General features: G+C 34.3%; 2 protein-coding genes, 1 long non-coding RNA gene and 1 pseudogene across 31 annotated transcripts; 2 read left to right on the top strand and 2 right to left on the bottom strand.

Moving 5' to 3' along the window:
- The first annotated feature begins 19,515 nt into the window (after window positions 1-19,515).
- LOC148579153 (uncharacterized) lies at window positions 19,516-20,388 on the top strand. The gene has a single exon (XM_088502255.1). It carries the CDS (start codon window positions 19,516-19,518, stop codon window positions 20,386-20,388), a length of 873 nt encoding a protein of 290 aa, XP_088358381.1.
- Window positions 20,389-43,503: 23,115 nt separating this feature from the next.
- On the top strand, window positions 43,504-67,327 carry LOC107623444 (uncharacterized). Of its 28 annotated transcripts, none has more exons than XR_015905386.1 (16): window positions 43,504-44,814; window positions 44,944-45,085; window positions 45,276-45,430; window positions 58,354-58,611; window positions 58,806-59,067; window positions 59,304-59,419; window positions 59,823-59,906; window positions 60,027-60,283; window positions 60,895-60,952; window positions 61,628-61,676; window positions 62,266-62,375; window positions 62,479-62,529; window positions 63,037-63,106; window positions 63,395-63,488; window positions 64,910-65,011; window positions 65,095-65,366. It is a non-coding gene; the product is annotated as an uncharacterized LOC107623444 (long non-coding RNA). The 28 variants fall into 28 exon arrangements; XR_015905382.1 differs by having other exon boundaries at window positions 60,805-60,952; XR_015905384.1 differs by having other exon boundaries at window positions 60,805-60,952; window positions 63,395-63,558.
- LOC148579152 (subtilisin-like protease SBT2.6 pseudogene) lies at window positions 43,872-44,952 on the bottom strand (annotated as a pseudogene).
- Window positions 47,793-51,236, bottom strand: LOC107623446 (uncharacterized). Of its 2 annotated transcripts, XM_088505939.1 has the most exons (6): window positions 51,014-51,236; window positions 50,779-50,926; window positions 50,147-50,228; window positions 49,144-49,211; window positions 48,717-48,865; window positions 47,793-48,428 (listed from the first exon to the last, which is right to left on the bottom strand). In XM_088505939.1, exons 1-3 carry the CDS (start codon window positions 51,116-51,118, stop codon window positions 50,179-50,181), a joined length of 303 nt encoding a protein of 100 aa, XP_088362065.1. In that variant the 5' UTR covers window positions 51,119-51,236; the 3' UTR covers window positions 47,793-48,428; window positions 48,717-48,865; window positions 49,144-49,211; window positions 50,147-50,178. The 2 variants fall into 2 exon arrangements, 1 of the variants encoding a protein (XP_088362065.1); XR_001616469.3 differs by having other exon boundaries at window positions 50,147-50,302; window positions 50,779-51,157.
- Window positions 67,328-72,089: the final 4,762 nt, after the last annotated feature.

The raw sequence follows: 72,089 nt of genomic DNA, 5'->3' as shown, positions 1-72,089 counted from the left end.
TAATATTGTAAAAAATAAAACACTAAATGATTAATTTATCTCATAAAAAAAGACAGAAAAAATAGGTCGTATGAATCAATCGGATGAAATTTTTTATGGTAATGACATTTACATGATACATCCACTTTTAATTAGTAAGTATCTAATAAGATATAATAAGAGAGTAGTAGAGGGTCTGTAAGTAACAAGTGGAACGTTTATTGCCGACATGTGGAGTTGTGTGTGATTGACAGTATTTGTTCTCAAAGTTAGGCACTTGACAGTTGACAGTTCTTAAATAAAAAAGTAATTGGACGAAATTTTTATTCAAATTCCTCAACAGCTCTCTTTGCTCTCTTATTAATAAATATCCTTGCCTTATATAGCCCATAATTAAATTAGCGAGTGTTAGTTTAGTTGGAAATACGCTAGAGAAGTTTCATGCTGAAAAAATAGTCCTAGAGAAATTTACTTAGAAATATGTTATTTTTTTTCATCTCTAAATGGAAATAATTGAATTATCACAGCTTCAATTTTGAATTATTCCATAGTTGAAATTTATATATGAATTGCGTGAGAAATACTGCTATAGTTACGACATTTTGTTTAGAATGCCATCTAATTAATGTTTTTTTTTTTTGTGTGCATTATTTTTGTTTTTTATTTGTTTGTTTTAAAAATACAGTTGATTTTTAAAATTATTATAATGACACAAATATGCATGTATAATAAAAAATAGTATGTCTAATTTATTACCGTTGAAAATTCAAAAAGAAAACAAATAGTCAACAAAAATTCAAGAGTAAAATAGAGTGACAAATATTCTGAGTCAATTACTCAATTCCACCTTGCCTTCAAGTGCCAACTCATGGGAAATATAAGGTATTATTATTATTATTATTATTATTATTATTATTATTATTATTATTATTATTATTATTATTATTATTATTATTATTATTATTATTATTATTATTATTGAATACTCTTTTACCTTTGAAATGATGATATCCTTACATTAGTCCTTTTAATTATCTAGTTAGTTTTTTGTTTTTTTGTTCTGTACTTAAATTTTTAATAAGCGAAGAAATAAATTATAGAATTGAAAGAGTAGTTATTTTTCATAATATCAAAGTTGTTCATGTAATTCAAATCATAAGTTAGTATTTTTTTTTTGTTCTTGCAAACTTTCATTGTATTATATTCTCCTTTTCAATTTCTCTTCAAAGAGATTAATATAAGTATTTTTTGTCTGTTTAATAATGTACAAACCACTAAAAAAGTATTTTTTATGTTGCTCTTAACACCCTTTTTTATTAGTGAGGTAAGTAGATAATGAAATTTCTTAAAAAAAAATATTATAAATTTGTAATAAATGCCATTGTTATGGTAATGTTTGTGCAATTGACATTGGTCCAGAAATAATTGTATGATTGTATTGTGTGAATCATGATATAGCTCATAATTACTTATATCATTAATGAATCTGTATAGTTAAATTTACATTATTATATCAATCCTATTTATTGATCTTTGTGGTTGTGGTGATTGTTGAGAGTTATGATGAAGGCTCTACCTTTTTGTGAGAATGAATTTTTAAGAGTGAAATGATATCATAGTTATGTTGAAGAATATTGGTTATTGAGAGTGATCAATGTGTATATTTTGTTGTTAACTATGTTTGCTTGGGATTGATATAATTGGAATTCTCACAGGCCTTCGAATTGATACAATTCATGTCCCATCTATCAAAATACTGAATTAGCATTTTCAACAATCCATGTCCCATTTATCAATTTTAACTTTTTTTTTCCTTTAAAATATATAATTGTGCTAGAAGAATTGATATATAAAAAGAACAAGACTTTTTCTGATGAAGTAATTTCAGAACTAAAGCTTTTAAGTTATAACAAAATTAAAAAACAAAAAAAAAAGAAAGAAATGAAAGAATTTTGTTTTACTAATTAATTGAATCTAAGAATATTTTTTTTATTCAGCATCTTTATGTTTTATTTTTGTTGAAAAAGAAGAATTTATTACTCTCAAGTCACATAATTTTTTTTATCTAGACCCTTCCATAAAAATGTTCTTATTAGTACCTATTTACTATTGCATAATTTTAACATAAGCTTAAAATAATGTGGATTAAAGTTGACCTTAATGTTTCTGTTCATTTGTTTGTTAGCTATGTCTTGATGTAATTGTTTGGTAAAAAAAGTTTAGATTTTGGAGGATGTCCATTTTTGCTTCAAAAGAGGTTAGTGTTATATTTATTTTCTATTTTTATAATATTAATTTAATTAACCAAATTAATTGAGAAGATGGTTTTTCCTTTTTTTTTTGAAGTTATTATTTTTTTTCCATCCTCCATTATATACACCAAATATTAAAAGTAATAACATATTATATGGTGGCTTTAATTAGTAAAAGGCATAAAAAATAATAGTATTTTTAAAAATCAGGATATAAAAATACAAGAGATCCTTAAGGAGGCTCATCATTATAGAAGAATTTGGAAGAGATTCAGATTTGAAAAAAAAATCGACATCAAGTATGTACGCTGGCACGGGATCATGGGTTAGTCTGCAGTGATTAGAAGATAATTTTGAGGCCGTAAATCTGTGATTGTTTGTTTGCAGAGTCTTAATTTGGTGCTTGGATGATTATCTATTGTATAGATAGTTTGTCTAGAATAATTGATGTAATTGTCTTTTTTTTTTGTTCTTAGTTTAGGTTATTTTTTTGTATCAATTTGTCGTTGGATATATTTTGTGAAATTGATCATATTAACTGTCTTTTGATTTTGGTAAATTGAGCTTATAAAAAAAAGCATGAAAATAATTTAAAAGTATATATTTGTGTTAAGATACGTAATAGAAAACCGTGTCCTTAGATACAAGCATTTGTATTTGTCTCTTGTTTTTAACCGTTATCCATTTGTTATTTTTAATATATAGTCTACTTCTCATCTCATTTACTGAATAGACAATGATTTGCACTATGATTATTTGGCATCTTGGCTAAAGGTAACTAATTAAAATAATAAATCTGTATTTGATTCTAACTGCTAGCAAAAGTACACCAGTAAGCATTTTATGTTAATGGCATCTGTGTTAATTATATGTAATTAAAGAGTTTTTGATCTTAAAAGAAATATACGTAAATTTATAGAATTGTATCATATCGTGCAAGTTATCAAAAAAAATAATTTTATCATAGTGTTTTTATTTTTCGAGAAGATATTTTTTATTTCAACTTTTAAGTACAAATTCAATAAAAATTTAATTATTTAGAAATAATTCTTTCCTTTGAGTTGGTATTTATATTTAGTTAATATTTCATTTTTTAATTGCTTTTTTGAGAGGTCAATGACCTTATGCAATAATTCATACATAAAAGTATCTTAAGATAGGCAACACATATTGGTATAAATGTAATTTTATAAAATCAATTATGATTAAAAAAATTATTGTCATATAATTTGTGTTGAAATATTTTTTTATAAGACATTGAAAAAATAAACATTTTTAAATAATATTAGTTAAAATCACATTGAAGTGAAATTTATTGATAGAATATAATTTATATATTTTTTTTGTATTACCTTTTAAATTTATATTTTACGATAAAATGATATATTTAAAATATAGATATTATTTTTATGGTTTGAATATTAAAAAAATATAATTTATAATTACAAATTTTAAGAATATTTATTGTTAAAATTTTGTGTGTAAGTGACAATACTGATATCATATTTAACTTATGTATAAGAATATGCCTAAATAACAAAGATCATTCACATTGGATCTAAGTTTACGATAGTTAAGTAGAACATATTAATGCATAATAATAATAATGTCTAATTCATTTAAAAAATAAAAAAAAATAATGAAACGGATTTTAACAGATATTTTTTTTAAAATATTTTTTAGTCTAAACAATATTTAATCAAATAATTTTTTAATATAAATATTTTATTTAAGATGGTACAAATTATAAAAGTTTGTCTGATGTAGTATAAATTGGTTTTAAAAGATAGAATTTTGAGATTTTATTTTAAAAGAAATAAATACTCCTTTAGGTTGGTAAAATAAATAATTAAATATCATTTAACTCACAAAATACTTATAAAATTATTGTAACTCATGAATACGAAATAATTTGTAACAAATTATATATATAATAAGTAAAATTTAAATGTTAATAAAAATTATCAACTATCAAATAGGCAGAGACCCAAAGAACATGTGAAGATTGGATGGCATCAAATTTATTTGTTTTTCATTGCTTCGCTATTTTTTTATAATTAGTATTTTTTATTGTTAATAATAAAAATCCTTCTTATATAATAAAAAAATGATATTTGATCTCATATCTAATTGTTTTTTGTTTTTAATATTTTTAAACACAAATATAATAATTTTTATATTAAAAAAAATCTTTTAATATGAATTAGAAAAATAATAAAATTATTTTGTTTTCTATAAATATAGAATAAAATAATTTTATTCACTGTATAATAAATTTTTATATATAAAAACCTTTTTAAATTAAAAATAATAATTATTAATATCAATAAATAGGTATCAATAAATTTTATAATGGAATAATGTTTGATCCGGGCATAGCCTGGATTTTACACTAATTATAAAGATGGCTAGCAAAATAGTAAAACTACATCCACAAGTTTTGTTGGTGAGACACGTATTTCTTATGTTATTACAATCATGTCCTACATATACATTGTTATTTACAATCTCTGTCCTTTTTGTATCTTTCTTTTAACCCATTTGAAGCTGAAAAGGTGAGGAACTGCTTATTTCTCGAACTCTCTCCTGCAATGTTTTGAATTGTTGCAAGGTCACTTTTTGTCATTTTTTTTTATTTTTAATATTGGATTAACAATGGTGTTTTTCTAAATTGTTATCTACTGTGGTATTTTTTTAAAATGTGGGATGATTTAATGTACGGAATAAAAATCGGACCGTCCCATTTTTAAGAGGTACAGAAATCGGACCGTCCGATTTTTAGGTACACAAATCGGACCGTCCGATTTTTGTACTCGGACCGTCCATTTGTATTGAAAAAAATTAAAAAAATTTGGAGTACACAAATCACAAATCGGTGGGTTCGATTTGTGTACTCCAAACTTTTAAAATTTTTTAAACATAAATCGGAGGATCCGATTTGTGTACTTCTATAGTTTTAAAAAACACCAAAAATGACCACGTTAAGGTATAACACTCATTCTACTTCCATATCCAAATTTTTTAGCCCACTTTTTGTAATTGTTCTAATTTTTGGTTAATACTTAATAGGATGAAGGGAAGAAGTTTCAGCAATTTTGAGGAGATAAGCCTCAATGTAGTCCCTGAAGTTGCACTCAAGCCTGATAGTAGTCCCTGAACTTAGAAGTTTCTCAGAGTCATTCCCGAACTTGCACTCCGGGACTCAAAGTGGTCCTTCCGGCAATTTCAGCACACGTGGCGCAACCGGAATGCTTAGCTGGCAGCGTTGGTGACACGTGGGACTCACAGAAACGACGTCGTTTTGGCTGTGGCGCCAAAATGACATGAAACGATGTCGTTTCACGCTCACTATGTCCCTCCCTCAACGTTTCAATAACGTATTGTCTCCCTCCTCTCTAAACACGAAACAAACACAACACAGAGTGAGGTTTCTTCTTCTCCCTCCCTCAATCTCCAATGGCGCATGTGTGACTGCATTAACCGCACCGATTTCAGTGGAAGACTTTGGCTCTGGAGCATCGCTGTTTTCCTTGCCTTCATACACATAGTTGGGAAGCCTGGTTTCTCTGAAAGAGGTAAGCCAAAAATGAAAAAAAATGTGATTCCTCTATTTTTTGATATTGTTGTTAATCTAATATTCATAAAAGTTTAGGCCATTTTTTTCGATTGTAATTGGTGGGTATGAACGCCTCTGTTCTGTTCTCTGTGCTAGGGTTTGATTACTACTGGCTTTCGTAGGGGTTTGGCTAAGAAAATTGTAGAGTAGGAGTGTTTCTTGTGTTTTGATGATATGAAAACATATTCTCTATGTGTTAGGGTTTACTGCTGTTAGTGGAGGAGTTTCCAAACTGTTAATGTGTTTCAGGAGAATGACTCTGATCAATGAATTTGTTAAACAGAGTTTGCATGATCACAGTAGAAGTAAAAATCTTTTGGGAGTTGAAATTTTTTGTAACTCTGATAATGGATTCTGAACTTGACTGATTAGTGAGAGTGATGATGAAAATTGTAGAAGAAAAAATTCATGAATGGTTTTAAATGATGATAAGCCATTATCTGAAGTTTAACTGAAATGTGCTTGTGTGCTTTATGTGCTTCATTTAACTATTTTTCTCTTGGAATACACAATTATGATATTGGTTAGCTTTATATAGAAGACTTTTGGGAACCTTTTTTTTTTTGCCAAAAATTTTCCAATGACTACACTTTTTCGAATAGAAAAAAAAGGTCCTAAGGTATATTATTACTATTCTTGAATGTCTTGAAGGCGTGAGGAAGCATTGCCTATAATCAAGAGGAGACTCTTAGGTGCCTTGCTAGAGTTTTCTGCTCAAGAATTGTAGGTTTAGGTACATTGGTTTTTGTCAATGATCTTCTTTTCAAACATTTTATTTATGGCATGTAGGCACAATTGTATCCTTTTGTTTTCTGATTCTATTTTCCTCATCAATCATTTTGGTTCCGAATGTCCATGCTTATCCAAAAATATGAGTAATTTTTTTGTTTATGTAATTTTTTTTGCTGCTATTTAATATTATTGTACTGCTATTATTACTTATTATGAGTAGAAATTATTACTTATTATGAGTGAGAATTATTACTCTTCTTATTTTTATAAGTAAAAAATTGTGTTTTATTCCTGTCACACACATAATGGCTTAAATCGCTTGCTACAGGTGAAGCGGAGCTGCTGATGGATTTTCTTTTATAATAGTATACATTATTCTGTTTTATGACTAGTGTTAAGAGTGGTTGGTTTATCTTGTGTGTGTGTGCTCTTTTGTGTGTCATAGTTGTTGTGGTTTAAAGTGTAATTATTGTGATTTGATAAAATCATGTGATTCGTAGACATTATCCAAAGAATGGATAATGAATCAAAGGTTTTTTTTTTTATTTTTTGGTTTTGGGTTGAGTTTGTACAGACTATCTAAAAAAAAACTAATAATAGTCTAATAGGTTTTAGTTGAATATTCCATACATATATTTACTCATATTTCCAATCTATTACTAGCAGTGATGTCTGATTTCAAACAATGGGTGTGATCAATTAATTTTTTTTTGTAAATATTGGCAGATGGGTGATCCGTTAATTACCATTATATTTCACCATGGAGGGTCGTTTATCACAGAGGCCGATGAGAGTATGTCTTACAACGGTGGAGAGACTTGTGAGTTGCCGGATATTGATACAGACACGCTGGATGTATTCTTCGTCCGAGACTATCACAAGAAAATTGGGAATGACAAGGTTAGCCAAACTTGGTGGCTGGTGCCTAATCGGCCTATGCAAACTGGTTTAAGAGCAATAGCAGATGATAATGAGCTGATGGAGATGTGTTACCTGGCTCAGCAGAACAAGGGGGTTATTCATGTGTACTACGAACATGGAGTATCTGAGCCTGTGTATATTGAGGAAGCAGAACCAGTGGTTTCTGGCAAGGAGCTGATGCTGGTACCAACTATTATCCCCACCCCAAAACCCACCACCAATGCCACAGCTGAACCAATTCCCAGCACAACACCATGCAATCCAACTTCTGAACCAAAGAATACTACTGAATCCACAAAACCAAAGGAGCCACCTACTTCATTGGATGCTGGTAACCGAAACAAAGCAGGAAAAATTTCCCCCTAACCCAATGCAAGTCTTGGACCTAAGCCCAATCCACCACCAAAAACAATGGCCCAACCCAGTAAAAGCAAGCCCAAAATCCCACAAAAAAAAATGCCCCAACCCACAGCAATTTCGAAACCTTGGTCCAAAGGAAAAGAAACCAAGAAGGTTAAAACAAAGAGAGGCTGTAAGAATGTAAAAATAGCAGCAGCAGCATGTGGAAGGAGGCCACTGACAAGAGCTGCTGCTACTGGAAATATTGCAAGAACAACTGGTAAAGGAAAACAGCCCAAGACAGCCTTTGTTGCTTTGTCTAGTTCAGAGGGATCCTCAGACAGCCATGATAGTGACGATAGTGCAGAGGATGAAGCATATAGGCCTGGTGGTGATGAAGTGTCCAGTGAAGAAGACTTGTCTCCGGATAGGTCAGCAGAAAAGAGTAATGTGAAATTGAGAAGTAGGCCAGGGAAGAAACTTACAAAAGGAAAAAAGTCTGTTATGGTTGAAGAAGATGGTCCTGTTTGTGCAGACTCAGATTCTGAGGATAATCCTTATAATGATTATGATAGTGGAGACTCATGGCACTCGGAAGAAATGAAGACTCCTCCAAACTCTGAGGATGAGTTGGAGGAAGTTGATTCAGATGACGTATTCCCTGCATTTAGAGAAGGAGGGAGGTTTGGAGAGCTTAGGCTAGAGGTTGGAATGACTTTCACTACAAAAATGGAGTTCAAAGAGGTTGTCCGTGAATATTGCATACAAGAGGGTAGAAGGATTTGGTTTAAGAAGAACGATAACGTGAGGATGAAAGCTGTGTGTAAGGATGCGAGCTGTGGCTGGCTTGTGTATGCCTCTAACAATACTGAGAACAACTGCTGGCAGATCAAGACATTCATGGATGACCACAACTGTGTAAGAGAGACCAAAAATAGACTAGCTAATAGGAAGTGGCTAGCCTGCAAATTGGTGAAGAAACTAAGAAAATATCCGAATCTGAGACACTCCGAGGTTGTACAATATTTTAAGACTAAATGTGATCTGGAACTAAACAAGTCTTCACTGACCAGTGCCTTAAGAGATGCTAGATCTGTTGTGTACGGTGATACAGCTGCCCAATATGGCATGGTGAGAGATTATAGGCTGACACTACTGAAGAGCAATCCAGGATCCACTGTCACAGTTGGGGTTATACCTCAGCCCAACCCTGATGATGATCCAATTTTCGAGAAGATGTATGTCTGTTTGGAGGGATGTGAAAAAGGATTTCTGGCTGGTTGCAGACCCCTCATAGGCTTGGATGGGGCTTTTCTGAAGACCTGGCATGGTGGTCAGATATTGTCTGCAATTGGCCAAGATGCAAACAATCATATATATGTTATTGCCTATGCAATTGTCCCTGTTGAGAACACTAAAAATTGGAGATGGTTCTTGGAATTACTTCATCAAGACCTGGGGGATTATAAGAAGAACAAGCTCTGTTTTATCTCAGATATGCAGAAGATATGCAATATTTATAGGTTGTCACTTAAAATGATGTTTATACACTGGGCTACTGATTATATATGCTGAATTAATCTATTGTGACTTAAAATGATGTTTATACACTGGTTGTGACTTAATAGTTCTTAGTTATAACAAGTCACTTGTTGTTACTTATTAGTTACCTATTGGGTGTGTTTCAACATGATGATTATACACATGGCTGCTGTCTATAGTTGCTGAATTAATCTATTGTGACTTATTTATACAGTGGTTGTGACTTAAGAATTCTAAGTTATTTAGTGTCAACCTATCTATTGTAGTTATCTATATGATGTTAATACACTAGGCTGCTGTCTATATATGCAGAATTAACCCTGGATTGATTATATGCTGCATAATGTTCTGTCAATCTGTTGTTACTCATTTATCCTATTCTGCATAATGTTCTGTAATAGTGCTGTGTAGGGACTAGTTTGATGTCACTTGAACAAGTCTAGGGACTATTTTGATGTCACTTATATAACTGTAAGGACAGATTTGCTGCCCGATAACAACTATCTGACCCCTTCTTTGGTATCTGAAATAGGGCCTTATAAATGCAGTTAAGGAGGTTTTTCCAGATGTCCATCACAGATTCTGTGTTTGGCATCTGTGGAAGAACTTTAACAAGCAATGGAAGGATCTCCAGCTTAGAGGGCTACTCTGGGATTGTGCAAGGTGTACTAGCCAAGATGGCTTCCTTGATATCATCAAAAAGATTGAAAGGGTTAATAAGAAAGCCTGGGAGTATTTGAACAAGTGGCCTAGAGACTCTTGGAGCTGGGCATTCTTCAGTAATGCACCTAAAATAGATAACATATGTAACAATGCATGTGAAGTCTTCAACTCCAGGATAAAAGATGCTAGAGCTAAGCCTATTATCACACTCTTGGAAGAAGTCAGAATGTATGCAATGAGGTCGATAGCTAGGAACAAGGTGAAGCTGAATTCGAACACTGGAGTTTTACCTCCTATACAGCGCAGCAGGTTAGAAAAGATACGGAAGGAATAAAAAAATTGGGTCCCGATGTGGTCTGGTGACGCAGATTATGAGAAGTTTGAAGTACATGGCTGACCGACCAACATGGTTGTGGACTTGGGAAAGAGGCTCTGCACATGTGGTTTCTGGCAATTGAGTGATAATGTTTTTTAAATTCATTGTCTTAGTCTTATTATCATTATCAACCTTTGTTGTAGGCTTACTGTTGTTGTCTTCGTTGTTATGTGAATGCTGTTTAGGGATGCCATGTGTGCATGCGTGTGCTGCATTGGCAAGGGCTGGTAAGAGACCGGAGGACTACTGTCATCAGTGGTTGACCATGGAAGCATATAATAACACATATGCCTTCCATATCAATCCAATTCCAGGTCAAGCACTATGGAAAAAGTCACCATATAACAGACCACAAGCACCAAAATTTAGAAACAATCCCAGACCACTTAAGAAAAAAAGAAGAAAAGATGCAGATGAGGAGCCAAGTGGGAGTAAGAAGTTGAAGACGAAGATGAAAAGAATATATAAAAAAGGTCGATGTCGTTGTTGTGGTGAAGCAGCACACACCAGAAGGAATTGTCCAAAGAGGGCTGCTGCCGAAGAGGCTGCTGCAGCTGCAGAAGCCGCTGCTGCAGAGGCTGCCACTGCACAACCCACTGCTGCTAATGGTGGTGAAGGTCAGGCCAACTCTACTGCCCCTGTCCCAGAAGCCCCAACCGAAATCAATCTTGACCAAAGTCAACCACCCTTGGAAGCAACTGATGACTCTCAACAGGTTCACGAGCTTATATGATTTTAAATTTATCATACTCACATCCTTACCTAGTTCACTAACTATGTTACATTTTTTTTTGGCTGATATGTTCTACTCTCACATGTTAGGCCGCCAAAGCTCCCTCTAAAAAGAAAGTTAGCCAAGGGTTGTGAAAAACCAACTTCAAGAAGTAGCAATCCACCAGTAACCACCCCACCAGCTGCTACCCCACCAAGAAGTAGTCATACATCAAGGAATCCCCCACCTAACCCTATGCAAGGTGCAACACAGGGAACTGCTACAAGGCTTGCAAATTTCATGAAGTTTGTGCCGAATCCTGGATTCAAGGCACCCAGACACAAAAAATGAAGATTAGGATGATTATGTTTAGGGAAAGCAGGCTGTCTTTTTGTATATATTTTGCTAATGTTGTTTAGAATGCCTAAAACATTGTCCTAGTGTTGGAGATTTTAGGGAAAGCAGGCTATTTTTTTTGTATCTATTTTGCTGGTGTTTTGGCTCTATAATGCCTTTTTTGAATCAAACATTACCAATATGAATATGAATTATGAATTATGATTTTATTCAATTGAGTTTTCTCAGCCTTTTGTTTATATATTATCCTCTGTTACAAACTTAAGACTAGTTCAAGTGCTGTCCATTTCTATTTCATTGAAAAGAAGTCCAGGAACAGAAGTATGCATATAATCAAACACCTTAATTTCCATTTCTTTCAAACAAAAGGATAAGAACAACTACATGAACAAGGAATGCATATAACATGCATGTCATTTGTTTTTTGCTAGATATAGTTGACCCTGCTGTCTATCCAGCTTTAATACAAGAACACCAATTACAATCAGCAGCATGAATACAAACATAAAAATTCCCCCCATTTTTAGAACCCTAATTTCAGCTTCTAATTTACCAAATTTTCAAGCCATCTTCATCTTCCATTCCTCATCATCAACTGAATGTCTTGTTCTATCATCACATGGCATGGCATCTTCCAAAACTTTATCAACCCACAAAAACAATCCACACCATTTCTTACCCACTGTCTGCACATCAAAGAAAATTCAATCAGCAAAATTTATATCCATAAATACAGCAATCAACAACAACAATACTTACATTGTAGTTTGGGAAACCCAGGAACAGTCTCCCTGGATTAGAATCCGTTTCTGACCACCGCAGCACCGGTCTCGACCCACAGGCACACCATTCTGGCAAACGAGCTTCTCTGTTTCTGTTCATTCTCTTCATGATGCTTCCAAATGATCGTGGGTTATTCGAGCTCCCAGCTGCATTGCTCGTGCTAGCCATAACCGACGGGTTTCAGAGAGGGAGAAGAGAAGAACACAGCACCGACGAGAAGAGAGCAGAGTGAACAATGTGGCCTTCAAATTTGGGGATTAGGGTTTTAACTTCACCTGAGGGACCAAATTGAGTCGGAAGAGTTTACTCTGCCACATCAGCTAGCCGTTGTGAGTCCCACGTGTCAATGACGCTGCCAGCTAAGCTTTCCGGTTGCGCCACGTGTCCATAAATTGCCGAAAGGACAACTTTGAGTCCCGGAGTGCAAGTTCGGGGATGACTCTGAGGAACTTTTAAGTTCAGGAACTACTATGAGGCTCGAGTGCAATTTCAGGGACTACATTGAGGCTTATCTCAATCAGACACCTTAATTTCCATTTCTTTCAAACAAAAGGATAGGAACAACTACATGAACAAGGAATGCATATAACATGCATGTCATTTGTTTTTTGCTAGATATAGTTGACCCTGCTATCTATCCAGCTTTAATACAAGAACACCAATTACAATCAGCAGCATGAACACAAACATCAAAATTCCCCCCATTTTAGAACCCTAATTTCAGCTTCTAATTTACCAAATTTCCAAGCCATCTTCATCTTCCATTCCTCATCATCAACTGAATGTCTTGTTCTATCATCATATGGCATGGCATCTTCCAAAACTTTATCAACCCACAAAAATAATCCACACCATTTCTTACCCATTGTCTGCACATCAAAGAAAATTTAATCAGCAAAATTTATATCCATAAATACAGCAATCAACAACAACAATACTTACATTGTAGTTTGGGCAACCCAGGAACGGTCTCCCTGGATTAGAATCCGTCCCTGACCACCGCAGCACCGGTCTCGACCCGCAGACACACCATTCTGGCAAACGAGCTTCTCTGTTTCTGTTCATTCTCCTCATGATGCTTCCAAATGATCGTGGGTTGTTCGAGCTCCCAGCTGCATTGCTCGTGCTAGCCATAACCGACGGGTTTCAGAGAGAGAGAAGAGAAGAACACAGCACCGACGAGAAGGGAACAGAGTGAACAATGTGGCCTTCAAATTTGGGGATTAGGGTTTTAACTTCACCTGAGGGACCAAATTGAGTCGGAAGAGTTTACTCTGCCACATCAGCTAGCCGTTGTGAGTCCCACGTGTCAACGATGCTGCAAGCTAAGCTTTCCGGTTGCGCCACGTGTCCATAAATTGCCGGAAGGACAACTTTGAGTCCCGGAGTGCAAGTTCGGGGATGACTCTAAGGAACTTTTAAGTTCAGAGACTACTATGAGGCTCGAGTGTAACTTCAGGGACTACATTGAGGCTTATCTCAATTTTGAGCTCAGTTCTTTAAAAACTTTTCAAATTTAAATCCTTTTGAATCTTTCTCTTTTTTAACTTTCCTCACAGTCACTCTCTCTTCCCCTTAAACCCTTGCCCTTTTTCACTCTTCTCTTTTTGTTTTTGGTTCCCCTTTCTCTATTCTCTGATCTCATTTGATTAGAGATAAAAATTATCATTAAAGTCTTCCCAATTTATAGGTCAGAGTGATTCCAGAGCAAGATACTATCCCAGAAGAGGTTGCAACTACCGACTAAGAGGGATTTACAGCGACGAGGGTCATACTAAAAAGCCAACCGATGTAGACGGTGCAAGAAGTCTGTTTCTCCTGCTAACAGAAAATGATGGTGAGTCTTCTTCTATACGACACATTCATCACTTTCTCCTTTTACCCCTTTTGTTTTTTAGTTTTTTCCATGGTTTTAATGGATTGTAATGTGAATTTTGTGTTGAAATGTGAAACTGTGTTGTGGTGTTGTGCATTTCTTTAGTTCAGGTCAGGCTTATCCTTCCGAAGCAGTGCGAGCTAAGTCATTTTGAACATACTTTCCAATATTGGTAAGTGGTAACTAAGAGCTTTGTTACACTCTGCTGCTTCTGTAAGAAAAATTAAGGGGGGAAAATATAGAAAGCTCTATGTAAAATATTAGCTTGAGAAAAAATTATTTATTTATTTATTATTATTATTATTTGCAGGTTTTATAAGATGAATTGAATTGTTAGGAATGTAATATTAGACTAGGGTTTGTTTGCTTTAACAGATAAGAAAATAAATGAAATTATTGAACTTGAGTGAAATGGTGTTGTTCAAATTCAAACAATGAAATGGAGCAAAATCATTTAAAATGACTAGCTCTATTCAAACAATGAAATGAGGCAAAATCATTTAAAATGACTAGCCCCTATAGAATTTGAAACACAGTGTTGATTCGCTGCTTTTCTGTTTCTGTGATTCTTTTATTAGTCTCTCTCTCTCTCTCTCTCTCTCTCTCTCTCTCTCTCTCTCTCTCTCTCTTGTATGTTCTCATTATTTTCCTTATTTTCCCTTTTAGTGTTTTGATAAACACCAATTAAATTTTGCTAAGAATATTTTTTAAACTTAAGTTCAATTTCTACTTGGTTTCATTGAGATGAACTTGAATTTCATACGTTTTGTATTGCTTTGTGATACATTCCATTATCACAAATGCATAATCACCAGGACAAATTCACTTTCATTGTTGAAAGGGACTTTTTTTCAAATCTTTCAGCTTATTTTACCAAATGGGAGAATAGGAGTTGAGGGCTGACAAGAAAAAACTTCGAGTGAGTTAATGATGAGAAGGGGAAGAAGAAAGGGACTGTGCTTTCTGTTATAAGTGAAAATTCCTCCAAGAGTATATGAAATATTTGCATAAAGAGAATTCGTTAAATACCCTTCTGAGGAACTTTATCCTAACTTGATTTTGTATTTTTATTTGCCAAAGTTTTGAAAATAATAATTCCAAGGATGTTTCAGGTTCATAATGATGATGAAGTAAGGGCATTGTTCATGCTGCTCTCCAACTCAAGCAATTGGTACACTCACATTTTATCAATACACATCTTTCATTTGTCTCTGATTTTTATAAATTTGGTTTCAATTCTTATTTTTATGATGTCGGATACCCTCAAAGTTGGCAGCTTTTTTCTTTTTGCATTTTGCTCACCGACTGTTTGTAATTTTGTTTCTTTTGTCAATATGTTCAGAACTTCAGATACTGAAGGAGACATGGGGTTTCAAGTGGGAGACATGCAAGGCACTATACCTGTTACACTTGGGCTCTCGAGACAGCATTCTTTCCTCAGGTAAGTTTGAATTTAAATATTTCAAAATGATCAAAGTATTTGGTGGTCTGCCGTGAGTTTAAAATCTTGTTATGAATTAATTTCACTTTTTTTTAATTCTTTCCTTATTTTGATTAATAATTTCTTTTCAATGTTTTAGCTTTATATGTCAAATCAGAAATTAATTTAATTTATTTATTTGTTTTTTTTAACTTAAGATATTTTTCTAATTTTCACTTTTATTAGTTCTTTTGTATGTGGAGTCTCCCTCCTTTTGCAGTATAATGATAATTCTCCCCCTTTTAGTTATTTGAGTAACATTATGATGAATTTATGATAATTCTCCCCCTTCGCATTTTAATTACAAGTGATTTTGTTTATTTATGTTTGCTTTAATAGTCATACTACTATCTCTTTTGTGAATCACTTTTTAGAAAATGTTTTACTAAAGTGATGTTGCAATTATTGTTGCAGCTTTGTGAACCCGTGTGAATTAACAAAAAGAAGAAGAGTACCCTGTACCAAACATTTATGGCACCGTTTTGAATATGTATCTAGATTTTAAGTCAGCGTGCCATTTATTACTGCTGCAATGCAATTGATGATTGAAAAAAAAAAAAGAGAAAAATAAGATCATATTTTAGTTAATTCGTAAGCTCAAGAAATGTAGTATAGGAATGTAAGAAAAGTTTTTGTGCAGGGTAATGCTATTTGTTTGTTTTAACTATTATTAAAAATCAAATGAAATGTTGTGGGATTTTTTTTTCTTCTTTTATTATTTTTAAGGTGTTCATTTTATTTGGCCAACGAAAGATGGTTTCTCTATCAACTAACTAATTCAATTTTCGTGCTTAAAGTTTTTGTTTTTATATAGATGATGCGATTTGTTGTTTTATTGTTGTGATTAGTTCCATCAATACCAATAATGAAATGTTTTATTGTTTTGATGAGTTCCTCAATACCAATAATGAAAATTTGTATGTTTTATGCCTTATTTATAGCGTTATTTTGTACAAGTGTTTGCCTTTCAATATCAGCATCCTATCATCGCACAGATGTTAAAATCTGGGTATGTTCCCCTTATTTAGTGTAAAAATGTTCACTTATATTTTGGAGTACCTATGATCTTCTTGAGGTTGTACAAGATGACAAAATGTATGACAACGAATGAAAGGAAGTAAATTAAGCATTCTAGGAATTTCAAGCATAACTATTAGATATCACATGATGAATATACAATTTTAGGAAAAAAAAATGATGGGAATATGTCAATGTGTGTTTGATACACTGTTTCAATATGTCCAAATAATTTTAAAATATAATAAAGGAAACCAATCACCCAAATGCTTTCTAATTAACTTAAATTTAACTCAAAAGTTTGGGACTTCTCTCTAAATAAGTATCTATGTTGAATCAATATATTAATTTTAGCACTAAGTGCATGTTCTAACTAGCTATATATCTTAGTATATTAATGTCTTAAATTTGTGGACGAGCTCTGATTTTTGAATGAAAAATTGCTCTCAACTTTTGTTGTTCAAATCCTGATTTCAAAAAGGAAGATCATGTTCAAATTGTGTTTTTTTATTTTTATAACTGAGAATATGAATATAAAATACACTGAGTTTGAAAACAATTTAGTGATAAATATGGTGAAATGCATTGTGTTTTTAACTATTTAATATTGAGTTACATGTGCTGCACCAAATGGTATACAATTGTATTTGAAGTTGATAAATGGTAAAATATACCATGTCTTTTCTTTCTTCTCTTTAAAGTTGAGTTTTTCTAAAAAAAAAAAATACCATAAATTTAGCCATTGTATGATATTTATGCCAAATTAAATGGGCCGCAAATAGCAGCAAATATGCTTCTGTACGAGATGTCTCTGGTACGGTTTGAAGGGTGGATCGGGAACCCGCGGACAGAGCTGGAGCCGGGTCGCTTGACTGGAACAATGGGGGTGGTACCTGCAAAGACACTCCGACGCTCAAGTCAGAATGGATCTAAGAGGTAGAAAGTGTGAGGAATGAATGAATACCTGGAGGGGCCTGAGTCCTCTATTTATAGGCGGTGGAGGATATCTTATCTTATCTTATTTGGCTAAGATAAAGGGGGCGTTTGAATTCGAAAGTCGGTTAGGAGTCTGAGAATGCCGTTTTCGGGCCTTCTAGAAGTGAGGAACAGGTCGGACCCGGGGAACCGGTGTTGGGTTCGGTCTTGGATCCGGGATGTTGGGCCGGATCCGTAACAGTTGCCCCCGCAGCGGGGGAGCGAACAAGGTCGGTCCGTCACTTGAGAGGCGCGATGTCTGTCCGTGAGCTTCGGTTCGCCTCGGGAGTTCGTTTGTTTTCTGGAGGGAGGTCGGTGCCTTGGTTCCGGTTTCGTTGGGGGGCTCGTCTGACCGTTTTTTTTGGTTTGACGAGACTCCTCCGCTTCTGCCGTGTCTGTTGCGTTTTTCGATGCTTTATCAGTTTCTTTTTTCGAGGGAGGGTCATTAAATGTGAAGGGACGTTTTCCCTTTTCTGCCCCTACTAGCTTTAACTGTGCCTAGGGGTAATTGTGTCAGTTTACCCCTTTCTTTGAAACCGTTTTGGATTTTTATTTCAGTTCCCTCGCTCACTTCCCTTTCCTTTTCCTTTTTCCATTCTCTTCTGAAGAATCTCTCTCTGAACAGAAAGTCCCTTCCTTTTTTCGTTTTTGGTTTTTGCTTGCTGCTCCTGCTTTTCAAGCTTCCTCAAGTGTTCTTCCTGCATTTCCAGGTTAGCGCGTTTCGTCTATTCTTTTCCTGTTATTTTGTGAATGCTGCTCTGTTTTTTGCCATGCATTGTTCTGCCTGTTTTTAGTTTTGCGTTGAACTAGTCTCTTTTGGGGGGGGGGGGAGGTTTGTTTGAGTTTTTGGAGGGGTCGAGCACCGCCGTATTCGTTCGGTGATGGCGGTGTACCGCCGCGTTGGTTTGGTAGTGGTGTGTAGGTTTCTGTCTTGCTTCTGTCTAGGGTTAGCAGGCTGATGGTGGTGCTCCTCCCTGTTTTAGGTATGCAACAGCGGAGAAATGAGGGTGTGAGGGCTCCAGTAGCCCCTTCCAGGGGCGTTCCCAATCGTTATGGTTGGGTGACTAGTGATGTATGGGGCGTTCCGTCGCGGATGACGGAGGGCGACCTTCAACGGCTCCGTGATCAGGGGGCCATCTGTGGCGGTGGTGATGAGGAGGGGCGGTATGAGCTCGTCCTCCCGGATGCCGACGAGCGCGTTTGCTACTTGAATCTGCATTCTCCCACCGTTCCGGATTGGATGTGGGTTTACGAGTCGATGTTCACTCGGCTTGGCGTGCGACTTCCCTTCTCACCGTTTGTTCAGGATCTGTTGAGTCGGTGTTCCGTGGCGCCGTCTCAACTTCACCCGAACAGCTGGGCTGCTGTGCGGTCGTTTGAGTTGGTGTGCCGGTATCTCGACCTTCCGGCTTCCGTTCCTATTTTTCTTTTTCTTTTCTTATGCACTCTTCCGACTAAGGAGGGGAAGCATAAGAAGGGGTATATGTCCTTCCGGGCTCAGCCTCATCGCCGTATTTTTGGCTTATTTGAGGATTCTTTTCATGGCTTTAAATGGGAGTATTTTAAGGTGCATCCCGTCCAGGGGCACCATCCATTCTGGCTGTCACCGGAGGGTGTTCGTCGGTTTCCGACATACTGGAATTTCCAGGCTGGCCCGTCGGTTTTAACTAAGTTCACCTATAATGGCTTGTCCCAGGAGGATAAGGACGTTGCCAATATTTTGTGGCATTTATTTGGTGAGCGTCCGTTGAATCCTCGGGACGTTATGGGGGATCCCGAGGCTTGTCGGGCGTATATCGGTGTGTGCTTTGTCTTCTTTTCCCGATTTCGTATGTTATATTCTTGCTTGCTTTTTTGTAATCTTTTTTCTTTCTTTTTTATTTCTTTCAGTTGAGATGGCTGGTGGGCTGACTTCTCTGGCTAGGTTGAAGGCGGCGATGGGTCGGGAGGAGGGATCCTCGTCTCCTTCGACCCCTGTCTCCAATCCTGCCGTGGAATCTCAACCGGTTTCCCAGGAGGTGATTTCTTCGGCTGCTCGGGCAGAGGTTCAAGTTTCCCCTGGCCATGTGAACTCTCCTGAGGTTGTGGTAGTGTCGGCTGCTGAGGCTTCTCGGAAGAGAAAGAGGCCCGAGGACCCGAGCAGCGAGACTTTTGAGGAAGGTTTGGTGCCAAGTGTGATGGATCGTCGTTTTGATGCTCCGGGGTTTATTGATCAGCATTTGATGCCTGGTACGGAGCCTTATTTTGATGGCTGTGATGTCTCGTTCCAGGCCAAGTCGGTGTATCGTGCTCTCCTTCGCTCCGCTGTTGTTGTTCGGAAGGCTGAGCCTGTGATGGCTCAGGTTGGTTTGTTGGATAAGAAGCTTCGCCAATCTCAGGCTGAGGTGGCTAAGTTGAAAGAGGAGCTCGATGCTGCCGAGATTGCGAGGGGGAAGGCGGTGAAGTCTTCTGAGGAAGCTGGGGCGGAGATTCTCCGGCTTTCCGAGGTTGAGACTTCACTTCTTTCTCAGCTGGGCGAGGAGCGGCGTAAGGCTTCTGATGCGGGTTCCCGGGCTGCCGTACTTCTTGGTGAGATGGAGGCTCTGACTGCCGAGGTTGCTACATTGAAGAGGGAGAAAACTGAACTGTTGGCCGATGCTAAGGATGCAATTGCTGCTACTGAGGAGACGATGAAGGCGCAGGCCCTGGTGCTTGCTCCGGGAGTGGACGTGTCCGTGATGGGCGCATTCAAGGCCGTTCGTGATGGCCGGATAGTCGACCTCGAGTAGCTTTATCTTTGTAATCTTTTGTTCTCCCGCTTTTTTAGACTTACTTTGTTTTTTGGATACATTTGGTTTGGCCGTGGGCCGTGTAACCGTGACTCCGTAACTTTGGTTTGTCGTTTTAACAATTTTTCGAGCCGTTCGGGCTCTTTTCGTATGTTCCGTTTAAAAGCTGTTCCGTTTAATTAATCTTTTTCCCGTATTTGGGATGAGTGGACCGTAGTGTGGTCGGGTTTATATGGATATCCGCGGGTTGGGCTTGGAGGGTGATCGGTCCTCCAGTCGTGGCCGTGTTTTTGTTCCGTATTTGGGACATTATGTGAGTAAAAATAAAGAATTTAGGGATAGCTTTGTAATGCGATTTTATTGATGGGTGGGCCTCGTTAAAACCCTCCGTTGTTGGCGGGAAAGAGTACCCGAGTTTGATACATAGTCTTAGTTTTTGAAATGTAAATGTAATTTGCAAATAAGTAAAGCGAAAGCGTAAAAGGAGATGGGGGAGGGGGAAATGGAGACCTGGGTTGGTTTTAGGAGTAGTATCGCCGTAAGTTGGCGGCGTTCCACGTTCTCGGGACTTCGTTACCGTTAAGCCGTTCGAGCTTGTAGGCTCCTTTCCCGATTGCAGCTTTGATTCTATATGGTCCCTCCCAGTTGGGGGCGAGTTTTCCTTCTCCCGGGGTTGGGGGACCGATGTCGTTTCGTCGTAGGACGAGGTCGTCAGTTGTGAACTCTCGCCGAATGACTCCGTGGTTGTATCTTAGGCTGATTCTTTGTTTTAGGGCTAGCTCTCTGAGGTGGGCTATGCTTCTTATTTCGCCAGTGAGGTCTCGTTCTGCTTCTTCGTCGTTGCCTCCGATTGTTCTTCGCGGGCTTGGGTCACCGATTTCGACTGGGATGATAGCTTCCGTGCCGTAGGTTAATCGGAAGGGGGTTTCCCCGGTAGCTGTCTGTGGGGTCGTGCGGTATGACCATAAGACCGATCTGAGTTCGTCTGCCCATAGTCCTTTGGCTTCGTCGAGTCGTTTCTTGAGGCCTTTGACTATTATTTTGTTTGCTGATTCCACTTGTCCGTTTGTTTGGGGGTGTTCTACCGAGCTAAAGTGGTGGGATATGCGTAGCCCGTTTAGGAATTCCTTGAATTTGGTGTCGGCGAACTGGGTTCCGTTGTCCGAGATGATGATCTCGGGGATCCCGAATCGGGTGATGATTTGTCGCCAAAGGAATTTTCGACATTGGATCGCCGTGATAGAGGCTAGCGGCTCGGCCTCGATCCATTTGGTGAAATAGTCTATGGCAACGATGAGATATCGGAGTTGGCCTGGTGCCGTGGGAAAAGGTCCGACAAGGTCGATCCCCCAGGTGCCGAATGGCCGTTCTGCCGATATGATGCTGAGCTGATGTGGGGCGGCTTGGTGGATGTTAGCGTGTCGTTGACATTTATCGCAGTTTTTCACTAGTTGCATGGAGTCCCGGATGATCGTGTGCCAGAAGTAGCCGGCGCGGATGACTTTTTGGGCAAGGGTTTTACCTCCGACGTGGTGGCCGCAACAGCCTTCGTGGATTTCGCGTAGTATGTATTCCGTGCTCCCGGGCTCGACGCATTTGAGCAGGGGTTGCGAGAGTCCGCATTTGTATAGTTGTCCTGCGACAACCGTATAACCGGCGGCCTCCCTTTTTATTCGTTTTCCCTCTTTAGGGTCTTCGGGCAGTTCCCTGTTGAGGAGGTATTGTAGGATGGGGTGGGTCCATGACTTGTGGTGGGAGTGTGTTAGGTGGGTGTCGGCTGTTAAGGATACGGACGGCGTTTTGACGACTTCCTGAATTAGCGATTTGTTGCCGTGTCCTGGTTTGGTGCTAGCAAGTTTGGAGAGGAGGTCGGCTCTGGCGTTTCTTTCCATGGGGACGTGCTGTATGATTATCTGGTCGAATTCTTCTTTTAGTTTGTTGACCTTGGCGAGGTATTGTTGTAGTAGGGGATCTCGCGTTTGGTAGTCTCCGTTGATTTGGGAACTGACTACTTGCGAATCCGTGTTGATCTCCAGGATTTTTGCCCCGACTTCGCTGGCTAGGGTTAGGCCTGCCAGGAGGGCCTCGTATTCTGCTTGGTTGTTTGAGACCGGGAAGTCGTATCTGACTGATTGTTCGATCACGACGCCGTTTTGGCTTTCCAGAATGACTCCGGCGCCTCCGGAAGTGAGGTTCGAGGAGCCGTCGACGTGTAGTTTCCATGCCTCGGGAGGGATGTTTCCTGGGGTCATTTTTGCGATGAAGTCGGCCATGGCCTGTGCTTTGATTGCGTATCGGGGTTCGAACTTGATGTCGAATTGGGATAGTTCGACGGACCATGCTAGCATTCTACCCGCTAGGTCGGGCTTCTGTAGTACCTGTTTGACTGCTTGGTCGGTTCGAACCGTTATGGGGTGGGCTTGAAAATATTGCCGCAGGCGTCGGGACGCCGTGAGGAGGGCAAAGGCTAGTTTTTCTAGGCGCGAGTAGCGGGTCTCTGCGTCTTGTAGGACTTTGCTTGTGAAGTATATAGGTTTTTGCTCCTTTTTCTTGTTTTCTCGGATGAGTGCTGCCGCGAGTGTTTCTTCCGTTATGGAGAGGTATAAGTATAGGGTTTCCCCTGTTTGGGGTTTGGCGAGGATTGGTGGTTCCGCCAGGGTTTTCTTGAAGTGTTGGAATGCCACTTCGCACTCTTCTTTCCATACGAAGGGGGCTCCTTTCTTCATTAGTTTGAAGAAGGGGATTGCTTTTTGGGCTGATGCTCCGAGAAAGCGAGATAGGGCTGTCAGTCGACCGGTGAGCTTCTGAACGTCGCGTAGGTTTTTTGGGCTCGTCGTCTCGAGAACGGCGCGACGTTTCTCCGGGTTGGCTTCAACTCCGCGTTGTGTGATCATGAAGCCGAGGAACTTTCCTGCCTCCATTCCGAAGGCGCACTTTGTTGGGTTGAGTCGCATTTGGTGTCTCCTTAGGGTGTCCGTTACGGCCTTGAGGTCGCTGATGAGTTGTTCGTCGGAGTCAGTTTTGGCGAGCATGTCGTCTATGTAGACTTCTAGTTTGGTTCCGGATAGGTTCTGGAATATTTTGTTGACGAGCCGTTGGTATGTTGCTCCGGCATTTTTTAAACCGAAGGGCATGACTGTGTAGCAGTACGTGCCGTCGGGGGTAATGAACGCCGTTTTTTCTTCGTCGGGTCGGTGCATGGGTATCTGATTGTAGCCGGAGTACGCGTCCATAAAGCTGAGGTACCGATGTCCGGATGCGGAGTCCACTAGTCCGTCGATGTTCGGTAGGGGAAAGGCGTCTTTGGGGCAGGCTTTGTTGAGGTCCGTATAGTCGACGCACATTCGCCATTTTCCGTTGGATTTCTTTACAAGTACGACGTTTGCTAACCAGGTTGTGTAGGGAAGTTCTCGGATGAAGTTTGCTTCGAGCAAGGCTTGTACTTGTCTTTTGACTTCGGCCGCTCGGTCTGCTGACATTTTTCTTCTTCTTTGTGCTACGGGTTTGGCTTTGGGCTTCACGGCTAGTCGGTGGGACATGAAGTCAGGATCTATCCCCGGCATGTCGGCTTGAGTGAAAGCGAACAGGTCTCTGTTTTGTTTTAAAAATTGGGAAAGGTCTTCTTTCAGGTCGTAAGGGAGGTTCCTGTTGATGAAGGTGTATTCGTCCTTGGTCTGTCCTATTTGTAGTTTCTCCATGTCGCCTTCTGGTTCGGGTCTAGGTTGGCCATCTTGTCGGGCATCTAGGTCGGCCAGGAATATCCCGGCTGCGTCGCGGGATTTTTTCCGTAAAGCCAGGCTGGTGTTGTCGCATTCTGTCGCGATTTCCCGATCTCCGTGGATGGTCCCGATGGAGTCGTCCTCCGCTACGAACTTCATAAGGAGGTATTTGGTAAAGATGATGGCCGAAAAGTCATTGATCGTCTTTCTTCCGAGGATGACGTTGTAGGCAGTGGAGTCTTTTAGGACCACGAATTCGGCTATGAGTGTCCTCCTCTTGTCACCGGTTCCTATGGTGAGGGGGAGTGTGATGGAGCCTTCCGGTTTGAGGAAGTTGTCTCCGAGTCCCGTGACGCCGTTGCGGTGCGTTTGGAGATTTTCGTCGCGGAGCCCAAGCTTGTCGAAGGCCCCTCGAAAGAGGATGTTGGAATCTGCGCCGGTGTCTACTAGTATTCTTCGGACTAGCCCGGTTCCGATCTTCGCCGAGATCACGAAGGGTGCGTCTTCGGCTGCGGTGCCGTGCTGGCAGTCCTCGGGTAGGAAGGTTATTGCTTTGTTGGACACGGGAGTTGGGGCTTGGTTTGTGACGGCCATTACCTGGAGGTCCTTTTTTATCTTGGATTTCGACTTGCATGGTGCATCTTTGCCCGTGATGACGTTTACTATGATGGTCGGGTCTTCTTCTGGACTTTCTCTTGGGGGTCGCTTTTGGGTTCTCGGGTTACGTCCTTCTCTCTCCGGTGACCTGTCTCTCTCCGCGCGTCTTGGTTCTCTGATGATTTTGGTAAATTCTGGGAGTTTGCCGTCTCGTATGGCTTGTTCAAGGGCGTCTTTAAGGTCGAAACAATCCTGCGTTTTGTGACCGTAGCCTCGGTGGTATTCGCAGTAGAGGGTTTTGTTGCCTCCTGTCCTTTCCTTGAGTTGGCGGGCTTTTGGAATGATGCCTCGGTCCGCTATTTGGTGGTATATCTCGGTGATTGGTGCGGTTAGGGGTGTGTAATTGGAGAATTTGCCTATTCTCGGTGTCCGGTTGGTCGGTCTCGGGTGGTCTCGTTGATTCTCTTTGGGTGTTGCGTTATGGTGAGAAGCCGAATTGCCGCGTTGGTTGTTGCCGTGCTGCCGCTTGTTGGCCGCGACGACTTGGCTGACCTCTTCGTCGTTGATGTAGTCTTTGGCGACGTTCTGGATCTCATGCATGGTCCATACCGGTCTGGTGGTGAGGTGTTTGCGAAAATCTTCGTTCATTAGCCCATTGGTCAGGCAAAGGCTTGCGACGGAATCCGTGAGTCCGTCGATCGTTAGGCATTCGTCGTTGAAGCGGTCGAGGTATTTTCTTGTGGATTCTTCTTGTTTTTGCGTGACCCCTAGTAAGCTGATGGGGTGTTTGGCTTTGGTGATCCTAGTAGTGAACTGGGCCATGAACTTTCGTGTAATATCGTGGAAGCTGGCTATGGATCCGTTCGGGAGGGCGTTGAACCATTTGATCGCTGGCCCGGCGAGGGTTACCGGGAAGGCTCTGCATCGGACCGCGTCGGCCGCTCCTTCTAGGTTCATTCTGGCCTCAAAAGCCGTTAGATGTTCTTGGGGATCTTTAGTTCCATCGTACTTCATGTCGGTAGGTTTGTCGAAGCCTTTGGGGAGTTTTGCCCTTAGGATTCTTTCTGTGAAGGGTGTAGCTCCCATTATTGTATGGTCGTTTCTCGTGCGTTTGGTGTTTCGGTTTCTCCGATCTTCGTCCGAGTGATGTTGATAACTCAGATCTTGAGAAGCGCTGCGGTTATGTTTCTTATTGTATCGCCGTTCTGGCGATTTTCCGTGTCTGTGATCGCGTGATGAGCTGCGACCGTCTCTTCTGTCGTGTCGTCGGGTTGGCGACCTACCGCGGCGAGATCTTGATCTGGAGGTTGCATGGCTTCCGTGCTCGTCGTTGTGCTTTCCTTTATTGGTTATCTTGCCTTCGAGTTCCTGAACTCGGAGGCAGAGATCTTGGATGATCTGTGCTGCTTTGTCGCTGGCTTTCTCAGGGTGTCGTCGGTCCGTGATGTCGCGATCGTTCGCGTTTTGGATAGCGCTTGCTATTCTCTCTTGGTTCGTGACTTCACGGTGCTCGGGGGTTGGATTAATCGGTTGAGAATCATCCTGGCTTGAGGGGGTTTCCTCTAGGACGTCCCCCATTGGGCCCAGCTGGCGCAGATTCCCCACAGACGGCGCCAATGTACGAGATGTCTCTGGTACGGTTTGAAGGGTGGATCGGGAACCCGCGGACAGAGCTGGAGCCGGGTCGCTTGACTGGAACAATGGGGGTGGTACCTGCAAAGACACTCCGACGCTCAAGTCAGAATGGATCTAAGAGGTAGAAAGTGTGAGGAATGAATGAATACCTGGAGGGGTCTGAGTCCTCTATTTATAGGCGGTGGAGGATATCTTATCTTATCTTATTTGGCTAAGATAAAGGGGGCGTTTGAATTCGAAAGTCGGTTAGGAGTCTGAGAATGCCGTTTTCGGGCCTTCTAGAAGTGAGGAACAGGTCGGACCCGGGGAACCGGTGTTGGGTTCGGTCTTGGATCCGGGATGTTGGGCCGGATCTGTAACAGCTTCCAAAGCAAAAAATTTAACTGTTTTAAAATGCTTAAATTGTAATGTAGTAACTAACTGCGGGAGCGATAAAATAATTGACAAGAAACTCTTATTTCGATTATGAATTTATAAATGCATGTGGTGATTTTACTGCATTAATAAAATCTATCATAAAAGTTATTTTGCTAAATCTTTTGAGTGATCTTTTTATGAATTATCTGATGGGTAAAATGATACTTGCTCCACTAAATATAATCAGCATTTTAGAAAAAGAAATTTATATTAATATATTTTTTTTCTTACTTATTTATATTGATTTATAATATTATTTATATTCTTTCCTTATAAACTTTGAATTTACGGCTTAGCCAATAGTAAAATATTTTTGATAAATAATAAACGAGAAAAATTAGACGACAAAAAAAAAATTAAAAGGGGAATAACCAGTTTAGTTAAGCCAGCCGTGGTTGTTTGGTTATAGAAAAAGGATAAAGTTAAAAGATTAAATGGTAAAATTTTGTTACAGAAAGAACAAATAAAAAAAAAAACTTTGTTACGTTTTGGGGTGAGAGTGGCACGAATGTGAATGTAAGAAATGATATTAATTTAGTAAGATTAGTTTTTTATTTGTTCTTTTTTTTATATCTTTTTTATTGATATCATTGTTGTGTTTTTATTTGTTGTTTTTGTTTGATGGACAAGCTAAAGGAAAAGGATAGCTTCTTTTTTATAAATTTCTTTTTTAAGTGTTAGTTATTTAACTTAATATGTTAATCTATAACTTTGTTCCTAATAAAATTAATGTGATTGATGAAATTATCTATAAAAAAAGGTTAACATTGTTAAATTTCATATATTTTTTTATTTCACGTTTTATTAATATCTGTTATGGTAATAAGTGCGACTTAGTTTTATTCTTGAAATTGTAATATGCTTGATGACATAAAAAGTATATTAATAAATTAATATTTTACTAAAAGTACTTACTATTTTTCTTTTTTAAAAGTTTTACTGCAGAATAAGAATTTATCTTTATTATTATGTAAAAGTTAATACAAATATTTTATACATTAAATTTAAGTCATGTTTTTTTCTAATGATGTCATCTTATTAATTTTGATTACTTGACAAAATTTAAAAATTAACCAATTAACTTTTAGTCAAATATTTTAAAAAAAATTAACACTATAACTTCTATAATTAATTGATTTAATACATATTATTATTCAAAGAAAATTTAAAATATAGATTCAAAATTGAATTAAAAATTTTAGATCAAAGTGCTACAATTTTTGTGTTATTTGATAGAGAAGCGAAAAATTATTAAACTCAATTGGCTTAAATCTAATTTCATTCTAAAACAGTAACAACACTAAAGCACCATCTCAATTAAAAAATTTATACTAATTATATTTGACAAAACTTATACTAATTATATTTGAAGTCAAAGTAAATAATTTTAGTTTTAAAAAATAATATATTGTTCCCAAGATATTTGTCAACAAAAAATGTTAAAATTCAACCTCTATTGCAACAAATAAAACAAGTAATACTGTAAAAAAAATTATTTACTCAAAATATTCATTTATATTATTTGTTGATTATAGGAACCAACTTCACCAACACTAATACCATGATACCTAAATGATATACCAATCAAAAGATTAAGAAAAAAGAAAAGTAAATGAATCCAAGATAAAAATAAACAAACAAAGGCAATAAAAAATGCATATATATCAACAATTCAAAAAGAACATATCTTAACAAGAACATATGATAAAAGAAAAAAGAAACAACTTTAACAACAACTGAAAATGAAAAAAGAAAATAAACACCATTTAAAAAAACTAAATCTATTAATTAAAATAAATACAAAAAACGTTTGTAGAATAACTATTGTATTATAAAATGTTTTAATTAAAAAATATATCAAATGTAATATCAATTTGTGTATATTTTAATTAATATTTAAATAATATAATATTTATTAAAATATATTTTATATTTTTATTAATTTATCGTTCCGCGCATCGCGCGGGTCTTACTCTAGTTAATATATAATAGGAGAGTAGTAGAGTGGTCTTGTGAGCGACAAGTGGAGCGTTTCATTGCCGACACGTAAAGCTGTGTGTGATTGACAAGTACTTGCTCTCAAAGTTGGGCACCTGCAGTTCTCAAATAAAGAAAGAAGTAATTGGGCAGAATTTTGATTCAAATTCAAATTGGAAATAGTTTTGTTGCAGCTGCATTTTTATTGTTAACAAGAAGAGAAGATGAGAGAGAGCGCGCTGCAAGTTTTGAAAGGGAGAGTAGTTGGCACCAGCAAGGGAAAGGGAAAGACTTCCTCTTTTGATATCGCAGAGAAGAGAAGAAGAAAACAACGGTGAAGAAACAAAGAACGACGGAAGAATGAGAAGAGAGTGGTGACGACATCGAAGGTCACAGAGAAGGATGCCACCGCCGTTGTTGGATCCGTAAAACTGTGTCCATTTACCTATCAAGCAGCATTCTGCAGAGTGATCCATTTGAGATTAGTTGTGTAACGTTTAAATGCATATTTTAAAAATCAGATCATTACTTGATTTCTTTTATCTCTCTTTTTCTCTCTCTCCCTCTGTGATTGAGGCAGATGTGGAGTATACACAAATCAATTTGTGGTTCAAAATACCTAGACATATCACTGGTGAAAAAGTAGGAAGAATTCGCTGGTAATGGAAGCAGTAACTGACAGAGAAGATAGAGAATGTGTAATTCGAACCTGCAGAAAGTCCTAGCCCTTTGCCCTTCGTCATAGATGGTGTGAGCTTTGGATGGAATAAATTGAAAAAGCTAAATCAGTTCTGTCTAAGGATGAGGCTGAGTTTTCAAAATTGAAAAAAGAAGAAAGCACACTTAAAGATATTGTGCAACAGCTACGCGGTATCCTTTTTCTTTCATGCTGCTCATGACTGACTCTAAACTTGAATGTAATGAAAAATAGCTGCCAGATGCACCAGACAGGACACACTGCCAATATTGAAGGTGGTTGAAGCATTGCATTTTTAGGTACTTATTTTCTTTGTTATTTATTATTCTTTCTGCTTTTAAATGATCCCACTTTACATTAAGCTTGTCAATAACTAAGCAGAATATTATTTTGATGGGCACCAACACAGGCACTGTCTAAGTCTCTAAGACATTAACTATAGACGAACTGCTTTATTTAAAGGAGGAGTTTACACTTTTGGAGCCAAACAAAAATGGAACCATTAGCCTAGAAAACATTAAAGCGGTTAGTTTTATTTCAAATTCTTTTTATATACTTGGTTAAGATGATGATGTTTGCCATCTCACAAATTTGACATGGATAGGCCTCGATGAAAAAGGCAACAAATGCTATGGAATCACGCATTCTTGACTTTTTTGGATCAGTAAGTTCTATGATTTAACTGTACCAATGCTTCCATACATTATATAAATAGAATTTGCACCAATAGTGCTCGCTGATTAAAATAAATTTGGGTTGCAGCTTAATGCATTGCAATATAGAAGGATGGATTTTGATGAGTTTTGTGCAGCTACACTCAGTGTTCATCAACTTGAAGCACTTGATAGGTTAGAGCATGTTGGGAATAATACACCATTCCCCCTTGAGAAAATACCTTTCACAGAGAAATAAAATAGACACAATCACAACACAAGAATTTAACGTGGAAACTCCAGTTACTGGAGAAAAAAACCACGACCGTTGTCAAATGACAACCAGAGAATATCACTATGTGAAAATTGTTACAACACATAGAATTCTTTCTCTCTAACAATGGCACCCCAGTACACCCACACTCTCAAAGCAAATATTTAACTACACCTCACAGCACTCTCTAATCAAAGAATATAGAGGAAAAGAAAAGTTAGATACAAGCTTTAAGTGTTTCCGACTGGTGCAAAAAATATGGAGAACTTAGCCTCATATTTATAGCCTAGGCCACCCACTCCATTTGCTATCCTAAGCAATATGGGACTAATTCAACCAAATCCTAACAATCTCCACCTTGATTGAAATAGTCACACATCTTCAGCTTCCATAGTCAACACCGACAATTCTTTGCTGCCATTGTCTATACCGACAATCATAGTTCAGAGAACTATCATACTCCACCATGAAAGTATACTCACTTGGAATTAGACCACTCCAAGCATTTCGCCTTGATACAGATCGAAACCTTGTTAAAAATTCATGGTGCAACTTCCAAATTGGCTTTTCCTGTAAGTTCTTCAGCCATCGACATAACTTCGCCACACACCTTGCATCTCAACGCCAACCAATGCCCGTGTGCAATTGTGGACCCGATTGTCACAACGTATCCTTATCCATGGCAGTGCGGTAATACCATGATGATACTTCTTGTCTTCTAGAGAACATCATATTCTCTCATAGAGAGAGCAATATTGCAAGTATCAGATTGAGAGCCTTTTTCTGAAACCACATTACCTGGACAATTTCTCTTTACATGCCCAGGCTTTCCACATTTCCAGCATGTTACACTCCTTCCACGATTTCCTTTTCCATAATTGTCACTTCTAACTACAAGCGCCAAATCTAATGAAGTGCTACCCTCATTTTTCATTCTTCTTTCTTCAGCAATGATCTTACTGGCAACTTCTTCAAAATTTAGAGTTTCCTTCCCATACATTAAAACAGGTTTGATATACTCATAGGAAGAAGGAAGAGACAATATGAGCCTCTGTGCCTTATCTTCATCATCAATTTTCACTCCAATTGCCTCTAATTCAGAGACAATACCATTGATAGCACTAAGATGGTCGGAGATTTTCACATTGTGATCCATCTGTAGATTATGGAACTGCTCCTTCAATAACAACCGATTTGAGATGCCCTTTGCCTGATACAACCCTTCGAGTTTATCCCAAAGTTCCTTGGCTATTTTCATTCCTTGCACATTTGCAAGAACATTCTTAGCCAAACACAGGCGAATAGCACTTGCAGCTCTCAAATATAGTTCCTCCCATTCTTCATCCTTCATACCAGAGATCTTCTCTTTCAACGCCTTGTGCAAACCTGATTGTATCAACACATCCTTGACTTGTATTTGCTACAAGCCAAAATTGATTCTTCCATCAAATTTCTCTATTTCAAGCTTCATAGCACTTGAATATCCTGACATTGTTGCAACCGTATATTGGAATAGTATAACTCAACTGTAGACTGTGCACTAGGAAGGGTCCCCAGGAAAGAGAGGTGGGTCACAATGGACACACTTAAATACCAAGTCTTTCCTTAGCCAGAACCTTTCCAAACTGCACTCTCACAGTGTCACATTGCCTTCCAGCAACAACAACAGCAACCAAAGATCAACCTCAAGCCATAGGATAAAATTCTTTTCTGATGTGGAAGGTCAGACTAGGCTGCAACCACAGAGCATACTAAGAATAAATTCCACCGAACCGAAGCTCTGATACCACATGTTGGGAATAATACACCATTCTCCCTTGAGAAAATACCTTTCACAGAGAAATAAAATAGACACAATCACAACACAAGAATTTAACGTGAAAACTCCAATTACTGGAGAAAAAAATCACGGCCGTTGTCAAATGACAACCAGAGAATATCACTATGTGAAAATTGTTACAACACATAGACTTCTTTCTCTCTAACACCGGCACCCCAGTACACCCACACTCTCAAAGCAAATATTTAACTACACCTCACAACACTCTCTAATCTAAGAATATAGAGGAAAAGAAAAGTCAGATACAAGCTTTAAGTGTTTCCGACTGGTGCAAAAAATATGGAGAACTTAGCCTCATATTTATAGCCTAGGCCACCCACTCCATTTGCTATCCTAAGCAATGTGGGACTAATTCAACTAAATCCTAACAGAGCAACATGCTCAGTGTTCTTATGAACATTTTGAAAAGGACGGAAACAGCTCTATAATCATTGAGGAACTAGCTTTGGTATACTTAATTTGACTACAGTCATAGCTTATGCATACATAACTTTATACAAATAATATGAACATGCTAATGATTTTACAAGTCTATTTACTGTATCCAAAATATTTCATGGGGCAGTGATTTTGTATTTTGAATCTGCTTTGTAAGTTCATACATGTTATGAATTGTGATCTATTCCTTTATGCAGATGTAAAATGATCGATTTTTCAATTAGTGGGCTTGGTATTAGACATGTATATAGTGAGAAAGTATTAAGTAAGGAATTGAAATTAATTTTTGTTAATGTTTCTGTTTAGTCTATTTGATGTATTTCATGAAAATAAATTGGTGAATTAATTTGAATTCTGGATTCTGCAGGAGTATGCATAAAGTATAATAGATCAAGTAGCTAAATCAAGAATGTAGTAGTCAAATAAACTTTTTAACTAGCACACTATCATAATCAATTCTTTGCTAGATTCTCTCTATCTCTCTTCCTCTTCTTTCTTTCTCGCTCTCTCTTTCTCTCTGATTGTTTGTATGAACAAATGGATTGTCATTTAGTTAACTGCTTTGGTATGAACAATGCTTTGGGGTGAAGACTAATTACTTTGTGTTTTAATGAGTTTGAATTAAGAAACAACATGTTGAAAGCAATATTTTCTGATTGAAATTGTCCATGATTCCTTTAAAAGAAGAGGTTAGTTTAGTAATTTTATCTCTCTGGTGGATTTCAAGGTTGGTAGTTTTGATGGAATTATTGATGTTCTTAATGCTTCGTTGCAAAGGTTTACGATTTAAAATTTTCTGGATAGAAATGTAATTTAGAATTGCATATAAATTCTCATATCAATTCTGTATAATTTATCAGACGAGACTGTTTTTTTATTTGTATTTACTTGATAGAGAAATACAATCTTTGTTAAAAAAGTTTCAGTATATATGTCACTCTATCGTAGTGGTACCTGTTACCTAGATTATTTCTTTATCAATAATAGGTTTACCATTGTAATTATTTTTTAGTGAAAGTACATAAAAAGTACATAGTATATAAGGTGTAATAACTAAACAAATATTTTCTAAGGGGATTTTTCATTCTCTCCAACAATGAGAAGAACTTATTTCTCTCCCTCTCTTAATCCCTTCTGGTTCATCAAACCATCAACATCACAGCTTGAACAGCTTAGGGCATGAGATTTTCTTCATGGTGCGGTGAGCGTGGAGAGCAACCAAGCTGTGAATCAAATTATTAAAAAAAAAAAGTTGTGAATTGAGATCAATCCAATTTTGTCATTTTCTTTCTATCCCTAATTTTTCTTTCGACATTTTCTTTCTCCCATTCTTACCTCCTCCTTCAAACTCATCCAATAGAATTTGATGAGAGGCTATTTCGCAAGATTCTTTCTTGGTGAACATAGCTGTTCCGATCAACGAGTTGAAAGGAAGAAGATCTGAATCCCTATTACTCTGTGATTCATTGATTTCTCAAAATGGCAAATATGGCAAACAGATCCTCCCATTGCAAAGGTCGTGGAGCTACATTGGCTTGCTCTCATTGCAACAAGCAAGGCCATACAGAAGATGTATGCTATAAGAAGCATGGGTACTCCTCCCATTTCTATCAATGGCAGCAACATAACACCACCATCAATCACGTGATCACTGAGGGGCATGATGATATACTCAGTGACAAACAATTCCAGCTCAATTGTCTCCAAGAGAACACTGGAATATCAAGATCTGGATTCACTCCAGAGCAAAGATTTGCCTTGTTAGAGTTGATCAAAGACAAAAGTGTGCAGCAACAACCTCATAATGCAAATCAAATTTTGACTAATTCCATTCAAACTTTCACTCCAGGTAAAACCATTGCATTATATTTTAATGCAAGAATTATGAGCATTATCACTCCAAAATCTGCACTATGGGTCATTGATTCCGGTGCAAATGTGACTTTTGACTTAAAAGATTTTGCAAGTTTTCAAAATATTGATCCAATCAATGTGATATTGCCAAATGGGACCAAAACTGTTAGCACCATCATTGGCACAATCACATTCTCTAAAAAATTTTTTCTCAAAAATGTTTTATACATTTCTTCTTTTGATTTTAAACTGATATCTGTGTCAAAGGTAACCTCAAACTTACATTGTCAACTGTTAATCAATGATAAGTGTTGTGAGATACAAGATAAATCCACATAAAAAATGATTGGCATTGCTGAGTGTATAGAAGGGTTATATACAATGAGTAGAGAACCAGAATTCTCTCACTTTCCCCCTCTTCCAACAAAGCAAGCTTCATTGGCGGCAACTACGACTACTACTCATCCCACCACACCTTCACACAGTGAGCACAACAACATTTGGCATCTTAGATTAGGACACATACCCATGCATAAATTGATTTTTCTGAAGAAGTATTATCCTTTTATAGATTGTATTGCTTCAAAATTTTCTTGTGATTCATGTCATTTTGCAAAACAAAAGAAATTATCTTTTAATCTTAGTACAACTAAAATAAAAGATTGTTTTGACTTAGTTCATATGGATATCTGGGGTCCTATTTCTGTCCCTTCCAATGAAGGACATAGGTATTTTTTTGACTGTGGTGGATGGCAAGAGCAAATTCACTTGGATTTTTTTTATGAAAACCAAATCTGAAGCATCACAATTAGTTATTAATTTTGTGAATTTTGTCAAAGTACAATTTGAAAAACAAGTTAAGTGTATAAGGACTGACAATGGGCCAGAGTTCACCCTAAAATCCTTTTTTGCATCAACTGGAATTTTACACCAAACTTCTTGTGTAGAAACACCAGAGCAAAACGGGATTGTAGAGAGAAAACACCAGCATATTTTAGGTGTTGCTAGAGCACTGCTATTTCAATCAGGAATTCCACATTGTTTTTGGCAATACGCAGTTGCTCACGCCATTCACCTAATTAATAGGCTGCCCAGCACTAACCTAGATAATGCTAGTCCTTATAAGCTTTTGTATGGTAACTTACCTGACCTTTCATATTTAAGAGTATTTGGTTCTCTTGCATATGCCTCCACATTAACAAATTCAAGAACAAAATTAGACCCAAGAGCCAGAAAAACAGCTTTTCTTGGTTTTAAATTAGGAACAAAGGGTTTTCGACTTATTGATTTAAAATCAAAGGAAATTTTCATATCCAGAAATGTAATTTTTTATGAAACTCATTTTTCATTTTTACATTCCACTAGCACTGACATTTCTGTGGTACCCATTCGTACTCCACAATGCATTGATCTTTTTCAATATGATACACCATCCACACATCATTTGCAATCACCCACACATACCACACTCATAGATTCAAATGAATATTTCTCAAGCTCAATGCACTCACCAATTTCCTCACACACCATTGCACCCATTACTACACCACACACTAACAGTGCACCTGCATCACAACACTCTGACATCACACATGACTGCATTACTAGAAAGTCTGAAAGAGTCAAGAAACCGCCTGCTTATTTGAAGGACTATCATTGTATGACAACCCACACAGCTCACTCTAGCAACGTTGCCAACTCTAACTCTTTATATCCTATCTCACAACACTTGTCATATGATAAACTAACCCCAAAATATAAGTCACTTTCTCTAGCCATCACCTCAAATCAAGAACCTAGCACTTATGAGGAAGCGGCTGCACATGAATGTTGGAGAAAGGCAATACAAGATGAATTGACAGCTCTAGATCAGAACAGAACTTGGTGTCTCACTGAACTCCCAAAAGACAAGAAGGCTGTGGGTTGCAAATGGATTTTTCGGGTAAAATTCAATCCCGATGGCACCATAGAGAGGCACAAAGCGAGGCTAGTTGCAAAAGGATTCACTCAAGTGCAAGGAGTAGATTATGGTGATACTTTTAGTCCAGTTGTTAAAATGACTACCCTACGAGTAATGTTAGCATTAGCAGCGGCAAAGAAATGGCATTTGAAATAGCTGGACGTCAACACTGCCTTCCTTCATGGAGATTTGGATAAGGAAGTTTATATGAAGTTACCACCCGGTTTGGCTGTATCACAACCAGGTTTGGTTTGTAAATTGCAAAAATCTATATATGGGCTTAAGCAAGCAAGCAGGCAATGGAACATTAAGCTCACTCAGACTCTTGTGGATGCTGGTTATAAGCAGTTTTTTTATGATCATTCACTCTTCATCAAGAAACAATTTGAAAGCTTCACTGCCATTCTAGTATATGTTGATGACTTGGTTTTAACCGGGAATGACATTGGTGAAATCAATTCCATCAAGCAAGATTTGGATGACAAATTCAAAATAAAGAATCTTGGTGATCTCAAATACTTCTTGGGAATGGAAGTAGCACGCTCTAACTCTGGAATTCACATTTACCAGCGGAAGTACACCATGGACCTTCTCAGAGATTTTGGTTATCTAGATTGCAAGCCTCTCTCTACTCCATTTGATTATAGTCAGAAACTCTCAAAGGAATCAGGTACCATTTTAACAGACAACACTGTTTACAGACAGCTCATCGGCCGACTCCTTTACCTCACAAACACTAAACCCGATATCTCTTATGCTGTGGGACGTTTGAGCCAATTTTTGGATTGTGCAACCACTTTTCACCTACAGGCTGCTTTTCGTGTACTCCGATATTTAAAAGGCCGACCTGCAACTGGTCTCTTCTTCTCCTCTACTTCTAATCTGCATCTCACTGGATTTGCCGACGCTGACTGGGCTACCTGTGCCGATACTCGTCGCTCCGTTTCCGGTTATTGCTTCATGCTTGGGAACTCACTCATTAGCTGGAAGAGTAAGAAGCAAACCACAGTTGCCAAGTCCTCTGCAGAAGTTGAATATAGGTCTCTTGCTGTTGCCACTTGTGAAGCTAGTTGGTTATCTTTCTTAATGGATTTCATTGGCTTGCCGCTTCAAAAGTCTATCATTCTATTCTGTGACAAACCAGTCAGCCATTCACATTGCCAATAATCCCATCTTTCATGAAAGAACTAAACACATTGAAGTGGACTGCCACATTGTTCGTGAAAAGCATTTGTCTGGTCTCATTCATCTTATGCCAGTTCGTTCCAAGGATCAACTTGCTGATTTTCTTACCAAAGCTCTGCCACCGGGTCCTTTTCTTGCTAATGTTTCCAAGCTAGGATTGTTAGATTTACACAATTCTAGCTTGCGGGAGGGTGTTACCTAGATTATTTCTTTATCAATAATAGGTTTACCATTGTAATTATTTTTTAGTGAAAGTACATAAAATGTACATAGTATATAAGGTGTAATAACTCAACAAATATTTTCTAAGGGGATTTTTCATTCTCTCCAACAATGAGAAGAACTTATTTCTCTCCCTCTCTTAATCCCTTCTGGTTCATCAAACCATCAACATCACAGCTTGAACAGTTAGGGTATGAGATTTTCTTCATACCAATAAGATGTGGGCTAGAAGGATGATTTTCTTTTCTTTTATTTGAAACAGTATGTTGAGCTTTTTCATTATGATCCTTTGTTTCCTGGATTACCGCATTAGCTTGCTCTTTTTTCTTCTTCTTTTTTGATGCTCAGCTAAGGATTCTGTATATTAATATTTTGTGGAGCCTCTTAATTCTTATAAATGCAATTTCATTGAACTTTGGTTTTCACAATGATTAATTGTTGGCTTCACACTAACTTTAGTAGTAGTGGCTTAGATGATAAAAAAGTGTTATTTGTTCTTGAATACGGTTAATTTGATAACTTTCTTTTAAAAGCTTGTGACATTGATGTTAACAAACTCACGACATTGATGTTAGGCAAATATTCGGTGAAAAATTGAAACTCTTCAACAATGAATACGATTCTTGGCAAAAATAAAGCTGATTTTTTATGCATGTTCTTAAACTGGGTGAAATTCTGAATGTTGATATGAAGACAAATGGCAAGCTAATGCTAACAATGTTAAGATACACTTAGGTAAATTGAATTTTGATGAACAGGAGCAGTTTATTTTTTGTTTGCAGATTAAAAATACGATGGTTTGATGAGATGGTTTTATTGTGATGTTAGGGTTTGTATATTGAATTTTAGAAAATTTATGTGATCTTTTTTTTTTTTTTTTGCAGTCGTAGTAGATAACTAGGAGTTAAAATTATGTTTACGAAATTTACTGAATGTTGCTGTTGTCAGTGAATATGGTTGTGAATGAACTAGACAAGACCTTGCACCACCAAAGAAGAAGCCACTTTCATATGAGATAGAACCCTTTTATAGTTTATGAAAACCAAATATAATTGTGAATATATATGAAAAATAAAAGTAATAAGGTAAGTATATTTTTGAAAAAAATATATAAGAAACTTATAAAATTTAGAGAAAAAATAAAATAAGTTTATGAAAATTTTTGAAATAAAGTATTAAATTTCTAAAGGAAAATTAAGTTTTTGGAAAATTGTAATGTTTATATTTTTATTTTTCTATTAGTCTATTCTCTTAGACGAATGCTTATGTAAAAAGTAAAAGTATGGATCATCTAAATTTTAAATTTTATTTTAGAAGATAGAATGTGATTTCTTACAATTTATTTTATAGGTGGGATCAAGAGAAAATATGATAGAAAAATTATTCAAAGGTGAGAAATCACACTTTACTGTCTAACATAAAAGTTTAAAATTTAGAGAATTCAAATTCAAAAAGTAGAGTACAGTACTCATTAAAACATGAGCTGCTAATAAAAATAATAAATAAAATATATTTTAATTTTTTTGTTATTTATACATTAAAACAAAATAATAAAATTAATTAGTATGTAATTTGTATAAATAATTATATTATTTTGTATATTTTTAATAAAATAATCAAATTTTGGAATAATTAAATCTGCCATAACAAAACAATTAAATCTATAATAACTAAATCATAAAATTTATTTATAATAATTTTTTTTATAAAAGATCAAATACATATTTCAATATGCAATTTAATGATTTATTTTTGTGCATGTATAAGATGATTGATTAAAAATATAAGTCTAGTATCATAAGGTTTTAAATACTTGTTTGATTTCTAAAATCTTAAGTTGTAATTTTTTATATATTTTTAGGATCTATTAAAAAAAATAAATTAAAAACCCTACAATGAAATATGTAAAAATGGAGAAACTTCAACAGCAAGGCTGCTATAGTTACTCTCTGATACCTTTATAACACAGCTATAACTCGAATTCACGCTTCATTTCGTTACAATTCACAATTCACAACCAAAACAAAAGGCTTGTTTCTCTTTTTGCTCTTCATTCTAATTCTTTTTGTCTTTTTGAGATTCCACCTCCTCCAACCACCATTTGTTCACTTCTCCTGTTCAATTCCTCTATTTTTCGCTTCATTGGCAACGAATAATCACCACCGCCACCGTCAGAAACACACACAGATGTTGCCGCCGAGAAGGGGCCGAGTCAAGATTAGAATATTCAAGAGCATAGTGACGGCGCTGTCTTGCTCCGGCCATCACAAGAAGCAGAAAGACGGCGGCGGAGAAGGCAGCTACTACAATTTTTCTGCTTGTCCTCTTAGCTCTACATCCACAGCCCTGCCCCGGTTCCGAGTGGCTATCCTTCTGACAAGTAACACCGAAAATTAACGACAACCACAATGACAACGATGATTTTCAAGATGCTCTGTACTTGTGTTTTTTTTTTTCTTTTTGTATAGAATAGTGCTGTTTGTATATTATTACCTTTTTATGTTTTAATTAATTAATGTATGTATGTATATACATCTGTGGTTGTAGACTTGTAGCTGTTGATTATGTATATAAGATTTTACAGATGATTTTGTTTGTACAATTATTACTCTTTCTTTGTGATTAAAATGTGTTGTTATCACCTTTTTTAGTTATATTGTTCTGAATTTTGAGAATAACAGTGTTAAAATTCTTAGAATGATTGATTGTTCTTTTGGGCTTGGAACCTATGGGCTACGGAATTATCGAATTGGATCATGCCATTATGCATTAGGCTTATATGGAATCATTTCTATTCCTAAAAATTTAGTCTTAATAAATTTATTCACGAATAAAAATATAAAATTAATGTTAAACTATTTTATCGCACATAGACCAATTTTTTGGAAGTGAAAACTTTAATTCCATTTGTTGCATTTTCTCTATTCTACTTTCTTATATGTTATCATACAGCTATACAAAAATTGGGTGAAACAGCTTTTAGAAAAATCAGAATTCAATAAGTTATAGAAATAAATATAATAATTAGTTTTTACGTTAAAAGATATTTCAATAATCAAAACGGATGTCCGATGGGTTTTGTTAAGGTTAATTAATAAAAAATTGAAAAAGTCCTAAAAAGTACACAAAAATAAAGAATGTTTTGTTATGTATTTTTTTAAATTTTTTTATTATGCTATCAGAAATCTTTTTGAATTCTGCTGACATTTAAAGATAAATTAATTGATTCAAAATTTAAAATTTCTTTAACATTATTCAATTTTTTATTAATAATATTGTAGAAAATAAAACACCAAATGATTAATTTACCTTATAAAAAAGGCAGAAAAAATGGGTCGTATGAATCAATCGCATGAAACTTTTTAGGGTAATGACATTTACATCCACTTTTAATTAGTAAGTATCTAGTAGGATAGATATGTCTATCTATTTTAATATCTAATATATCAGGAGAGTAGTAGAGTGGTCTGTGAGCGACAAGTAGAGCGTTTTATTGCAGACACGTGGAGCTGTGTGTGATTGATAAGTACTTACTCTCAAAGTTGGGCACCTGGCAGTTCTCAAATAAAGAAGTAATTAAGTGAAATTTTGATTCAAATTCAAATTGGAAATGATAAAGTGTAATTTTTTATTATTTGTTTTATAAATGAGACAAAAAAATTGTAAAAAAATATTTAAAAATAAAAAATTACACTTAACTCTTTTAAATAAAAAATTAAAATTGAAAAGATCTAAATTTATATTGTGTTAATCTATTAATATATAATAAACAACTAGTTATTATGTACAACCATTTCTGATCGTCCTCTTAGCTTTACATCCACAACCCCGCCGGTTTCGAGTGGCTACCCTTCCTTCCGACAAGTAACAGCGGAAATTGACAATTTTAAGATGCTCTGTTCTTGTGTTTTTTCTTTTTGGTATTGAATAGTGTTGTTTGTATATTATTACCTTTTTCAGTTTTAATTAATTAATGTATGTATATATATACATCCGTGGTTGTAGACTTGTAGCTGTTGATTATGTATATAAGATTTTACAGATGATTTTGTTTGTACAATTATTACTCCTTCTTTGTGATTAAAATATGTTGTTATCACCTTTTTTAATTACATTGTTCTGAATTTCGAGAATATCAGTGTTAAAATTCTTATAATGATTGATTGTTCTTTTGGGCTTGGAACCCATGGGCTACAGAATTGTCGAATTGGATCATGCCATTATGCATTAGGCTTATATGGAATCATTTCTATTCCTAAAAATTTAGTCTTAATAAATTTATTCACGAATAAAAATATAAAATTAATGTTAAACTATTTTATCCTACAAAGACCAATTTTTTGGAAGTGAAAACTTCAATTCCATTTGTTGCATTTTCTTTGTTCTACTTTCTTATATGTTATCAGGCAGCCATACAAAAATGGGGTGGAACCGTCTTCAGAAAAATCAGAATTTAGTAAATTATAGTAATAAATAAAATAATTAATTTTTACTGTAAAAGATTTTTCAATAATCAAAATTGATGTCCGATGGTTTTGTTAAGGTTAATTAATAAAAAATTGAAAGAATGCATAAAGAGTACATAAAAATAAAAAATGTTTTGTTATGTATTTTTTTTAAAATTTTTTATTATACTATCAGAACTCTTTTTGAACTCTGCTGACATTTATGGATAAACTAATCGATTCAAATTTTAAAATTCCTTCAACATTCTTCAATTTTTTATTAATAATATTGTAGAAAATAAAACACCAAATGATTAATTTATCTTATAAAAAAATGTCAGAAAAAATGGGTCGTATGAATCAATCGTATGAAACTTTTCAGGGTAATGACATTCACATCTACTTTTAATTAGTAAGTATCTAATAAGATAGATATGTACCTATTTTAATATATAATAGGAGAGTAGTAGAGTAGTGGAGCGTTTTATTGCTAACACGTGGAACTGTGTGCGATTGACAAGTACTTGCTCTCAAAGTTGGGCACTTGGCAGTTCTCAAATAAATAATAAGTAATTGGACGAAATTTTGATTCAAATTCAAATTGAAAATGATAAAGTGTAATTTTTTATTATTTGTTTTATAAACGAGACAAAAAAATTGTAAAAAAAATATTTAAATATAAAAAATTACACTGAACTCTTTTAAATAAAAAATTAAAATTGAAAAAATCTAAATTTATATTATATTAATTTATTAATATATAATAAACAATTAGTTATCATGTACAACCATTTCAAGTTTTCAACAGTCTTGTGCCTCACGTGGAAAGGATTTGAAGTAGAAATAATGTATGTAGTGTATGTTAACTATGATTTAGAATCTAGATTACATTCATAGCAGATAATAAATATATATTATTAGGCGAATTCTCTGGTATAGAAGCTCCTTTTACTTCTACACATGTAGTATTGTGGTGGCAACGTGATTGAATGACAAGTATCCATTTTTAAAAGACAAGAACTGCTGTGTGACAGGGTGAGTACAGAGACCACAGTGATATCTACACTGTTTTTTTTTTTTTTTTTTTTTTTTTTTGGGCAAGGTCCAGGCCAACATGCAGGCCCAAACCAAAACAAACCAGATTCCCAAGACAGATCCACAGACCTATACCCGACCCAGCGTTGGAAGAGGTCTCCTTCCCCACTCTGCAGCTGAAGTTTCAAACTCATTACCAAACTCAATGGCCACAGCCAAGGCATGTTACCCCAGAGCAGAGATCCGCCATTGCAGCAAGCTTCCATTGACAACTTCTTCCAGAATGAGGGAAAGAGACCACCGGAAGAATCCTCAACAGACTAGATCTGAGCAATACTCCAGTCACCTAACCCTCAGTCATCTACCCGATCCAAGCGTCAGCTGAAACATGGCCCCAAGGAGCATAAGCCAATATTCTTGTTTGATGAAACTGAATGCATGCATCTAGTTGTTCATGACTACTCTCCCCTCTTAGCCGGTTCCCTGTCTGTGGTTTTCGCATCCAGCCTCCCTGGCACATCCCTTAGCAGCCGCATCAACATCTCCTCAAAACACCCTCCGGACTAGCAGAAGGCATGGTAAGCAAGAGGGAGAGAAACAAGGGTGTGTGAGTGTAGATTCTTATCTGATGAACATGAATGCCTGGTGTTGTGCACAAAAAGCCTAGATAAACCTCATATCCTGCATCAAAGATCAGCCCAGGGTCCAATGCAGGTCTTGGATCAACATGTCCACTTCCATAAACAAACGGAGTAGCTTGACAAGCTTTGTAGTTCCTGCTTCAGAAGGTTGTTGAGCTAGAAGAGGATTCCCTGCTCTATCTAATGTCAATGTTGTCGTCATCAAGGCTGATTTAATGGCAGCAGGGCTCTAATGTGGATGCTTCTGCTTTATGAGAGCAGCAATGCCAGCTATATGCGGCGCAGACAAACTAGTTCCAAATATCATGGCAAATCCCTCACCAACATAATTTGGCCTATCAATACCATTTGGACTCCAAGCAGCCCAAATCAACGAACCAGGAGCTAATATATCTGGTTTGAGGAGATCTGCCTCTTGGAAGCTGAAGCCCTTTACATTTGACCCTCAAACCATCTCCAATTTTACCTTTTCCTGTGAAACTCTGGACTCGTCCGGTCCAATCTCTTGGTGTAGAAATATTATGATGATCAACAAGTTCCTTCGAGTTTCTGACATCTACGATAACAATCCCAGGAAGACCAACAGGAACTGGGTCAAATCATGTTTCTAGGGAAAACGTTTTCAACACAAAGAACAAATCCAACTGCGCCAGGGCCTTTGCTGTTTCTGAGACTTTCTTTATTGATGCTGAACCAGAAATGAAGTTGAAAGAGTATCCACAGAGAAGAACTTTGCCCTCTATCAGTCTCTTGTTTAGAAGTTCTGGTCTCTGGCAATCTATGGGGATGGACTTCATCACTGAAGAACCTAGCAGCACATCATTTGCAGCACCCAAGGTACCAAAATGCATATCCATAATGCCTCCAAACTTTCAATCTGCAATCTAAATAATTCCCTGCCTGATTTAATTTATACACAGCCAAAAAAGAACAAAAAGGTCATCATACTCATGATCTGTTTGCCAGTTGCAGAGACATATAGTGCTCTTTTGCCAAAATGTTGATGATGATTTGTGGCTTGCACCTGAGCCAATTCTGTTGAAGAGAACCGTCAGCAGTAAGCCTAGCTACTTCATGTGCTAAGCCATTCCCTTCTCTAGGCACCCAGGTAAACCCACAATTTGTGATACTTCGCACTAATTCCAAAATGTCATCCAAAATAACTTGAATTTCTGCAATTGATGCTTTTGATTTTAAAGCTTGTATGAGTATCAAACTGTCAGATTCAAAAATAATTCTATCCAGTTGAAAGTTTTTAGCCATTATTAATGCTTCCCTAACCGCAAATGCTTCCGCAGCTAGAGGTGAGGAAGCTGCAATTCTATGATTTGAAGCTGTGAGAAGGCTTCCAGCATGATCTCTGAATACTGCCGCTGTTGCTCCTCCAGAGTACACTTCGCGAAAAGCTGCATCCACATTACACTTAATCCATCCTGGCGGAGGCGGTCTCCAGGTGACCCTTCTATCTGTCCTTCTATCATGATTAGAACTTATAGCTGGTTCTTCTACAACATTTGCAAAATCAATTTCCATTTGTTTAGCATTTTGAATTACTAGTAAAGGACTAGGTTTAGACCTGTGATGCACTGCCTGATTTCGTGCTTTCCAAACCTCCCATACCAAAAAACCAACTCTGCTGCTACACAGCTCATAATCAGTTCCTGTGCCAATCTTCATACTTTTAAAAAGATCCATTATCCATTTCCCAAAAGATGATACAGTATAGGCCGTAGGACAGCACTGGATTTGAGCTCCGAACCACGCAGCCCTTGTCCAAGGGCAGAGTAGAAGCGCATGCTCAGTGGACTCTGGTTCTTGCAAACAAATAGGACAGGTAGGAGTGTTAGAGATTTTCTTATTATAAAGATTTTGGAACACTGGCAAAATGTTATGCGAGGCCCGCCATAGAAAGGTTCTGATCTTTTGAGGCACTTTTAATTTCCAAATGTCTCTCCATAAATCCTTAAAGTCATCACTGGTTGATGGGCTAATGCTATTAGCAAGATACTGTTCTTTCCTGGCAGCATGGTAACCTGTTTTGATAGTATACTTGCCATCTGGTTTAAAAGGCCAACTAAGCTTGTCTTCTCTGCCAATAACACTCACCGGAGTTCTAATGATCTTCCCAACAGTATCTCCATCAAAATGTTTCCTTAACTCACTCATATTCCACCCCTGTCCTTCACTAATCAGCTCCTTTACAAATGTGACATCATCATTCATAACAACAGGACTGTTCGTCATGTTCAATATCCAATTGTCATCTAAAATTCGCACTCTTTCTCCATTTCCAACCAACCATCTCCCATTTCTCAAAAGGAAATCCTTACCATGCACAATACTTTTCCAGATCCAAGATGCTCCCCTTCCCGCCTTAGTTACTTTAAAATCCTCATTTGGGAAATAAACAGCCTTAAGCACCTGAACCCATACCGCATTAGGGCATTCGAAAACTCTCCATGCTTGTTTTGCCAAGTGTGCTAAATTTTGACTATAAAAATCTTTAAAACCAATTCCTCCATCCCTTTTGCTAGCACAAATTTTATCCCAACTTCTCCAATGGATACCCCTATCCTTACCAGTAGAGGCCCACCAAAATTTAGCCACTTTTTGACAAAGGCGATGACAAAAACCTTTAGGAAAGAGGACGACATTCATAGCATAGGCAGGTATCGCTTGAATAACCGATTTGATGAGAACCTCCCTCCCAGACTGAGAAAGCAGTTTTTCTCTCCAACCGCAAAGCTTATCAGTCACTCGCTCCTCAATCCACCTAAGAGCTTTATTCTTAGATCTGCCCCACTGGGCTGGAAGACCCAGGTACTTGCCTGGTTGATCCCAAGCCGGCAACCCTAAGATCTCTTCTATTTCTACTCTATTTCTGATCGGAACCTGGTTGCCAAACGTGATACCAGACTTGTCAACATTTATTCGCTGCCCCGAGGCTTCTGTATACATATTTAAAATAGTAATGAGCTGATAAACTTCCTCCTCACTAGCTTTCGAGAAGATAATGCAATCATCCGCAAAGAGGAGATGAGAAATGACTGGAGCAGTGGGAGCAATTTTGACACCAGAGATTCTACCCTCTTCTTTGGCCTTGTCCATGAGAATAGTAAAAACTTCAGCTGCTATGATAAACAGGTATGGCGAAAGGGGGTCTCCCTGCCTTAGTCCCCTCTGCGGCATAAACCTCGTCGACAAAACACCATTGATCTTAATTTTATAAGAAACCTGCGAGACACACATCATAATCAACCTGACCCAGTGCGGATTAAACCCAAAAGCATTCAGAGTTGCTTCTAGGAACGACCATTCAACCCTGTCATAGGCTTTATTCATATCAATCTTAACAGCTAAATTCCTGGAAGCAAACTGCCCTTTTGTATTTAAAGCATGAACACTACAAGAATATGGCCGATTAGCTACCACAAAAAGAGTCGTAAAATCATCGCTAATTCGACGAAAAATATAATTTGTGACGGATTAGCTACCGCTTAGCTACTAATGCTTTCCTCGCTGATTACAAGTCGCAAATCAGTGAGGCAAACACAACAGTCGCTAATTTATCGGAAAGTTTTTTTGCTACCGAATAGATAGTCGCAAATCTATCACTAAAGTAAAAGCTAATTCCATAGAAGAAATAGACTAAACAGTAGTCGCTAATTAGCGACAAAATCTACTGCAGCAGACTCATCGCTAAATGCAAGCTAACTTCATAGACAAAATAAAATGATTAGTTGACGCTAATTCGAGAGGAATTTTTCCGAACCTAACTCGTCGCAAGTTGTCCGCTAATATGATCGCAAATCTGTCACATTTTGTAGCAAATCTATAGCTAATCTTTAAAAATCCTTAATCAAATTTGTAGGAATTTTGTCGTTAAACCAAAGCTATTCGAAATGAGAAAATAGAGTTATGAAATAATCGCTAATTTGCTAGGAAATAATCTGTAGTCAATTAGTTGTAATAGTATCGCAAAATGTCATCGCAAATTCCTTTTAAACTAGTAACAAATCGATAAGTATCTCGCACTACAAGAAAAACTAGGTTTTGCTATGCTTTTAAAGCACTCCAAATATGCAAAAAGTATAGCGATATCTTTTCACCACGCTTTTTTAGAAATGTGCCAATTGAGTTAGTGTTAGCTACACTTCGAAAGCGTGCCAATAGGAGACATAGCCACGCTTTTGAAGGGAGAAAGTACGAAAGTATAAAAATAATTGACTTTTTTTATTGATTTACATAAATTCTTTACATGCTATAATTATAATTAAAAAAATTACAATTCTATAATAAAACTAATAATTTAATTTACATACTGCAAATGTAATGCCAATAAGCCATAACAACCTCTTTGTTTCCAGCTGAAATATGGAGAAAAATGCTTGACCCATTTTTGGAGAATTTACCGAGAAACCATCAATTGAGTGTTGATTACCTCATCAGTTCTGCAGATTACGGAAAAGTAATATGAATCAATAGAAAAATGGAAAATTTTGTGTCCATACATGAGGTCATAGAACTATAAGCCAAACTAACCCATGATGAAAAATTCCATAAATGGATTTATAGAAGATGATCACCAAAAAAGTAACAAGAAATTCAACAAAAAAGAAAAGAAAAGAATTTTCATAATTATAAAGAATCCAACAACAGTCAAAATCAAAGGCACTGCACTACACTACACAACATCATGTGATTCTTGTTTGATTATAATAGTTGACATGTAGACTTACTAATTGATCAGCAAGCATTAACACTGTCTTCAGTGTAAACTTCCTGTTGTAATAATTGAATAAATCTTCCAAGCTTGGTCCAAAAAGGTCAATAGCCATAATGTTGTAGTCTCCTTCAACTCCAAACCACTTTAGGTGGAGAATCCCAACTTCAATAAGGAACCAAATTGGATTACTCAAAAGAAAACATCATGATTGTTTTATGAGAAACTTGGAGTCTTAATTATTTGATTTTACTATAAATACATGATTTCAAAATTCATAGTTTTGATTGCATTAAGACTAGAAGATTCTGGACAACAATCATTTAAAATTTTCAAACTTGAGAAAGCAGAAACCATTTTTCAAGTGAAATTTTTCTATTAGGTAGTACCTAAGACTTTTAGCACAGACAATTCTGAAAAGAAATAGACGTATATATACTTACTCCCTTCTTGAAGAAGCATATATATTTGATTCATAATGAAGCTGTGGATGCTTTTTCTTCACAGATTCCTAGAAAATTTTGGAGGGTAGTAAGTTATCACAAAGAATTACAGTATTATAAAGAATTAAAACACAGAAGAACAATGAACAATTCAAGACAAAATGGCATGTAAAAATTGAAGAAAAAATAAGCATGCATCCATAAAGCTATAATGTGTCATTTCATTTCATATGCCACTTCATACCTTAGATCTTATCAATTCTACGTAACCTTAATAAGTATTGCTCTAAGTATTGTCCTAAATTAAATGTAGACAGTAAGACAGACGAAATTTTCCTCTTTTTTAATGTTAAGTTCTTTAGATATTTAGCAATAAATTATCTCAAAAGTCATGTATCCTAACTAGAATTCAAATACCTTTTTGGAACAAATCTTGCTAATTCCTTTCTCTAATTTACTCTCGAGGTTTTTGAGGTCCCTGACAATCATATTGCTCAATGACTCACCCAGAATTTGCCTTATATATATATATATATATATATATATCAAACCGTCCACAAATTCACATGATTAAAAAAAGCTGATCATTCCATATCTCTTAAATTTTGAATGTTTTTGTAGGATTTAGCGAGATAAGAATGAGTAAGTAGGCTTTATTGAGTCATAATGTTTAAAAGAGACACTCTGGTTTTTATTTTTTACCAATTCCCTAAATAAGTTGTCAAGATAATTTCAATGCTTTCAATGGCATCCTCCAATGCCTCCAATCTTTTAATAGCCAATTTACAAACTGTATTTATAGTATAAAAGCCAAAGCTATAATCTTATTGTTTCTAAACTACATACATTATAATTTCTGACGAATGAACAATAAATTCTTCACACTTGGTTTCTAATTCTTATGCAATCAAAATAAGCATAAGATGCATAGCTGCAATTGCTACTATAAGCTTTGATCTAATAATATTGATGAGTTATAATAGGGGGTCTAGTTTCAATTTACCTTCTTGTGCTTCAGTTGTGTTTGAGCTTCAATTAATGGTCGTGCGGGACCATGATGAGAGAAGGTTCTTGAACTGTAGGTTCTGTTTCACCAAACATCAAAATTTGTAAATGCTCAGCTCTTACTACTTTACCCTTTCAATCTTCAATCGAACTCCTAAAATCATTGATTTAAAAAAAAAAATCTTATCCAGGTTGTTGAAGTTTCAATAAACCTTATTTAGCACAAACTTAGTAATCAAATAAATAAATAATTTCTCAGAAATAATCATCTGTTTACTCATTGCAAAATCATCAACATAAGCAAATTTCTTATATACATCCTGAAAAGTTAAAATACAAAGATCATAAATACAGATATTTATTAATTAATCCTTGGACTATTAAACATAAGGTAAATCCAATAAAAATTGATATTAAACATTGTCAATCACTTTAACCCCAAGAAATTTTCACAGACAGAAACCCAAACTCAAAAATGACATCTGAATTTCCACAATGCAACAACTTAAAAGAAGTGGGAATGAGCTTTGACGCCAAAAATAATAAATAAACGATAAAACTGATCAAAATTTCTTGAATTTGTAGAAACTTTGGGAACCACAGTTTCTGTTAGATCTATGGTTTATTTACCGAAAGCAATGTTGGCGGCAATAACGACCTCACGGAGGAGTCGGTGGAAAATGGTGGTGTAGAGCCTAAGAGCTATTGCGGGGTTCGTCGGAGTGACAATGAGCGCTGCCGCTGACAGTGGCGGAGTCAATAAGAGAGAGCTTCTTTCCTGCAAACCATGGAGAAAAGGACTGAGGATGGTAGAAAAGATCACTAACGATGGCGGAGAAGACGTCTGACAATGGAAGTAACGAACAGTGATAGCCGGGCAAAAATCGAAAATGGTGGTGTGGGAGCAGGCTTGGGGTTGCTGGTTGCCGCCATGAGTAAGGGACTGTTGGCCGCTACCATGAACCGCCATGGTCAATGAGGAGCTTTTAACCGTCGGTGGCTACTGGCTAGGGTAGTATGCTCTCTGCTAGGGTTCAAATGTGGGAGAAAAGAAGAATGAGAGTGGCTGCAGATGAATTTAGGGTAATGTTAAAAGATAAAAGGAGATTATATGCAATTTTTAATTTGAAGTACCTGAAAAGGAAGGGCGCGGGTGCTGGCGCTTATTCGGGTTTTTTAATTTTTAGAATTAAACATTTTTTTGAAATTAATATAATTTGTTTTGTGTTTTGTGTTATTAATTTATTTTCTTTTGTTTTTAAATTTTTATTTTTATTTTTTTGAAAAAGATTTAAATTTTAAAAAATCTTTTATAAGATAGATAAAATTTGTTAATAAATACAAAAATATTTATGTAAATATTAATGATTTTGTATCAAAATAAATAAATTAAAATAATTTGTATTCTTTTTATAATTTAAAAATATTTCTATATTTTATAATTTATATTTTTATAATCAAAATCTCATAAATTAATTCAATTTAAATATATATTATTGGATACTTTTGTATATAATAAAATTTATTTAAAATATAATTTAGAGAGCAATATATATATCATATAAATAAATAGTAAACAAGTATTCGACATTTTTTTTGTTTACACCAAGGTATCCATCAGGCCGGAAGTCCAATGACTAATCCATCGGGTACTGCAGAGGCAAAGTGAACGACCCTCCCAAGCAAGCAAGTTCCATTCCCATCCTCCAGTGAGTATCGAACCGGGAGAGATGGTTAAGGAACACAAACCCTCATTCATCTGTGCCAACTTACGTTGGTACAAGTATTTGGCATTTGAATCTCATCTTGTGTATGTAATAATTCGTTGGCTAATGACAAACTGTTAAATAAAACTCCGATTCATAATAGATTAATTCTTAACTTGTCAAGTTAAGAAATATCATGAAAAACCAAAAAAATAGTAAATATATATAATGAATGGACGACCACTTTAAAATATTTTATGACTTTTTAGTTTAATCTTAACATTTTAAAATCAAGCAAGACCCGGTTCGGATCATATAAACCAACTGGGTCACCAGTTTTTTTTTATTGAAAACTATATGGGTCAAATTGGTTTTCACTGGGTCGAAGCATAAGCAGTCAAATAAGTGGCTCGAAAATTAGATCTCAGGGATACATTTGATACAAATTGAAAATTTGTTTAGACAAAATTGAAATAAAATAAAGTTTAGGACAATTTTTAAAATTTTTAACAAACTTTAAGAACAACAAATATGCTTTCTAATTTTTTTTTTGTGACAAAAATATCAACTACTAAAAGAAGTAAACATTTCACGTTAAAAAACCTCTTAGAGTAGAATAATAAAATATTTTAAAATATTATAATCAAACTTTTCAGGAGTACCAAAAATAGCCACCATAATATGTGTACACTTTTAAATGTATTATGATTATAAATTTGAATATAGATTAATTATGTTATTTATGAAGTTTGATTACATGTATAAATTAAGTTTGGGTCTATTATTTATTAAATTTAATCATAAATGTAAATATAGTCATTATATTATTATATATATTCCTGAATTTATTCTTATACATATGTACATAGTTATCAGAATCGAACCGGTAATTAATCCAGTTATATGACAGAATCACTAGGTTATTGGTTTAACTAGTGAGTCGTTGATTTACCGATTGATTCGGTCATAATTAAATAAAAATATAAAATTATAAAAATAAAATTAAAATTAGAAGTTAAAACTTAAAATGCATGTTTTCACAAATATATTAATAATAATCAAGTATCAATTCTTAGATATAATAATTTATGACGCAAAAAGAGAAAATAAATTAGTCAATAGTACAAAATACTTTTTCAATTTAAATGAACAACAGAAAAAAATAACACAATAAGTATATCAATCTATGTTCATATATCATGTGTTGTTACTTATTTGATCTTAAATTTGGTATCTATGTCAATTCATGTTTAAAAAGATAAAAATAAAAATAAAAATTCGTTCAGGGGTTTCTTATATAATAATAATTTATCACAAAAAATAGCAAGGAGCATGTTGGTAGAGTGGCTAGAGTGGAATGTTACTTTCTTAATGTCTCCTGTTCGAACGCCATCTCTAACTTTTTGAGCACATAATAATTCTAATTAATAATAAAATTTGGACAATTATTAAATGATTCTAATTAATAATTAAATTAGCAACGTATTTGGCCCATTTTGGTTTAATATTTATTAAATAATTTTAATTAATAATAAAATTTGAATAATTATTAATAAAATTTAGACAAGAAATTCTCATATATAATATTTAATTATCTTATCTATTATATATTTTTTAGTATATTTTGTGAATAACGAAATAAGGACTAACGTTTTTTCTTACAAATTAGTAGCAACATTAAATAAGCAAAGAAAGTTTATCAGTTGTTAATCAGTCACTAATTTTTCACTAAATAAGCTTTGATTAGTGACTCAATTGCGATCAGTTACTTCTAAAATTTTCACGATCAGCTCTGTATTTGCTATAACTCTGCGACAGATTTCCAACGAGATTAGTGAGTAATTTGCTACAAAATAGGTAGGATATAGCTTTTGCTTTGCGACAAGATTGCAGTTGTCAAGTCGCTCGCTAAATTTAAATTGCGACAACTTAGCGACAACTGTATTTCGCCCGCTAATCAGCGACTTAAAATCAGCGAACGAAGTGGGTCAGTTGTTAAACGGTCGCAAATTTCTCGCTACTTAGGTCCTAGGCGCTCAATATCCATATTTCCACTTTAGCGACAAATTAGCAAGGAACACTTTCCTAGCTGAATGATTTATCCATTGCGACGAGTTAGCGACGAGTATTTTTCCATCGCTAACCTAATTTGAATTTTACAATATTATGCGACAAATTAGCGAGTTTATTTAGCGACGAACTAGTGTGTGAATTGTTTCTCGCTAATTGTATATCAAACACTTGCGACGGAATAGTGACAATAATTTCACTCGTTACTTTACTTTTATTCGATTGAACCCCTAAGTGACTGATTTGCTAGAACATTGTCACTCGCTAATTAATTTGTGACAAATTAGTGAGGGAATTTTTCCCGCTCTTTTTTTAGCCACAAAAGTCAATCTGCGAGAAACAAACTTACTCGTAAATCTCTCGCTAATCAGTCGCTTTTCTCAAGTTCAGGTATTTTGTGACCGCTCATTAATTTTGTCGTTAGTGGGTTACTAATTCCTCGCAAGTTAGTGACAGATTAGTGACAAAACATATTTCTCGCAAAAATTCGTCGCTAATTTGTCAAATTCTTGTAGTGGAAACATTTCCTGCACTATCACCATGTTATCCTGAATGAGACGTCCCCCCACAAATGCACTCTGGATAGGTGAAACAATCGCATCAATAACTCTTCTAAGCCTAATAACCAACACTTTAGAAATGATCTTATATATGAAGTTGCAACAGCTGATTGGTCGAAGCTGATTAAGAGATTCTGGAAAATTGGTCTTAGGGACCAAGACTATAATAGTATCTCCAATGCTACTTGGTAGGACCCCTTCCCGAAAAAAGACCTTAACAACTTCACAAACCTCCTTCTGAAGAATTAATGTTGTTGATTAACAAAAATTATAGATCCCCTAATCATGTCTAATAATGGGCCTGTATGAGTTGAAATTTTTTGTCTGTAGTTCCTTTAGCTAAAAAATCCAAAAATATTTGGGATGTTTTTTGATGGTTCTTTAGATAAATTAGTTTGTGATCCAACCTCAACCTTATATACTACAAACATCCAATGACTTCAGCTTGTCTAGGAATAAGCATTTTGTCACATCTGGTCCGTATAGAAATATTTAAAATGCACACAATTATATAAATTTCTATAAATATTATCCTATACATATCCAATCATTTAAAAAAAAAACATAAATTCTGTAACATTTATATAAATTCTGTAATATAATTGTTATGACGTATTAAAAATACTTTTCAATGTACTTAAATAAATTGTCTTGTACTTTTTCAAAACTTTATTCTAATATTTTAATATGTAGTTAAATAAAGTTTTTCACATAATTAAAGATATAGTTATAAGAATCGAACCGAAGAGATTACTAGTTTATTGATTTATTAGTTCAACCAATGAGTTATAGTAGAACCGGTCCTATGTAAATAAAAAATATAAAATAGTTAAAAACTTAAAATTAAAATTTAAAATACATATTTTTACTAATATTTTAAAAATAATCAAGTTTCAACAAATTATAATCAACAAGTTATAATCTAATTATTATTAAATAAGTATATAAAATTTTAGTATTTTTTCATAATAAATAATTTTTAATTTTATTTTTGTATTAAAGTATTTTTTATATTTTTTATATTTGTTATATACTATATGTATGTATTAAAAAATAATATTAATAAATATCATATAATAAAAAAATATTATAATTAATAAAAATATTTAATATTTTTATTTATACATGTTTAATCATATTTACATTAATAATTATAAATAATAAAAAATATAATTAATTTAAATATAAGTGAGTATAAAATTAAAATAATATTAAAAAAAATTATTGTGTAATTTTATTATATAATTAATAATTAACATATAAAATAATAAAAAATAACATAGTTTAATGACTAGAGAAGCATGCAATACAAGGAGGACTCAAATTTAAATCACATTTTTATTAATTTTAAAATTTTTTTTTTGAGCAATTCGATTGGACTGACTTGACTGGTTCTTAACCTAAAACAGTTCTTAAATTTGACTGATTAATGGTCTAATTTACCAGTTTTTCAGTTGAACCAGCTAATTCAATTTGATTTTTACAACTATAATTAAAAAAACTGGTTAACTACATTAGAAGAATTTAAAAAATTATACTTAAGTACATAAATACGTGACAATATTCTACTAACATAGATATACATTTAATAAAATAGTAAATTGCAATTTCTTTCTTTATTAAAAAATCAAACCCTATTCCTAGACTAAATTATAATCTTAATCCCTAAACCATCCTAAGTCAACTATATTAACACCATTACATTTTTCATTTCATAGATTACATCAAAAGTCCAAACACCCTAAAATCAACAAAAAATTATTTCACCCACTTTTAAAATTATTTTCAATTTTTCATCAAACATTTAAATTTAAATATCAAAAGTTTAAATACGATTATTAACGGATGTTACATACTTCACACCAAAATTTAGTCTAAGAATAGGGTTTATTTTTTAATAGAGAAAAAAATTACAATTTACTATTTTATTAAAAATATATCTATGTTGGTAGAATATTATCATGTATTTATATACTTAAATATAATTTTCTAAATTTTTTAAATGTAATTAACCATTGTTGCTTTAATTATGTAAAGAGCTTTATTTAAATAAATATTAGAATATTAGAACAAAAGTTTGAAAAAGTACAAGATAATTTGTTTAAGTACATTGAAACGTTTTTTTAAAACATCATAACAAATCATATTACAGAATTTATTTTCTCTTTAATATAGTTGGATATGTATGTGACAATATTTATATAAATTTATATAATTGTATACATTTTAAATATTTTTATACGGATAAAATGTGACAAAATGCTTACTATCAGACAAGCCAAAGCCATTGGGTGCTTGTACTTGTAGTACATAAGGCTGAGGTTGGATCACACATAAGATGAACTAACTTATCTAAAGAACCATAAAAAAACAGCCCAAACATTTTTGGATTTTTTAGCTAAAGGAACTACAGACAAAATTCCAACTCATACAGGCCCATTATTAAGCATAATTAGAGGATTCATAATTTTTGTTAATCAACGATATTAACTATCATGTGCGTGAACAGTGCAGAATCACTGTAGCCTTTGCAGTCTGCGCCCACCCTGTCACACAGCAGTTCTTGTTTTTTAAAAATGGATACTTGTCACTCAACGATGTTGCCACCACAATACTACATGTGTAGAAGCAAAAGGAGCTTCTACACCAGAGAATTCGCCATATTGTTATTATTTTCTTAAGAGTGCTTTCAACGAACAATTTTACGGTTCCTTCCTCCCGAAGTATTTCACCAATGTACGTCAGTGATGCCATCACTCGAATGGTGAAGTCAGTGAACTAAGAAGCTCTTTATCAAATTCATCATTTTAACTCTGTTACCTGTTTGTTCTGTTTTCATCCACTCTCCCCAACATTTTTCCATCTTCTCTCTTTATTGGTGTGTTGCGCAGCTTCTCACCTCGTACCTCCAGATGACCACAATAAAAACAGAAATACCCTATTCGCTCATACTTCAGATTTATCTCCATAATCTGATTATTTATCTCTGCAATTCTCACAGATTTTGTCAGTTTCTGAGAGACATCAAGGTTGACTTGCACTTTCACAATTCTTGATTCCCTTCATTTTATTGTAAACACTCCCACATCCAACACATCACCAATAGCTGTACTAATTTTTCTTTACAGTGCAATTATCTTACAATATTCTAGGAGATCCCGTAGTTACACTCAGATCGGAACAAGAGAAAATTCTTCAGCATTAATACACATCTCCTTGTTCCATTTTTTGATATTGAGTATGTAATTTTTGAGAAGTCATGAAACCTCCTTCTCCACCCTAATTAAATCCTGCTCATTATCAAAGAAAAATTAGAAAGTGTTGTCTCCATAATTAGTGACATGAAAATTTTCAGGCTGTTGTCATATAGCAAACATAGTAAATTCAATTGTGTCAATTAAAAAGAATTTATCAGATAGAATTTAATTTACTAGACTTTTTCCACATGCCTACAGCCCTTTTTTAATATCATTAATTAACTTTGATTTTATAAATATATAAAATTTGATTTTAACCATTTAATAAAAAAATAATTAAATAAATAATAAGAAAGAATAAGAAATTAAAATAAATAACTCTAATCCTAATTATTATTGTTATATTAATTATATTATATTAATATTATATTAATATATAATAAAAATGTAGTAAATGGTCCTTTGATAGACAAGTAGTACCTTCTATGTTTGACAAAGTGTTTATCTTAATTGCACGACAGTGTCAAAAAAAACAATGAATCATAAAAGTACAAGAGTATTGCATCACAGAGCAAAGCAATGGGGCGGGAATTTGAATCAAATTCAAATCTATTTTGTTTCAGCTGTGCTCTTAGCCTCTTATATATCTTAATTTGTTCACATTTGTCATAGGCAAATTTCAAAACTGAGATGTCAACAATTTTTTTAACGAGAAGAGAGAAAGCACGACGGAAGAAGGAGAAGAGGGTGGCGACGAGGGCAACGCCGCAGCGGTCACAAAGAAGGAGGGTAGATCGATAGAGAAAGGAAGAGGAATGAGGCGACGGCGGTGATGGAGGCCATCGTTGCTGTTGGATGCGTAGAACTGCATCCACCGCAGAACGGCGTCGCAGACGTTCCTTCGCTGGCAGGTGCTGCAAATGAAGCATGGTTTGTTCTCTCCGTCACACGCTTTTTTTATTGTTTGATTTATTTTTTTACATTGTTTTTTTTTTTAATTATTGAAATGCAGCTTCTTGAGAAAAATGTTAACGAAGTTTATACCAGCGTTAATAGATTTTCTCACATTGTCGATGATTTTGTTTCAATTCCTTCTTTTTTTTGTTTTGTTTTGTTGATATAAGCTTCAGGTTTCCATCAATCTGGCCTATGACTCGGTTTTTAATAAACTAGAAATTGGAAATTGTAAAGAGAATACTCATACACATGATTGATGGATGGTGAGGAATCAGCGCCAGAGATGGTGATGCGAAGCGCGACGCTGACGCACACTAAGTATGCAGCAGCGATGGCCCAACCACCGTTCTGAATCGGACAGCTTTGCCCAGGAAAGGCCAAGTCGTGCAGTGACTCACTCCACCCCAAATGACTTCAAGCTTAAATACGGTTAGATTTGTTAAGTTTCTCTGCTCAATGTTTTCCACTAATCTTTTTATGTTTCTGGTGTGTATGGCCAGTTAAAGATTGTCATCTTGGTTTAATAAATTATTTTTATTCTGAACAATTGTGTTTTTTGGAGCAAAAACATTTCGGTGGCTGATGATGCAGAGAACTGTCTTCCTTAGTTACTATAGTTTTTCTGTGTTTGTGTATCTGATTTTTATTTTCTGTTTTATTTTCAGATAGATTATAGCTGCACAACTTATGGTGGAGTATGGAGGGCTAAGTAAAGATGGTGAATTCGAAAATAACGATATTGAGACCAGGATCTAATACTGTGGAGTTTCCAATTAATGAGGTGTGCCTCATGCATTATTGTTCTCCTTTTTTTCTAGATTTAGTTTCTATGGGAGAGAATGGAGAGAATGGGGATAATAATAAATATTTAAAATTCCCACTATTTTAAGTAAATTTTGTTTCTCTAAGGCTTCTAAAAAGCATACATTATCGTTGGTCTGTTTCCTAAACTTGTTAATCAATGAATTTTTTTTACGTAAATTATCTTATCAAGATTAAGATATGATTTTTTCTTCCAATAGTCCCTAAATAGTACCCAAGAAATATCTTATCAAATGACCCTTGTATTGATACATTTCTCTTGAATGGCACTAGAAAAATGTAGTTGATCTGATTTGTGCTAATTCCAAATCAATTAAGAACTGATATTTTTCTGTTGTAATTTGTTTACAACTTACATCTAGGCAAATGCAGAGTTATTTTATGGGAAGCAGGTGCTTAGCACAGTATGCCCACAAGATGCAAAAGTTACAACTCAATTTCCCAAGGTTAGTTCTTAATGTCTGTTTTGTTATGTCTAACGTCTATTGTCTTTTCACTTGATTTTATTATGAGCTAAATTTCGTTATTTTGTAGCATGAAGTATGAGAATTCTTTTTCCGTTGCAGTTGGGAGAGCGATTGGCAAAAAAAAACGAAGGAAAGATAGCGCCAGATGATCCGGAGCTGTTTCCGTTGAGCAGTGGAGATGAAAAACAACAAGTCAGAGGTGGCGATGGTTGTGGATGCAGCGGAGACGAAGAACAGTGGCAGCAATGAGTTGTGAGTTGTGTTGCTCCTGTTATTGAAGAAGGAGCAGCTAGCGGCAAGTTGACCATACTGGTGAAGAGAACGCAGAGATCTCTGTCGTCCACCATGTTGCAGAGGTAATTTACTCTCTAAATGTTAGAATAGTCACGCAAATAAAACTTATGAAGTGTTTCTTTGACTATTAAACTTCATCGAAAAATTGAGTTTCATATATTTGAAAAACAAGAACACATTTCTTGAAAGGATATCATATGTGAATGATTTTCAGAAGAAGGGTTTGATTTGAAAGGATATTATGTGTGTATGATTCTATTTTTGTTTTTAATATTTTTGGTTTTTGATTTCTGTAAATTCGTTTTCAAATTTACTTTGTTTTCTCATAAATAGAATAGGAAAAGTGAAGCCTGATATACTACTGGATGGAGTGAGGGCAGTAATTTCAAGAAAAAAAAATCTTATTGTTGGAGAGAACATTGGAGAAAAGACATTATTTGGCATTGAACTTTTGTTTGTTGAAGATATTGTTTTTGTGATAAGTTCATTACTTTCTTAAATCAACAATGTGCGAGCTTCTTTTTGAATTCTTTGAACATTGATATATTAGAAGTTTCATTTTTATCATTGTCCAATTCCGTAGGTTGCAAATACTCAGATGCATATTCAATTCGTGGAAATTATTTCCTTGAAAGATCTAGCATTTTTGAAGTTCCTCCATTTTTTTATCCAGAATATATTGGTGATGTATCGAAAGGATGGACGCATATGGCAAGATTATTTTTAAAGAGGTACCATTCAAGTTTTCTTCTTGTTAAAAGGGTTAGATTGATTTCATTATTATCTCCATTTAAAATTAGATGTTTCCTATAAAGATAATTGCATTACATTTACTCTTCAAACCGAGAATCACAGAGTGATACTTCCCGTACTCTCAAGAGACACTTACCTTAAAGTATTTCTTTTTTAATTTTCTCGCACCATTTCAGTTTATGAATGTAAATATGTAATAGCTGAATCTTAATTTAAAAGAATTAAAAAAAAATCTCCAACTAAGTAGTTCTTTTTTCTCTTTATACATGTATACATATGCAATGAATTAATTACATATTGGTGTTTGCAAAGAATCAATTATTAATAGGTTTTTGCAAAGTTATCATAAAGCATTCCAATAAGCAATAATATTGGTGTTTCTTAAGGTCTTTTATTGATTTGCTTTAATAAGCATTCCATGCTTTGTTCTATCTGTGTGTAATCCTAAAATTATTATAGAAAAGTTTGACTAAAGAAAATTCATACATGTTTCTGTTATTCAATCTGAAATTTGATTTAATAGCTTCTTTTTTTTAGATTTATACGTGGTAGGGTTGTGCGAACTTTATGATGATTTGGAGAAGGCTTTATCTTTGTTTAACCAAATGATTAATGTGTTTGTTGTTGCTTACCGCTTTTGTTGTTGGGTGCAGTCATCTTCAAAGATGTATTTGATAAGTGCATAGGCTAATTAATCAACAAGTAAGCTAAATTTTATGCCCAATTCAATTCTTGCTATCTGATTGTTGATTTCATATCTATCAATTTAGAATTTTTTATATAAAATTTTGATTTTTGGTTAAGAAAAGGTATATAAAATTAATTATATATCTGATAAAATTTACGGTATTTTTTTAAAAGAAAAACCAATTGGGTGTTCATTATGTGAATGCAAATTAAAATTTCAAAGACCTATAATTCGTTTATCTATTTTTATAATAATTTGGTCAAAGTTATTCTATAAAATAGATAGCAAAAATAAAAATACGCCAAGCAGATTGTTATGATTTTTATTGAACATTACAATTCTTTTTCAAAAATCAATTGAGTATTCCAAAATTTATTTAGTGTTTTTATGCTTAAAACATTCTTTGAAATATTTATAAATTTTACATTTTTAGCAAACAAGAAGAGAACAAGTAGAAGTTTTTTAAAATAATTGAATACATTAAAATCATATTCATCAAAGAAGGAGATATTATTTTTGGTGTTTTAAACTTGAGAATATGCATAAACTAATAAGTTTTTAACATTAACATTACTTTTTGTTATTGCTGCAATATATGTCTAGACTCCTGGAGTTCTAGACAGTTTACAATTGGCAAAGGTGGTTGAAATGGATTAGCATGGTATGTTGTTGAAACTAGAAAAGTTAACATTGTTAAGTATGAGCTGGAGAAGGTAAGTTGACTTTTAAAGGTGTGGTTCACATATTTCATTTCAGAAAACGTATCAATTTCATTGGCTTTTATATTTTTTAAAATTCATTTTTAATGTCATATAGGTATTCTGTTTAGATAGAGGGAGACTATGAAAAATATCATCAACAAGCATTGTAAGTTTCAAATGAAGTTATTCAATACCTGTTTCTTTTGTTCATTTCATCATTTATGTTGTATATGGAGCTCCCTAAATGTTACGTTGTTGCAAACTTTTATGCATTTTTTGTGGTGAATCATGAGACATTTATGTGGATGTGTTTTCCTTTAAACAAAAATATATTATACTGAATATTTGCCACCATATTCTTCTTTACCATTGGGTTAGTGTCAGTTGTTGCCTTTTTTCTATGGGATCAGAATTATATTCTCTGTTTGATACTAATTATATCTAGATGAAAGATCAATCTGTAGTTTACTACTTTACTTTATTTGAGAAAATAAAAAGTCAGAAGAAAATTATATAATCGAAGTTTGGTCTTTGATTTTACTTTCCTTGGAAGATCAATTTGTAGTTTACTTTACTCTTTTAATTAATTCGCAAAATTTTTATTCGAATATTTTTAAAAAAGTATTTGTTTATCTACTTCTCTTTGTCTATTTCTTTTTTCTGATTTTTGCAGGAATTTTTATCTCTTAGTGACATAATGGTGGTCATTTGTTACAAATGAATGTGCCTTCAAGAATTAGCAGGTAAGAGGGAGAGAGAATTTTTCAAACATTTGAAAAGATGAATTTGTGAATTATGAAGTTCTTCATTGGTTCATATTAGTGCTTTTTTGTTTTAGTGGGATACCCTTTGGCCTTTTCAACTGTAGATCACTGAAAAATAAATAGTTGGCAACTATAGGGAAATGGGAGTAAATAATTTTTGATTGAAAGTAGTTTGTATCTTTTTTATAGTGGAAATTGAAGTTGAGAAAGAGAATGATCTTAATTTAATCCAAACAGCAAAGTTGATCTGATAATTAATTTTTGTAGGGAGTGTTCTAACACCAATGACATCTCTTGAGGCTTGGCAAGGGTTGGTTATTGTTGTTGGAACTGCAGTTGAATTGCTTGAAATTGCTGAAAAGTAAGAACATCTCTCATCTGCAAAAGCCACCCCACCAATTTTTACATTGTGAAAAGATTTATTTGTTTAGGTATATATATATATATGTTAATTAATTTCATCTCTTATATACAATACAAGTGTGCTCGGTCTTTGTATTATTATGTTTAATTAGATTATGCTAAGAAGTTTAGCCTTCATAACTAAAATATGATACCCTGTTTGGCTATGTTCAGTTTTCTTTATTTATTTGGTCATGTAGATATATTACCTGAATTTACTCATGATTTGGTTTTCAACTTCACACGGTATAATACTACTACATAAGCTAAGAATTTCCTTCAATATAGAAGAAACGTTTGCATAATCAATTTAACATTTTTGCTCTAGAATATATTTGCTATTAAAGTAATAATTTCTTCCATGATTGTAGGCATAATTTTTCTTACATAATTTTTTGCGTTCAGAGAAAATATACTGAGATAGTAATTAGTAGTGAATTGCTTTATATTATGACAGTTTCAAAGACATCATAGCCAGGGATAATTTGCAGAAGCATTGTATTATGATTTGACATAGTATAACATTTTAATCATTACATGGATTAAAGCTGATTTTAGAGGACTAATTGATAGAATACATACAAACTCTCTTCGTCAATTTCCAATTCTTCTGTGTTTCACTTTTTAAAATTGTCCATCATTTTAAATAGCAGTTTTTAAAATTGTCCATCATTTTAAATAGCAGTGATGGTGATGATAGAAAAGTTGGTTTAATTTCTCTTAAGAATTAAGATATATACATAGATGATGGCTAAATATGATCTTAGTTGTCCATTTTGTAGTGTTCAAATAAAATAGAAGCTTTGTAACTTAACAAGTTAATGGCTAGAGGCATGTGTGAGTTTAAATAGAAGCAGCTTGGTTTATTCCATTTCTGCATAATTATCATTGTAAGTAAAGCATTCGGTGCATTCCAATAGGCAACAATATTGGTATTTCTTAAGGTCCTTTATTGATTTGCTTTAATAAGCATTTTTAAATGAGTATATTGAAAGTAAAGCATTCTATGTTGTTCTGATTAATGATATTGTTCCAATGTAGATTAATTAAGTTCTATGCTCAGTTCTAACTTGAACATGTGTGTAATTTTGAAATTAAATTTGAAAAAGGATAACAAAAGAAAACACGTTGCTCAATCTAAAATTGTGATCTAATAGCTTTCTCTTTTTCATATTTATAAATGCATGAGTTTTCTTTTGCGAAGCTACTTTTATCACTATAATGCAAAATTTTTAAGTGAACATAATACCTTTTCTTTCGGCCAGTAGTCTGTTTACAAATTCAATTGCTTTGCATTTCAAGGGGACAGAATTGACCAGATTAGAACAACCAATATAGTTAGCGTGAACAGTTTTGTCTAAATCAGGTGTTGAATTTCAGGCAGAGAAGAAAGACTATCTGAGGATCTTGGAGCCGATGTTGTCGTCAATTATAAGACAGAAGATTCTGTTGCACGATTAAAAGAAGAAACAAGAGCGAAAGGTATATTATTCTCTAAATTTTGTAATTAATTTGTGCAATAATTGAAGCATCTATCTCAGTTGCCACTGCCTGTATTGCTGCAGCCTGCAGGTGTTGATGTCATTATAGATCAAATTGTGGGATTGTACCTTCAGCGAAACCTAAACAGTATGATCACAATCTCCCTCACAACTCAAAGTTGGCAAATATTTTCATTGATTTATTAATATTATATTAGGAAAGATACACAATCCCCTCATAAAGGTTTGGTTGTGCTTTGGCTTTCTTTTCTTTAAAAAGGTTTGGTTGTTGCTTTGACTTTCTTTAACAATATATGTGTGCAACAATGTTATGACTATACGTGATTGCTTTGTGATAATTTATTTGCTCATAAGAAGTTTGTATCTTGCATTTCTCATCGAACAAATACGGAAAAAGAATCATATTGAAAAACGTTTGTCTGAAGAGCTCACTGAAATAAGGTTTCCAGCTCCTAGGATCGATCCTTGCATTCAAATAGGGGAGCTCGATATTTTCTTTCTCGGTTGATACCAGCACACAAAGATCTTCCCTATGAACAGGAGGCAAGATTTCCGCAGCTCTCTTCACTTTGACGATGATCCTAGTGTGAGTGGATGCGTAGTTTGAAAGTATTTCCACCTCTGTTTATGTGAATTTGAGGAAGAATTAATGACAATATCTCATTTTGGACCATTAATTTTCTTTCTTCCTTTCTTTATGAATATAAGAAATGGATGTTGAATTAATGGTGCATACCGTTAATCTATTTTCTTTCTTTCTTAAAATTTGTTAAAATATGCTAAAAAAATTTCATTTGAATAAAAAAACATTAAAAATATATAAATTAGTTGTAACAACTCTAAATTTTATATACTTATGTTTTGTAATTAGTTTAAACATTAATATTTTTAAAAAATATTAATCACTCAATTCATAAACGTGTGAAAAATTTTGTTATATGTTAATAGATATAAGCTCCTTTTCACATAGATTAAGAAAAAAAATTAAATAGATCTATGAAACATGTCCAAAATATGAAAGACATACTAATAAAATATTTTGAATAATTAATTTCATAAATCTAAATAGTTAACTTTTTAGTTTAATTAAAATTAAAATGTTTGTTTTAAAGGTTACCATTTGAAAAAAAAAATATTCAAAAGATATAAGTTAATATAAACTAAAATATTAAAGAATATTATCTACATTAATTTTTCTGTATACTAATTAAATTTAGAGAATTCAAATTTAAAAAGTAGAGTACAATACTCATTAAAACATGATCTGCTAATAAAAATAATAAATAAAATATATTTTAATTTTTGTTATTTATACATTAAAAAAATAATAAAATTAATATGTAATTTTTATAAATAATTATATTATTTTGTATATTTTTAATTAAATAATCAAATTTTAAAATAATTAAATCTGCCATAACAAAATAATTAAATTTGTAATAACTAAATAATAAAATTTATTTATAATAATTTTTTTTATAAAAGATCAAATACATATTTCAATATGCAATTTAATGATTTATTTTTGTGCATGTATAAGATGATTGATTAAAAATATAAGTCTAGCATTATAAGATTTTAAATACTTATTCAATTTCTAAAATCTTAAAGTTGTAATTTTTTATATATTTTTTAGAATCTATTAAAAAAAATAAATTAATTAAAGACTCTACAATGAAACATGTAAAAACAGAGAAACTTCAACAATAAGACTGCTATAGTTATTCTCTGATCCCTTGATAACACAACTATCACTCGAATTCATACTTCACTCTCGTTACAATTCACAATTCACAACCAAAACAAAAGACTTGTCTCTCTTCTCACTCTTCATTCTTATTCTTTTTGTCTTTCTGAGATTCCACCTTCTCCAACTACCATTTGTTCACTTCCCTGTTTAATTCTTTTGTTTTTAGTTTCAATGGCAGATGCAGATGCCAAACGAATAACCACCACCGCCACCGTCAGAGACACATTGATGTTGTGGTCGAGAAGGGGCCAAGTCAAGATTAGAATATTCAAGAGCATAATGGGGGCGTTGTCCTGCGCCACAAGAAGCAGAAAGACGGCGGAGAAGGCAGCTACTACAATTTTTCTGCTCCTAATCGTGCTCTACATCCACAATCCCGCAGGTTCCGAGTGGCTACCCTTCCGATAAGTAACACCGAAAATTGACGACAACACGATGACGATGATTTTCAAGATGCTCTGTTCTTGTGTTTTTTTTTTTTTGGTATAGAATAGTGCTGTTTGTATATTATTACCTTTTTCTGTTTTAATTAATTAATGTATGTATGTATGTATATACTGTGGTTGTAGACTTGTAGCTGATTTTGTTTGTACAATTATTACTCCTTCTTTGTGATTAAAATGTGTCGTTATCATCTTTTTTAATTACATTGCTCTGAATTTCGAAAACGGCAGTGTTAGAAATCTTAGAATGATTGATTGTTTTTTCGGAACTTGGACTCTATGGATTACGGAATTGCCGAATTGAGTCATGCCATTATGCATTAGGCTTCTATAGAATCATTTTTATTCATAAAAATTTAGTCTTAATAAATTTATTCACAAATAAAAATATAAAATTAACGTTGAACTATTTTATCGCACATATTGCATTTTCTCTGTTCTACTTTCTTACATGTTATCAGGCAACCATACAAAAATGGGGTGGAACTGCTTTCAGAAAAATCAGAGTATAGTAAGTTATAGCAATAAATATTTTTTTTTGGTGACGTTATAGCAATAAATATAATAATTAGTTTTTACGGTAAAGAATATTTCAATAATCAAAACTGATGTCTGATGGTTTTGTTAAGGTTAATTAATAAAAAATTAAAAGAGTGCATAAAGAGTACACAATAATAAAAAATGTTTTGTTATGTATTTTTTAAAAAATTTTTATTATGCTATCAGAACTTCTGTTGAACTCTGCTGAAATTTATGGATAAACTAATCGATTCAAATTTTAAAATTTTTTTAACATCCTTCAATTTTTTATTAATAATATTGTAGAAAATAAAACACCAAATGATTAATTTACCTTATAAAAAAGGCTAGAAAAAATGGGTCGTATGAATCAATCGCATAAAACTTTTCAGGGTAATGACATTCACATTCACTTTTAATTAGTAAATATCTAATAGGATAGATATGTCTATCTATTTTAGTATATAATAGGAGAGTAGTAGAGTGGCTTGTGAGTGGGGAGCATTTTATTGTTGACAAGTGGAGTGTTTTATTGCCGACACGTGGAGCTGTGTGTGATTGACAAGTACTTGCGTAGTAGAGTGGTCTGTGAGTGACAAGTGGAGCATTTTATTGTTGACAAGTGGAGTGTTTTATTGCCGACACGTAGAGCTGTGTGTGATTGACAAGTACTTGCTCTCAAAGTTGGACACCTGACCGTAATGGAGGGGATTTTGATTCAAATTCAAATTAGAGATGGTAAAGTGTAATTTTTTTATTATTTATTTTATAAATGAGACAAAAAAATTGTAAATAAAATATTTAAAAATAAAAAAATTACACTTAAGTCTTTTAAATAAAAAATTAAAATTGAAAAGATCTAAATTTATATTGTGTTAATCTATTAATATATAATAAACAACTAGTTATTATGCACAACTATTTCAAGTTTCCAACAGTCCTGTGCCTCACGTGGGAAGGATTTGAAGTAGAGATTATCAGATTATGTATGTAGTGTATGTTGACTATGTTCTAGAATCTAGATTACATTCATCGCAGATAATTAAATATATATTATTATTTTTTTAAGAGTGCTTTCAACGAACAATTTCACGGTTCCTTCATCTTGAAGCATTTGAACTTTGTACGTCAGTGATGCCATCACTCGAATGATGAAGTCAGTGAACTAAGAAGCTCTATATATCAAATTCATCACTGTAACCCTTTTACCTGTTTGCTCTGTTTTCATTCACTCTCCCCTTTATCAGTGTGTTGCAGCTTCTCATCTCGTACCTCCAGATGATCGTAATAAAAACAGAAATACCCTATTTGCTCATACTTCAGATTTACCTCCATAATCCGATCATTTACCGCTGCAATTCTCATAGACTTTTTCAGTTTTTGAGTGACATCAAGACTGACTTGCACTTTTACAATTTTTGATTCCCTTCATTTTATTGTATACACTCCCACATTTAACAGCAAGGTTGCTATAGTTACTCTCTGATCCTTTTATAATACAGCTATCTTTGGAATTCACGTTTCACTCTCGTTACAATTCACATTTCACAACCAAAATAAAAGACTTGTTTCTCTTTTCGCTCTTTATTCTTATTCTTAGTCTTTCTGAGATTCCACCTTCTCCAACCATCATTTGTTCACTTGTCCTGATTAATTCCTCTGTTTTTCGCTTTAATGGCCGATGGAGATATCAAACGAATAACCATCACTACCACCGTCAGAGACACACAAAGATTGCCGCCGAGAAGGGGCCAAATCAAGATTAGAATATTCAAGAGCATAGTAGCGGCGTTGTCTTGCTCCGGCCGCAACAAGAAGCAGAAAGACAGCGGAGAAGGCAGCTACTACCTTAGCTCTACATCCACAACCCTGCCGGTTTCGAGTGGTTACCTTTCGACAAGTAACACCGGAAATTAACGACAACCATGATGACAATGATGATTTCAAGATGCTCTGTTCTTGTGTTTTTTTTTTACTTTCTAGTATAGAATAGTGTTGTTTGTATATTATTACCTTTTTCTGTCTTAATTAATTAATGTATGTATGTATATATATCTGTTGTTATAAACTTGTAGCTATTGATTATGTATATAAGAATTTTGGAAAAGTATAGGTAACCAACAAGATTTTTGAACAATGTGTAAATAATGTGAATTAATAGGGTTAAAAGAGTAAATTTAATTAGTAGCATTAAATTAAGGTATAATATATTTTCATTTGATTGGTGGTTGTTCATGTTGTTCAAAATTTTCATTGTTCCCCTAGCACTCCCCTAAAATTTTACATGTTATCACTTTTTTTAGTTATATTGTTCTGCGAGAACAACAGTGTTATAAATCTTAGAATAATTGATTGTTCTTTTGGGACTTGGACCCTATGGGCTACGGAATTGTCGAATTGGGTCATGTCATTAGGCGTATATGGAATCATTTTTATTCATAAAAATTTAGTCTTAATAAATTTATTCAAGAATAAAAATATAAAATTAATGTTGAACTATTTTATAGCACATAGACCAATTTTTTGGAAGTGAAAACTTCAATTCTATTTGTTGCATTTCTCTATTCTACTTTCTTATATGTTATCAGGCAGCCATACAAAAATTGGATGGAACCACTTTAAGAAAAATTAGAGTTTAATAAGTTATAGCAATGAATATAATAATTAGTTTTTACAGTAAAGGATATTTTAATAATCAAAACTGATGTCAGATGGTTTTGTTAAGGTTAATTAATAAAAAATTGAAAGAGTATATAAAGAGTACACAAAAATAATAAAGAATGTTTTTTTATGTATGTTTTTAAATTTTTTTATTATATTATCAGAACTCTTCTTGAACTCTACTGACATTTATGATAAACTAATCTATTTAAATTTTAAAATTTCTTCAACATTCTTCAATTTTTTATTAATAATATTGTAAAAATAAAACACCAAATAATTAATTTACCTTATGAAAAAGGCCAGAAAAAATGGGTCGTATGAATCAATAGCATAAAACTTTACAGGATAATAACATTCACATCCACTTTTAATTAGTAAGTATCTAATAAGATAGATATGTCTATCTATTTTAATATATAATAGGAGAGTAGTAGAGTGGTCTGTGAATCACAAGTGAAACGTTTTATTGCTGACACGTGGAGCTGTGTCTGATTGACAAATACTTGCTTTTAAAGTTGGGCACCTGATAGTTTTCAAATAAAGAAGTAATTTGGCGGGATTTTGATTCAAATTCAAATTGAAAATGATAAAATGTAATTTTTTATTATTTGTTTTATAAATGAGACAAAAAAATTATTAAAAAAAGATTTAAAAATAAAAACATTACACTTAACTCTTTTAAATAAAAAATTAAAATTAAAAAGATCTAAATTTATATTGTGTTAATCTATTAATATATAATAAATAATTAGTTATTATGTACAACTATTTCAAGTTTTCAACAGTTTTGTGCCTCACTTGGGAAGTATTTGAAGTAGAGATTATGTATGTAGTATATGTTGACTATGTTCTAAAATCTAGATTACATTCATCGTAGATAATAAATATATATTATTATTTTTTTAAGAGTACAGTGCTTTCAACGAACGATTTCATGGTTCCTTCCTCCCGAACAGAAATACCCTATTAGCTGTTGTTATCAAAGAAGAATTAGAAGGTGTTGTCTCCATGATTAGTGACATAAAAACCTTCAGACTGTCGTCATATAGCAAACATAGCAAGTTCAATTGTGTCAATTAAGAAGAATTTATGAGACAGAATTCGACCTATTAAACTTTTTTCACATACTTCCAACCCTTCTTTAATATCATTATTGAAAGATATTTAATTAAATTTGATTTTATAAATATATAAAATTTGATTTTAACTATTTAATAAAAAAGTAATTAAATAAATAATAAAAAAAATAAGAAGTTAAAATAAATAACTCTAATCCTAATTATTTCCAAAAAGTAATTATTGTTTTATTATTATATGTAATAACATTCACTATATGTAACGATACATCAATATAAATAATTATCTTTCATATATTGGCTATTTGAATAATCATTAAAAAAATATAATTATACATTTGTATAAAATATTTTATACTATAAATATATCAAAATTAAACTATTATTATTATTGTTATTATTATTATTATTATTATTATTCTTGGAAAGAATTCGCAGGGTTGAATTCAAAAACTATAAATTTTTTAAGAAATGCAATGCTGCTTTTGATTTAAAGGAAATCATTATTATAACTCCCTTCCTGATTTAAAAGGAAAGAATATTAATGTAAGATTTCAGTTTGACTACTAGACTTGTATCTTTTTTGTCTTTCTTGTGGTTTTCTAG

Source organism: Arachis ipaensis, chromosome B10 (genome assembly GCF_059453495.1).
Source record: "Arachis ipaensis isolate K30076 ecotype BB chromosome B10, ASM5945349v1, whole genome shotgun sequence".
NCBI lineage: Eukaryota > Viridiplantae > Streptophyta > Magnoliopsida > Fabales > Fabaceae > Arachis > Arachis ipaensis.
This window is presented reverse-complemented; position numbering and strand designations above follow the sequence as displayed.

What these genes read in the sequence shown, in the direction of transcription:
- LOC148579153 (XM_088502255.1), top strand. Translation starts at nt 19,516, where the DNA reads ATGGCTGGTGGGCTGACTTCTCTGGCTAGGTTGAAGGCGGCGATGGGT.
- LOC107623446 (XM_088505939.1), bottom strand. Translation starts at nt 51,118, where the DNA reads ATGGCGGTTCATGGTAGCGGCCAACAGTCCCTTACTCATGGCGGCAAC. An exon ending in ATTTTTGCCCGGCTATCACT is followed by an intron (nt 50,927 to 51,013) that starts GTTCGTTACTTC and finishes CATGGTTTGCAG; the next exon opens with GAAAGAAGCTCTCTCTTATT. An exon ending in TGCCGCCAACATTGCTTTCG is followed by an intron (nt 50,229 to 50,778) that starts GTAAATAAACCA and finishes TTGGTGAAACAG; the next exon opens with AACCTACAGTTCAAGAACCT.